This window comes from Apodemus sylvaticus, chromosome 1, assembly GCF_947179515.1.
Source record: "Apodemus sylvaticus chromosome 1, mApoSyl1.1, whole genome shotgun sequence".
Taxonomy (NCBI): domain Eukaryota; kingdom Metazoa; phylum Chordata; class Mammalia; order Rodentia; family Muridae; genus Apodemus; species Apodemus sylvaticus.
In genome coordinates, this window is record NC_067472.1 from 124,389,331 (window position 1) to 124,460,897 (window position 71,567).

A 71,567-nucleotide genomic window follows, 5' to 3' on the forward strand; every position below is an offset into this window, starting at 1 on the left:
ACAGTACACCAAGAATTATGACTAGTTTCTTTTGTATTCAGTCCTTCTTGTTTTGTGGGTTTTTTTTGGGGGCGGGGGGATGGGGAGCATAGGGAGTGTGAGTTTCAGATGTAGCTGAGGCTACCCTGAAACTGTAACCTTACCTGGCTGATTCTCCCACCTCTCCTTCCCAAACCGGCTTTTCCTCCTTGGTACCACTATAAGGAATCTATAGTTTGTGTACAAATGACTTCAGTGTACTTTAATTCTACTTGATTTGACTCATAAAAAGCAGCAGTAGGCTTCTTGTGCTTTAGAAACTTGAACCCAAGAATTTAAAGGAATGTAAGAATACTTGGTAGTGTAGGTACTGTTAAAAATCAGAGAAGATAAATAGATTCATCTGGACTTCAAACCCTTGAATTGCAATAAAAGGAGTCTTAATGTGCTAATTTAGTTTCTAGTAGCACATAAGTGGTGAGGAAACTGTTCATCACAGCTCAGCATACACAGCCAGCAATCAGAAACAACAGGAGGCAGGAAGTTAAGACTGGTCCAAGCCTCCCGGTCTGTAAACCTGAGACTGTAAACCTGAGCCCACAGATACCAAAAGGATGGGCCTGTCCCAGCTTCTCCTTGACTGGCAGCACCCTCAAACAGGACAGCAGCAGATCATCAAAAGTTACAATGTGAGGACCAAGAAAAGCTTCTTTCTGAAGAGGCTCAGCAGGTTGTGTGCAGGACACTCTGAGCTGGGGAGGGAGATGTGGTCCACTAAGAGAAACATGAATGGAAACCAACCAGAGGACAGAATATACCCATCACTGGAAGCCGGTAAATGTACTTTATTTTTGAAAAACCAATCAACAGTAGCTTCACTGGGACAAAGTACTGGCAGCAGGGTAGGGCAATTCTTCACACTGTAACACTTTCTAGCTGGGTATGTGTGCACGTACTATTTTGAATTTAAAACCACAACTGAGGTTTTAAAGAATGTTAAATTCTTAAAAATGCATCCTCATAGAAATGTTCTTTTAGATAAGCTTCAATCTATGAACAGCAAAATGTGATGCCAACAGTAGCACATCATGAGAGTAGCGTACAAAAGCACAAGTGTAGGCACTTTATCAAAGAAAACCACCTCGAAATACCGTAGATGAGGTCCACTCCTATGGAAGATTCTGCTGGTCCCTCCTCACCAACTTTACAGTTGTCAAGCTATGCAGAACATGATCCCGCAGCTGAAGCATCTTTCTTTCCTCCGTGAGGCACAAGAGCATTCCCTCTACAACCACAGGAAGACTGAGACAAAGGATCCCCTAAAATGCCGAGGATACAAGTCATGTGAAATGAATGACTGACTCCTTACGACTTCTGGATGGCACTGTCGTGAATCTGCACGTTCTGCATAATGAGTTTGCTGTCCAGATCCTGGGCGCACAGCGCTGCTCATGACACAGTTATTTATCTTTACTCACTGAACCATCAATGCCTGCTTCAGTCATGCCAAAGGTTCTCAAGGCTTGTCTGACTTGAGCTTGTAACACACAGATACAACAGGCCATGGGACCACAGCAGGTGCAGTGAAGAGGGAGTGGTACTCCGGGATGTGTGTGTGTGTGTGTGTGTGTGTCTCAAGGACTCATGAGATACAAGAGGTACAAAATGTCTATCAAGTTTCCAAGTCAGGTGATGTCATAGACAGCCTAACTTCCGTCCACTACCAATCACAACTCCTGCCTTCACACGTGAAGCCTTTTATACAGTAACTGTGATATTGGCCAGACGGTCACACATAGACCCTTTCTACAGGACATGAGAATGTCATGCTATGCAGTTTCCTGCACCCACCTGCCCCACCAGTGCCAGGGGCCATCTGGTCCTGCCTCCCGGGCGGGAAGCTTGCCACCTGCTAGAGGTCTTCTCTTCTGCTCCCAGCTCGGTTGTCTTCCTTGGAAGCTCGTGGTTTGGAATTTCCCTCCTTCTTTTTACTCTTCTCTGGCTTTGTTTTATTTTTCTCCTTGCTTCCTCCTCCTTTGCCAGGATACGTCTGCCCCTCTAGAGTGACTTCACTACACCTGTCTTGACTGACCAAAAAGTCCTTGATCTCCCAGGCATAGCTCCCATCCCGGAGCATGAAGATGGCGCGGTCTGATCCCACGATGAACCTAGATGGAGAGACCATCAGTTAGCAATGTGAGTGAGGTGCCTGGGGTTGGGGAAGGCTCGGATGCCTACATTTCAATTCCACCTAAATGCAGAACACCACACTTTTCTGCCTTGGGCCAAGTGGCTGATGACTTTAATGTTCACTGAGATCTAAACAAGCATCCTGCTTAGATCAAGACAGAAGCAGATGCCTGATGGTCCTGGAGTACATAAGTGATCCTGTGAAGAGATTACAAAAGACAAACTCCTCAGAGAGCTTTGAGGGACACAGGTGTGCTGCGGAGGGGAGAAATACCCATTTTTATCTTTAACATTCTGAAATGTCATTTCCATCTACATTTTATGGTTTTTGTTTGTTTCCTGAAAAATGTTCTTACATAGCCCAGTATGACTTCGTAAGAGGATGATCTTGAACTTTAGATACTCCTGACTTCATCTCCCAAGAACTGAGTTTACAGGAACATGCCACTCTCTGCATCCAGCCATTTACGTTCTAAAGACTCAAATTGGTTTTGTTAGACCAAAGGCTTTTGATGAGAAAGCTAAAAGCCACTGGCATGGAACAGGTCCTACAAGACTCCTCCTCAAGGGCCCACAAAGATACATGGGAAGCAGACAGAAATCCTTTTTTTTTTAAAGATTTATTTATTATTATTTGTAAGTACACTGTAGCTGTCTTCAGACACTCCAGAAGAGGGCATTAGATCTCATTACAGATGGTTGTGAGCCACCATGTGGTTGCTGGGATTTGAACTCAGGACCTTCAGAAGAACAGTCAGTGCTCTTAACCGCTGAGCCATCTCTCCAGCCCGCAGACAGAAATCCTATCCACCAAGGTTAGAAACAAGCAGCTCAGCATACCCCATGCATTAGTGCCCAGGAAGAAGAAAGCAGTAGCAGACGAAACCAGAAGGCATGATGCTGTGCTCCTAAGCACACCACACCCGTTCTCTTGAGCAGCAGACCATCAGAGAACAGTCACCACCAAGATATTTGATGAAGTTAAAGAAAGCATGATGCTGGGCTGGCCTGTGCATTCTTAGCAACTCCTTTCACTCTATCACTTCCTTATTTCCTCAATCAAGGTATCTGAAGACTTGGGATTTTGGAACTATTGTTAAACAACAACAACAACAACAACAACAACAAAAATAGGCTCTTAAAAAAACAAGACTCAGCTGGGTGGGTAGGGAGGTGAGGGTGGAAAGGATGGATATAGGAGGGGGTACAGGATGGTGAACATGATCAAAAATATACTGTATAAAATATATATAAAGTAGAATCTTTCACATTTTAAGATTTCAAAATTGAACACAGACTTGTTCCCATTGGTTATTTATTAACAACCTGTTATGACCACATGTGTCACCACGGCTACACCATGAACTGTGGAGCTGTAACTCATCCTTCAAAGAGACTAAGCAATACAATTTTTATTCTGATGAAGCAAAAGTTAAAGAGATAAAGACAAACCAAATTTCCAAGACAAGATATTAAAACAAACACATACTGATTTTGGCCAATAAACAAACAAGCAAACCAATGTTTCACGAAAAAAAAATTAAGTAAAAGAATTCATAGACAGGAAAGGTCTAAGGCCCTTGGGAAGACCACCAAAAGAGATACCTGCTTCAACCCCAGAAAAATCCCCAGCACAATCCCGGTGAGGTGGCACAAAGCTGTAATCCCAGCTAAAGAGGCAGAGGCAAGAGGATCTTTTTAAGGACTGAGGATTGAGGCCAGTTGGACTAAATGGCCAGAGCTACAGTGAAAAACACTATCTTAAAAAAGAAATCAAAGAAAAACCCCAAATGCCCACAAAAATACCTAGCATAGCTTGGGGTCTTTACCTCTGAACATCATAGTTGGCGTTGAACAGGCTACCCTGCCACAGGCTGGTGATTTCCTCTGTCTCCTTCTCAGTGGGGTTCCCCGAGACTGTGACAAACATCATCAGAGTCTTCCCTTTCTTTGTCATTTTCAAGATGCTCTCAGGTTTGCCTGGGTCTAGCTTGGTGAAGTCGATAGGTGCCGAGGGTCTCTTGTGTTCTGGAAGGTCTCCTTCTTCTATGTCATCATCTTTCTGTCAGGAGAGAGGGAGCATTAACCTTATCAGAGATGCTCTCTGTACTCGCACAGGCTCTGCCCAGGATGTCTGAGGCAGGGACACACCACCAAACTACTACACAAACAAATCTTCAAGGATATCCCCCTAGACAATACTTAGCTTTCCTGTGTCACATAGCTTTGTAAATGTTTTTATTCCCAATTTGTTATCAATTTAGATCATAAAAAACAGTCACATTCTGATGTGGTTATAGATGCTACCTAGCAATGAAAATCAAATACACATACAATAGATATCAAACACAGGTGTAATAGCTGAGGTCCGTACTCTCAGTGACTCCCAGTGATCTCAAGGAGATAGAGATTTCAAGGCCAACTTAAGCAAATTAGCAAGCTCTTACCTACACCATGGCCTGGGGATGTGTCTTAGAGGTAGAGTACATGACAAGCATGTGTGAGGCCTTGAGGTAAATCTCCAACACCACTAAGACAATTTTCTTTTTTTAAAATAACATATGCCAGGCATAAAAGAAAGACTACAATCCCATTTATTGAAGGTATCAAGAACAAGTAAAATAATGTGGGGTGACAGGAATTAGAACACTGATTGCTTCTGGGAGGATATGAGATGGATCTGACTTAGAAAGAACATGAAGGAACCTTCTTGTGTGACATGGTCTGCAATCCCAGGACTCACTCAGTTCTGTATTCCAGTAAAGGGTAGGTTATGAGTGACAGAGTGCATGTCTAGCAACCCCAGAGTCCTGGGTCCTTGCTCCCAGCAGAGCAAAACAAATTCCTCATGTTGCACCCTTAAAACCCACAATTCTCCTAGAGAGATGGCTTACTGGCTAAGAGCACCGACTGCTCTTCCAGAGGGCCTGAGTTCTATTCCCAGCAATCTCATGGTGTTATAAAAACCCCACAACTCATTGCATGCAAATGTTCAATCCCAGGTGCCAGGCTTATTCTATGTAGTAGTGTGTCCTAGCAATCCTAAAAATACCATCCGTGAATTCTAGGAAGGAACAAAGGTGTAGACATGCTAAGGGTGCAGAGCAGATTTCTCACTTGGGGGAGATAAATCGTGGAAGCAGAAGAAGGCACCTTGTGAGTACAGGTACTTGGATGAACAGATAGATTAAAAATAGTATAGCGTAGGTTTCTTGAAGGAAAGCCTAATCACTGTAAGAAAAACAAAAAGCAAAGCCTTAAATATCTTTTCCGCCTCAGAAAGAATTGTTCATATAACACGGCAGAGTGACATGGACACCAACCCGAAGCAGTTCAGGGGCCAAATCTGGAATATGAACATCAAAATAATAGTGAAGATTTATAATTCCCCAAGTCCATACTGACATAAAGAAAGAAAATGATGCAGCCGGGCGGTGGTGGCGCACGCCTGTAATCCCAGCACTCTGGGAGGCAGAGGCAGGTGGATTTCTGAGTTTGAGGCCAGCCTGGTCTACAGAGTGAGTTCCAGGATAGCCAGGAACTCTGTCTCGAAAAAAAACAAATCTAAAAAACCAAAAAAAAAAAAAAAAGAAAAAAAAAAAAAAGAATATCAGCAGACTATCAATAAATTGCTAATAAGTAGAATAAATAATAAATGGAAAGAATATACACAACAGACAGAAATAAAAATCCCAGAAGGGGCCGTTAAGTTAGCTCGGTGGGCAAGGAAGGCGCTTGCCTTGGCACATGTGATGGCCTGAGTTTAATCCCCAAGGGCCACATGATGAAAGGAAAGAAATGACCACCCACATCCAACTTGTTCTCTGGCCTTCACATGCATGCCAAGACACACGCATAGACACAGAGATCTCTACTAGACCAAATTCACAAGTGTATTTGTATTAAATGCAGGGAATGTTCATTTCTTGGTCTCTGCTGTTCAGCTCAGTACCCGCATCTCTCTAACAGACTCTTCTAGCATACTCTCCTGTCCTGTCTAAAGTCAAACCTCCTCCCTGCAACCTTCGGACAGTCCCACATAACACTTTCTAAGATCCAAGCATTTTTGTTTCTGTTTACTAAGACTATTTCCTACCCACTTGTTCTGACAGACGTCTAGTCCATTTCTGAGACCTCCTCTTCCTCAGGGTCTGAGTACTGGCCACAGCTAGGCTTCTCAAAAGGTAAGGTCGAAAGGCATCGTTTACTAGAGTCCAAAAAGAACAGTTGGAAATTGAAAGGAGTCATGCACACTCGAGTCTACTCTAATTTTTCTTTGCTTTTTTGGGGGGACAGAATCTCACAGTAAAGCCCAAACTAGTTTGAAATTTACTATGTAGCTCAGTTTAACTAGCCTCCTCCAACTAGTCTCATAAGTGCTGGAATTACACCTATGCACTACCACGGCCCCACTATAATTCTTCTGTCGGGTACAGATAACATGAAAACAGGAGTTTCCCTTTTCAAGTCAAATCCAGCAGGTGGATATTTTAAACTTATGCCCAAAAGTCTTTCCCCCTTCCAACAATATAGAGTTAGCTACAAGTTAAAACATCAGCATTGGAAACAGACCCTGAAAAGTTCTCTTGCAGAGAACATGGTGAGTGCAGTTACCTGTGTGATTCCTTCCCATCAGCTGTACAAATCAAATACAACAGTACAATCAAGGGCTTCGGTGTCCTTTTTTGATCAGGAGTTGTCCCTTAGAACCTTTTGCACACCCCAAATGCAATCAAGTAACAGATCAGAATTCGGCCTCTCACAAAACAAGCCCACTACTCCCATCAATGAAAAACCTGAGTTCCATATATGATAAACCTTAGCTCTCTCTACCAGCAACATAAATCCACCCACGAGATTACAAAAGTCCCAGCAGGAACATACAGCAAAAGAAGTCGGAAACACTTTATATTCGGAAAAATCTCTATCAAAGCTAAAAAATAAAGAAAGAAAGAAAGAAAGAAAGAAAGAAAGAAAGAAAGAAAGAAAGAAAGAAAGAAAGAAAAGAAAAGAAAAAAAAAGTTGAGATACCACCTTCAGAACCCATTCCCTCCAGAACAGGAGGAAGGAGGGAACGCTCTTCAGGAGCGCTTGCTCCCTGTTTGTGGTTCACTGACCACCAAGATCAATGTAGAGACCCCCGCGACACAGCAAGGAAAGTAGGGCTTGACTGGTGAGAGTCCAAGTCCTGACTGGAGTGGCTGGTAGCGGAGGACACTGGGCAAGAGGCCTGAGCCGTGGTGGAATTAAGGGAGACGCGGGAGGTCAATGGATACTGGGAGACAATTCAACAAGGACCCTGAGAGGGCAGCGAGAGGGATCGGGGACAAAAGTCAGAAGGCCAAATGTCCGAGAGGGTAAGGGCTAGGAGAAAAGGGATCTGTATGAGGAAATGCTCAGTAGTATGCGCGCGACACAGACCTCCCACTGCTCCAGAAGTCGCGCCATGTCGGCATCGTTGTAATCGCGGATATCCTTCTTTTTCCGTGGAGGTGGGGTGGCCTCGCCCGGAGTGTCTGCCGCGTAGGCTTCAGGAGGAGGGAGCAACAGAAGGTCCGATGCACACAGAAACAGTAGAACCGCGCACAGCCACCTGGAGGCAGCCATGTTAGCCGCCAGCGTAAACGGACTGCCCAGCGTACGCACTCTGAGCCTGCGCAGACAGCGTGCGGAGTCCCGGCTCCAGGTCCTCGCCCCGACCCCGCCCCGCCTTCGGATCCAGCCCCTAAGCGTGTTCTGCGCAGAACTAAATCCAGTCCTCGACCTTGTCCCACCCTGGCGGACTCCCAAAGGCTCCGCCTCCCAGGAGTCCGTAGCCTACCGAACCCTGCCTCGTCCTAGTTCCTCCAGTCCCGACCTCAAACGGTAGCTCCGTCCCTCCCCTTGGCTCCGCCCCACAACTGACTTCCCTTGGGGCTCCCAACCTCAGGCTCCTCCCCATCATCGAGCCTTTCACCACTTGATTCCGCCCCTCAGCTAAGGCTTCCTGGCTCCGCCCCTAGGGTCCCGCCTCCTCACCAGACTCCGCCCCATAGCTCCAGAGCTCACCTGGCTGGGGACCAAGGGTTCCTCTTCTTGGGTCCGCCCATTGTTAGGCTCCGCCCCACGAGCTCCTCCCCTTGGCCTGGCCAAGCAATCTGCCCTGGCTGGGTCCTGCCAGCCTGTGTTTTTTCTGTTTTGGAATCTTGTTAGAAGTCAGCCCTTTTGTCTCTCAGTAGCCGGGTCTGAAAGTTCCTTCAGGGTCTCAGAGACAGAGTCCTCGAAGCTTATGAAATGAATGAGAATGGGAGATGTGCAAACTGCCTTGACCCTGAGGCCCTTTACAGGGTGTGGACGTCAACTGCACTCCCTAGTAATTTCCTGCGAACAAACCACCAGAAAAAGCTAAAGTCAGGACAACTTTTCTCGAAGGCTGTAAATATAGGATCTATTGTTATTCTGCTCCACAGATGATTTTTGACCCACCAGTCTTTCAATATCACTGTCAATTAAACTGAAAAAAATTATTTGATAACCATTTTTTATTGTTTAAAATGGTTCCAGTCTCTTCTGATTTCCATCTACCACTGTGGCTCTAATCTGTAGGACAAAATCACCCTAATTTTGACCACTAAGCTTTTCAAATATAAAATACTTGGGGTCAGAGATACTTTAAAGTTCCCTAAGCTTTAAGTGGCAGATCTGATTTCTTTAAAATTTCAAATTATAAGACATGAAACCTTGGTGTAGTAGGAAAATATTTGAAAAATATAGTTTAAGTACTGACCCGAAGGTGTCACATACTGCATACCATTCATCTCACAAGTGTGAAAGTATCTCCAGACTGGGCTTTCAATGTTTACATCAGCATACTCTATTCTAAGCATACTTGGGTGCTTGAGTGCTTCATCCCTTGACTGCTTTTTAGTTTGGGGGTATTTTTTGTCTTGTTTGTTTGTTTTTCCAAGACTGAGTTTCCCTGGCTAACCTGGAACTCAGTCTGTAGATCAAGCTGACCTAGAACTCAGAGATCTGCCTGACTCTGCCTCCCAAGTGCTGGGTTAGAGGCATGTGATACTGCCACCAGTATATAGGATTCTTCACTACTACATCAGTGTTTTGTTTTTGTTTCCTCACTCGTGGTTATTATTTCTATTTCCCCTGTCTTTTTTCCTCTATGCTTGGGATAGACAGAGTTAATAGGTTTCATATAGTGCAAATCCTTTACAAAATGTCTAAGTAAAAGTCTTTCTGGGCTATCTAGCCTTCTTTCTCATATGGCCCTATCACACAGGTCTGGAGTTTCCATCCTCAAGGTCATCAAAAGTTCCAGGATGTCTACTGGTACTCCAGCCATCAGGTGACATTCCTCAAAGGAACTGGGGAATCAGGCAAGCTGAGGGAAGAGCATCCTATTCGGGAACTGTGCACAGCATTTCCGGTCTTACTGAGTTACCTCTCTGGGAAGCGTTGGGGAGTAATCACTTAGCTGCATTTGCTTCCATCACAATCTAATTTAGGCTTGTTGGGAAAAGCATAAAGCGGAGGTTAAGAAAAGAGTTAACTGGCAACGTGTGCCTTACTGACCTTCACTCTAAGGTCAGATGCAGTGTGCATTTATTCCCACTGTAGTGAAGTGGCTGATTTTTTCCATATTCATGCATGGATATGAATAAACACAAGGACATTTTCTGTTGACATTGTGCAGAATCAACTCATACGGAGGAAAAAAAGAGGACCTTTTTTTTCTTTTCTGAAATCATAGGGGAAATGTCATGAGCCGTCTCCCAAGGGCGCACTGCTCCACCCAGCGGCTTGGAGCTCTGTCCTGGCACAGTCATGCTAAAAAACACGCACAGCTGTGGCAGATCATGTGCTCTGCAGGGCGGGGTCACCCTGGTCATTCATTCTGCCAACTGCCAAGGTAAGGCTAAAAAAAAAATGCTGTTTTTTTTTGGCCCGAAATATCTAGTTACTGAAAATAAAAAGTTTCTTTTCTTTCTCCCTCTCTTTTTTTCTTTTTAAATATTGTACCACAATTGTTAAAACAAGTCAGAAGTTCCAGGGCTACTGACTGTCGTCTGAGGAGGAAGCACATCTGGCTCCTACTCCATTCATCTGAAAACATCTGGAGCAACTCCATTTTCAACATTTGATACACTAAGTATATTTTGGTGTTTTGGAACCCTGAAGAACCTCATTTGCCTAACCATTTACTGTTGGGCAGGTGAGACATTGGCAGGAAGGTGAACCTGAAGTCCTTGGTGTCATATAGAAAGGTTTGCAATAGCAGAGGGGCTAAGCTATCTACAGTACATCCTACTGATTCCAGGTCAGGAACTAAAGGGATCATGCCATGGTAAATGTATGTACTTATTGTGTGTGTGTGTGTGAGAGAGAGAGAGAGAAAGAGAAAGAGAGAGAGAGAGAGAGAGAGAGAGAGAGAGAGAGAGAGAGAGAGAGAGAGAAAGAGAGAGATATTTATGTGAAGGCCAGGTTAATAGCTAGTGTCTCCCTTCATTGATTTCCCCTTAATAATACCTTGAAGCAGGTCATTTTCTTTCAACCCGGAGTTTACCATTTCTACTACTCTGGCTAGCTAGCTTACTACAGAGATTCCCTTTTCTGTCTCCTTGAGGGCTGGCCCACCCAGCTTTATGTGGATCCCAGGAATCCAAACTTTGGTCCCCACGCTTGCTCAGCAAGTGCTTTACTCTCTGAGCCATCTCCCCAGATCCTGACCCTGAATTTATTTTAGTCTTGGAACTAGTCAACTGTGGTCAAATACATGGTATAGCCATGGAACAAAAATATGGACCCAGGAATCCAGAACACTTTCTTCCCTGATGCCTTTCATCTACCATGGTACCACCAGTGAGGCTTACAGCATAGGAACACTAGTAGCCATATAGAGAATAGTTTCAGTCTAGAGCCAGGAGAACTCAGAGGGCCCCGGAATCTGAACCACATCTGAGGCAGTGCACTATGGAGCTGGAGAAGAGGGGCCCGATGTAAAACTGTATTCAGTGCCTAAACAAGGGGCCAGGCTCTGGGTTAAATACTCACCCCTAGTGCACCCTAAGTTTAATGAGAACATGATCCTGGGTTCATGCTGGCCTATGTCCTCCACAGCTAAGGAGGAAGAGCAACACCTTCTAGCACTATCTGAAACCTTGCATGTACAATATACAAAACCTGAAGTGACACCATCATCAATGAGGCCTAGGACCTGGTAGGAACCAAACATTAACCCTTTAAGAATCAAATTGTGGGAAGGTCTGAGGAATGGATGCTATTAACACTGTCTGATGACTATGCAAGGCACTCAGATGTAGGGGAGCAAAGATATTTCCTCTGTTCTTCACAGGTTAACCAAATTGTAGAGGGAGCTAAGTCAGTAGTCCCAAACAGCATGGCAACGGCCTCCACTAGGTTCTGCGGACAGCACAGTAGAAACAAGGGACTGACATGCCCTAGTGTGTCTACAGGTCCAGAGAAGCTCTGTGTGAGGCAGCAACAGCCCGAGTTAATCTCTAAGTGCTGACGACCAGGTATCCTGGCCAGGAATGATTAGCGTTAGCTACCTATGGTCCCTAAATCCTGGGAGTCATCTTTTCTCCCACTGGCCTTACCATGGTGCCAGTGAGGTTTATAGCAGTAGTAACATCGCAGGATTCCCTGGAAAACAATAGGAGGAAATCCCCACTCCCCTAGATACTGGAAGCCGAATGCTCAGGCATTTGTGCCAGTGCCTTCACTGGGCCTGTGCACAGCTTCCTTGCTCACTACAGAACCAACAAAGAAGGTGAGAAACTGAAGGCCAAAGTCTTGCCACAAGTGTGTTACTGGACAGGATCAGGATGTGCCGGAGGGCTAGAGAATATACCAAGTATGGAGGGTAAATCCATGGTAATTCTGCACCCTAGCCAATAAGGGGCTCTTTCTTATGTATCAACTGTGATGAAAAACAGGCATGGGACTGCATCCTTCAGTTGCAATTGTCCTTCTCCGGGAGAAGTGTTACTTGTTGTTGATGATGATTTTAGGCTAGTCCTGGTTTGTTTTAAACTCCTTACATAGCTGGCAGATGATCTGGAACTCCTGATCCTGCTGGCTCTGCCTCCCAAGTGCTAGTGTGTGACACTACACCTGGCCAAAGAACAAGAATGAACCATGATGTCTGCAAACGTGTAAGAAAGATCACCTGAGATCACTGTCCACCTGTGAGCACAAACATAAAACCAAGTCAAACGTTAAGCTATGGCCAAGACTGCTCCTTACCAACCACTGGGTGGCACTGTGTACCACAGACAGCTTGGTTGCCAGTCCATGAATTCCGGGGTTGTACCATGAAACTTCAGTATGAATGTCCAAAGTACATACAAGTGAATATTATTTCCTATAAAATGGACATTGTGATGCATTGTAGCACTGATTAACCTCAATGACCTTATGCTTAATGAAATAAGACAGGCACAAAAGAGCAGAAGACTTCAAATAATCAAGTTCACGGATGAAGCTGGTGATGGCCAGAGACTAGGAGAATGGAGAGATGCTATTTCACAGGTAGAGTGTCAGGGAAGATGAAAGGTCTCTGAAGGTGGATGGTGCTGGGCACAGTCCCCCCTCACCATCCCTACCCATCCAGCAGTTACAGCAGGTGAGAAGGAACAGGGATCTTAGATTTGGTTTCCACTGCTTGGGCTTGCAGGTCACCTCGATTTCCCATGCACTGATCAGAATGCATAAGTCTGCCCAACTTGACCAAAACAACCGTAGTGTGCAGTACTTGCTATGCTGTCCATTCTGTCCTGTGCTTTCACTGAACTGGGAGCTCTTGTTGTGAACCTGCCCTTCCTGGACTCTAATCTTCATAGGCAAAGGCTGCCTACCACAGTCTATGATGTAAGCTCAGTGCCTTGAACTAGGGCTGGCACATGGCAGATAGGCAGTGTTTGAGCTGTAAGTGAACAATGGCAGGGGAAACGAAGAAAGAACCTGGGAAGATCAGGTTAGGAAGACTGGCGCTATCTAAGACATGAAGCCTTGGTGGCAGGCACCATTGCCTGCTGAGCTAGCCTGCCGGCCCCTCTTAGGTTCTTAGAATTAAGGAAACTATTCTTTAGGACTAACTGCGATTCCTGGGTTACCATGGAAGAAGTAGCCCCACAGAATCACTTCTTGTTAAGAGAGCCATCAGTTTTACTAGCTTCAGTTTGCAGACAGTTGGTTCACCTACAATCTAGAGAATCTGCAGGGGCTTTTGTTGTTGTTGTTATGAGTGCGGTGACTATCCAGGTTTTTATCTGTTCTGTAAACTACTGGGGGTGTGGACGATAAATCTGAGGTCATCCAACTTATAAATAACATTTATAGCAGGCTTAAAAATGTAGACATGGAGGTCCTAGGAAGAGACAGAAAAGCAAACATTTCCATTGGCCGAGCACACACGGGCTGTGCTGGGCACCAGCAGACTTCAGGGCTGTTGAGAGGAGAGTGTTTTGCTGGGAGGAGGCCCAGGTGTTCCAGGAGTTTCTGGCAGACAAGGCCTGCACAAAGAAACGGGGTGGCTGTAGCCGGTGGGGGTGGGGGACTATCTCTTCTAGCCATCTGCTATGGTCAAGAGCTTGGGGGGGGGGTCACTTAGTCCACCTGGCCACAAGGCCTTAAGGCCTAGGCTTACAATCACAAGGATTGAGACCCTGAGGGCGGAGGATCAGAAGTACAAAGCCAGGCTGCACAAGTTAATCAGTTAAATTAATAAATAAAAAGAACAGTAGCTCAAGGTCCTACGTTTAATCCCTAGTTACAGGGCAGGGGGCCGTCTGGGGCCACCAGTTTCCCAGCCTGTAACCCAGAGATAACAGTGTTTACCTCCAGAGACAGGCTCTTTACTTAACAATGGCTGCTATTATTTCATTATATAGATGGAGTCAGGAAAGGGGGAATCAAGGCACAGGAGAATTCTAGCCAGCAGGAACCGAGGTCAGCATACACTACCTGACTTGGAGAGAGAACTTTTATCCACTACTACTAACCAGCTGAGTGAAAGACCAATCCCAGGGAGTGTCTATCTCTGAGCTCCACTAGCTGTCTGGACTTGAGCGTGGCCAGCGCTCTTTTTCACAGCTTTTCGGAAACCCACCCACAGGAGAGGGTCGAACACAACAAAGGGTGGAGGAGGGCTTGCAAAAGTCATCGAATCTCAGAGGTGATTGGGATCCGGAGGCGGTGGGGAGAACCAGGGAATAGTGAGTGGCATCCTTCCCAAGCAAGCAAAACAGATCACCTTTTACACTAGCTCCCTCGGCGGGGAGGAAGCATCGAGTCCGGGGGCAGGCTGAGAGCTTACGTAAGGCCACTAGCGGCTGCGCCCCGGTGTCCCCAGGGTGTGCACAGCGCTTGGGCGCGGAGCGAGGGCGGGCCTTCCACCACCACACACGCTTCCCAGCCTCTCCGGATGCAGGGACCACCGGCCCCAGGGCCGCAGCGTCGGGGCTGGGCGCGGCGTCCTCCCACGGCCCCCAGCTTCCCGGGGGAGGAGCAGCGCATCGCGCAAGCATCCGGGATCGGCGGAGGGGGCGGGAGGAAGGGCGAGAGGAGGAAGCGGGATTTAAACGAAAGGCGGTGACGCCACACAAAAGATTCCTATAGGCTCCGGGGAGGTTACGGACGAGGTGGCGGCGGCGAGCCGGGGGCGAGGCGGACGCGAGGAGGCAAAAGCCGCAACCGTGCGCGGGCAGGCGGGTGTCCTCTGGCCTGCGATCTCCGCCCTTCCTTTCAGTTGCTCGGAGGTCGCTCGGAAGTTGCTGGTTGACAAACATGGCAGGAGTCCGGGCCCCGGTCGGCCTCTGCGACGCCGGGCTCACCTTCTGAGCCGACCACCCTGGGGCGTCGGATGCGCGGGGGCCCGCGGGCTCTGCGGGGAAACAGAGATGGGATCTCCACGACAGCCGGTCGCCGGTCGCAGGCCATTCAGGCGGGGAGGGCGTGCCGCCGCGGCGCCGGGCCGCGCACTCTGAACCGCCAGGCGGGAAGGCGCGGCCGCCCAGCACCCTGCGTTGCAGCCTCCCGCCCGACTGACTCCGCGCGGCCGCCACAGAGCCAGCCACGCCCTCGGCCCTGTGGCCGCCCAGCGCCCTAAGAGCCGGAGCAGGAGATGCGGCCGCGCGCCCCCGGGCGTCTGCTCCGGCCGCCGTCGCCAGCAAGGACCGTCTGGCGGGGTCGCCGCCCCTGAAGCCCACGTGCGCTGCTGAGGCGGATCGCCGCAGCGCAGCGGCTGACAGCAAAGCCTGCCGGGGCCGCCGCCCGCGCTCCTCTAGGAGCAGAGGATTTTGATTTCAAAGGAAGGAAGGAAGGAAGGACAACTCCCAGCCTCCCTGTCCCGCCCTCTCCGCTCCGGCGGCCCGGCCGGCCATGCCCAGGAAGGTGGCGACAGCCCAGCATTGGGGACTTTTCTGGTAGGCTCGTGAAGAGGGGCGCGGACTAAGAGTCTGCCGTGCCCCGGCTCACGGTTCCCGCGAGCTACACAGCGCCCCCGAAGAGCTTGCCGCGGGCTTGGGCCCGCCCCGCGACGCCCGGCCACCGGCCGCCGCCACCCGGATCTCTGTGCCCGCCGCGGTGGGTGGCATGATGGTGCGCGGAAGGCAGCGCGGCCCTGGCCAGCTGAGTCGCGGCGGCGGTGGTAGCGGGCTCCCCAGCGGCATGCCAGTGCCCCCTGGGCGCGATGGCTAGCGGCAGCGCCGGGAAGCCCACTGGCGAGGCGGCTTCTCCGGCTCCTGGGAGCGCCGTCGGCGGGGCCAGCTCGCAGCCGCGGAAGAGGCTGGTGTCCATCTGTGATCACTGCAAGGGCAAGATGCAGCTGGTGGCCGACCTGCTGCTGCTGTCGAGCGAGGCGCGGCCGGTGCTCTTCGAAGGCCCCGCCTCCCCTGGCGCTGGTGCGGAGTCCTTCGAGCAGTGCCGGGACACCATCATCGCGCGCACTAAGGGGCTGTCCATTCTCACCCACGACGTGCAGAGCCAGCTCAACATGGGCCGCTTCGGAGAGGCGGGGGACAGTCTCGTGGAACTGGGTGACTTGGTGGTGTCGCTGACCGAGTGTTCTGCACATGCGGCCTACCTGGCAGCCGTTGCCACGCCGGGCGCTCAACCTGCCCAGCCAGGCCTTGTGGACCGCTACCGTGTGACACGCTGCCGCCACGAGGTGGAGCAAGGCTGCGCTGTGCTGCGAGCCACCCCACTGGCAGACATGACCCCGCAGCTGCTGTTGGAGGTGTCGCAGGGCCTGTCTCGAAACCTCAAGTTCCTGACGGATGCGTGCGCCCTGGCCAGTGACAAGTCACGGGACCGCTTCTCGCGCGAACAGTTCAAGCTGGGCGTCAAGTGCATGAGCACCAGTGCCTCGGCGCTCTTAGCATGTGTGCGCGAAGTGAAGGCGGCACCCAGCGAGCTGGCCCGCAGTCGCTGCGCGCTCTTCAGTGGGCCCTTGGTGCAGGCGGTGAGCGCTTTGGTGGGCTTTGCCACCGAGCCTCAGTTCCTGGGTCGCGCAGCTGCTGTGAGCACTGAGGGCAAGGCGGTGCAGACCGCCATCCTGGGAGGTGCCATGAGTGTGGTGTCGGCCTGCGTGCTCTTGACCCAGTGCCTCAGGGATCTGGCGCAGCACCCAGATGGGAGCGCCAAGATGTCGGACCACAGGGAGAGGCTGAGGAACTCGGCCTGTGCCGTGTCTGAAGGCTGCACCCTGCTATCTCAGGCTTTAAGGGAAAGGTCTTCACCCAGGACTTTACCGCCAGTGAATTCCAATTCTGTGAATTAGCACTCCCCCACCCCACCCCCACCTAAGCCCCCATACCCGTTTCCACCCCCGGCTAAAGGAAGACACTTAACTCCTCCCCTCTCCATTTATACCAAAGAAACCATAGGTGACCCCCTCCCCCACGTTAAATGCTCAAGAGGAATTTTCCAGAAGGCAGGGCCATGCACTCAACTTGTACTCAGAGGGCCCGGGTGTCTACCAGCTCACTATAGGGACTCAGACTCAGAAATCCTGGCTGCAGGATTACCCTTATACACTCAGCCCCTCAACTCAGTTATCAATCGGGCAGGAAAGAGGTCATGGGTTCATTTCTTTCTTCTTTTTAATTAAATGAAAGGTTACCTCAGTTTTCACTCCTTTAGACATGGATGTAGCTACCTTTTTGTATGTCGTTATTTTTGTTGCATTAGAGTATACATGGTGTGAAAAGAGTATGACTTTGCCATATGATTTGCAAGTGGGGGGAAAGCTACTGTGAGCGTGTGTTTTATTTTTTAAATTACACTATAGAGTGATTTTTCCCCCCAATGTCAAGTTTTTACCCTGCATGTACTGGAGTATTTATTTCATCTATTAAATTGTTATGTTTCTCAGATGGCTTTTTGCAATTACTGTATTTTCGCTAACTGTGCTTGAGGCCTGTCATCGGTGGGGAGGAGCTGTGGGAGAAAAGGTTTACTTCAGTCAGCAAGTGAATCCCCAGTGCCCAACCTTTTCCACTGTTCCCTCAAGTATTCTTCCTCTGAGCATCCTTGCACCCTAGAGAGACAAATGTATGTGATCTATTTTTAAAGGCAAGCGAAATGTGATTGGATTGTATAGTGCGTGGGGGAGGGCTGCTCGCGGGGGACTTCCCTCTAGCTTTTCTGGCAAGTAATCTAGCTCTCTTTGTCCTTCATTTCTGTATCGCCATGAGCCACACCGTTCAGGCTTGCCGAAGTCTGATTAGTATTCGGCCTGCCATTTTCAGATTAAAGTACTTCCTAATGCTGTGTGGGATGCTGCCTTGCCAGCTCACAGGATTTTGCATGGGAGTTAACAGCACTGTGTATCAACTGAGTGCCTTTAGCATCTTCGGTGGCTAGGCCTAACTCAGAAATCTCTATGGCTTTATAGAAGGTTCTAGGCAGTTTGATAGAGGAGGCTATCTTCTGGAGATACTTTCTAGATACTTTAAGAACTTTCTAGAGCGTAATTATCAGTGAAGGGCTTGTTTTTATGACCTTGATTCAAATGGTTGGGTTTGTATTGAAAGAATATTTTGTTGATTGAAATTATGTCCATGTAGTTTGGCTTTTCAGTAGCTATATAAAGGATTTTGGGATGGGCTCTTTAAGGGAGTTTATGGTTTGCTGAAGACATTGAATAGTTTCTTATTAAAAAGAACGACAAACTTATCTACAGCCTTGAAACCTGGGAGAGCCACAAACACAGAAACTCCTATAGGCTCCGTATCATTTGCATTTTCAGGGGGATTTATTGTGCTTAAACCTTTGCAGTGCCCATGTCTGTGAAAAGTTTTCACCATAAAATATTAGTGAAGAAAGCCATGTGGCTGACTTGCTTGAGTGGCTGTATTTATTGCAAGAATATGAAATTTAACTTGTAAAATCAATTTTTCCCACACTTTCTAAAAAACAGTTAAAGTAACATGGTGTATGCATCTTATTTCCAGTGGTCAGGGAAAAGCTGGCTGTGGTGTCTCCCACCTCCAATTCCAATACTGAAGAGGCTGGAATAGAAGCCTTGAGGCCAGCACAGGCTGTCTCAGACAACAAGTATGGATTAGGAATGGAATAACAGACAAAGGAGCAGTGGATTTCTCTAATTAGCTCTTGCAAGAGATCAAGTTTAAAGTAAAATAAGGTGACCTTGAGTATGTCCCTACTCCCTTTTGTTAAGTTTAGATCAGCTTCAGGGAGGTTGGGAAGAGAGATGCCACAAGAAATCCTGTGTACACATGAAAATTGTTTCTATTCGTTGGGTTTACACAAATAATGATAAAGTCTAAATTTTGTATGGTTCCTTTAGTCTGCAGCTCACAGAATAAACTGAAAGGAATTAAGGGCCAGAAACCTGTAATTTTGGTAATTAAGAAAAAAGAATTGTCAGTTTATTCTTGGACTCAACTACTTGAAGAACTAATTTTAAAACTCTGCAAGCCAAAAGGGAAAAAGACTTTCCCTATCTCCTTGCATGACATTAACGAGCTAGTCTCCACATTAAATTTGAAACTGCTCTTTCTCACAAACAAGTAACAGTTGTCTCAGTGCTTGTGTATATGATAGGGGTTGAGTGCGGAATGTTAGAAATCTCTGCCCTTGAGCAGTACAATATTTAATTTCTTTTTTTTTTCTTTGGTTTGTCCAACAGTAGGTGTCTTGAAATTATCTGTCTTTGCAGCAGGTTTTTAGAAGCCAGAGTGAGTGACCCACAGCACCCTTCTGTGTGTCTGCAGTGCCTGGTAAGGGACTTGGATACTTGTCTTTAGCATTCTAACTTCCTTCCATTATATTAGTTGCCAAACTTCTCTTTTAAATAATCCTTGATTTTTTTTTTTTTTTAAGAAGTACATCAACCTATTTCATAATAGGCTGTAATGAGGTCAACAGAGTTACTGGTTCCAGGAACAAAATCAGAATGGCCTCATTTCACTCATCCTTTTTATAAATATGTAAATTAAACTTCACCACCCTAACTTCCAGTCCATTCCTGGGTTCTTCTGACTTTCCAGGTCAAGGTTTGTAAGTCAGACTTATAGCAGAGTCTTTTCTGACCAAGAGATGTCAAGAACTTGCTTAGGAATGCTAAAGAGAAAGACAGAAAAACAGCTAAATTCCCTAAACAAAAGTCATTGTCTCTGACAGTCAGCCCAAGGAAATGGGACAGAACAGGCTTTCAAGCACTACCAGGGGGAAAGATCAAAACAAGACAAGAAGCCTTTCTCTGTCAGTTTAAAGTTTGGACTTGTTCATCCTGAGTTCTTGGTAAGAATGCAAAACTCTCTCCGTCTCTCAGTCTCTCTCTCTCTCTCTCTCTCTCTCTCTCTCTCTCTCTGTGTGTGTGTGTGTGTGTGTGTGTGACTAATTCTGGAAATGTCAGTTAACGGCTGAATGGTGGTTATTTTCACTTTCCTTTTAAAGCTGGTATAGGGATCTGAGATATTTTGCAGTTTGAGACAGCTAATTTTAACAGGGACACCTGTTTTTCTGAATGAATGGGACTGGTGAACAGGCAGAATGGCGGGGGTTGGACAGAGGACCTCCACACTTAGCAACCAAGCAGTGCAGAGACTGAGAGGACTTGGAGAAGAAATCCACAGACTTAGCACCTCTGCCTGTGGCTGCTGCCTGGCTTGACCTTTGGCTCTAGTAACTGAAAGAGTTCTTAAGGAGACCTGGGTTTTAAGGGCAGAAACAGACACTTGTGCTGCAGGCAGATCCTCTCAGAGTCTGCTCGATTATTTACTTTGGGTATCCGTGACTAATTGGTCCAGTTTGCTTAAGCAAAGTTTCCGGGAGTGATCTGCTTCCCCTACAATGATAAAAGGCTCAAAAACTGTAGTTGTCTAGATACAAGGAAAACCCACTGTTAGCATGAGCATCTTTATTGGGGTCAGTTTAACAAAATTGGGGTCAATTTAACAAAGCAGGGAACCCATTAAGGTCAGAGGCATATATGTATTTTGGTTTTGGTTTTTAAATGAAACTATTAAAATGCCCGCAACAAGTTTACATAAGCAAGTAGTGAAATAGTTCCTGTAAGTGGAAGTTATAATGGTCATTCACTGGGCCAAAGGTCAATGGGAGCCAACTAAGACACAGCTGTGAGTGATACCGTGATCTAGACCCAGTACTGCTGTGTGGGCCAGGGACCTTCAGAGTCTGCACTCTTCTGGATGCCACCTCAGCTTTGTTCAATAGAAGCTGGTCTGTGTTGTATCAGGCTCTCAGGTAGCTGATGCATGCCCAGGTTGGAGCCTCCCTGCCCTACAGGGGCAAGTTTCTTTTTATTAGTTTTCCATCTTTAAATCCAGGAGGCTACCTTGTTTCTATGAGCTCCTCCTTTGCTCTGGTGTCCTTTTCTCTTGTACGTTGTGAGATTAAACCTAAGTCTTTGTATGTGGCAAGCAAGTGTTCTGACACTGAGGTATGTCTTCAGGCCCTAAGAACTTTTTTTAGATTGATCTTTGAGGGTGTGTGTCTATGTGTGTGTCTGATATCTGTGTGGATGCAGCTGTGCCCATGCCACAGCTTGCATGTGGAGATCAGAGGACAAGTTTGAGAATTACATCATCAAAATTGTGTAGTAATACTCTGGGAGCCATCTCTTCAGCTTGAGAATTGAGCGCTCTCTCTCTCTCTCTCTCTCTCTCTCTCTCTCTCTCTCTCTCTCTCTCTCTCTCGTGTGTGTGTGTGTGTGTGTGTGTGTGTGTGTGTGTGTGTGAGTGAGTTCTCTTTCCTTTCTTTATGCTTTGGAAATAAAGTGAAACAATACAACATAAATTAGCAAAATGGCTTTATGTTCTTAGATACTGTCTCTTGTCCTAGAAATATCGAGGTGAATTAAAACAAACAACAACAAAAAGCCCCCCCCCCCAAAAGAAAAAGCCGGGCAGTGGTGGTGCACGCCTTTAATCCCAGCACTTGGGAGGCAGAGGCAGGCGGATTTGTGAGTTCGAGGCCAGCCTGGTCTACAGAGTAAGTTCTAGGACAGCCAGGGTTACATAGAGAAACCCTGTCTCAAAAAAACAAAAAGAAAAAAAGAAAAGTCAACCTGTGAGTTCTTTGACTACCCAAGAAAGAATACTTCTGAGTTTATTTACTATTTTGTATAGTTTTTTTTTTTTTTTTAATTTATGGGTATGAGTTTTTGCCTGCATGCATGTCTGTAGCAGGTGCATGCCTGGTGCCTAAGACGGTCAGAAGAGGGCATTGGATCCCTCTTCTGGAACTGGAGTTAGGGATTTCTGTGAGTCACCATGTGGATCTGGGAACCAAACCTGGGTCTCCTGTGAGAGCAGCAAGTGCTCTTAACTGCTGGCCTTTCCCTGGAGCCCTGGCTACTGATTTATAAAGCACACCCACAAGCAGCTTCGGTGCAGACCTATTTCAGCATGTGCTGCAGGAAATCTGTACTGTAGTATATGAAACCCTCAGGAGGTAGGGGCTCTTTAAGGGTCATCAACCTTAAGAACTAGGGTTGCCTTTTAAAAGACTCACACTATTCTTGGGACAGTGGCAGGAGTGGGGCTTGGGACCAGAAGCTGCTACTCCTGTGAACCCATTACTTAGAGGATACACAGGATCTCAGTCATACCCTGGCCCTATTCCCCGCCTAGTGAGGACTGCTCTTTGGCACCTTATCCAGGAAGCCCTATTCACATTCACCCTGGGGCAGTTCTGTGGTAGCATGAGGTAGCATTGACTGAGTCCTGGCTTTGTTTTGAAGGGTGGGAACTGAAGCATTTGCTATCCTTGTCAGTCTCTTTAGTTTACAGACCACTTTCACTCATAATGTGTCCTTAGGGCCTTAGAATACTCTTGGGAGGAGGTAGGTATTACTGTGTCCTTCTTCCAACCATTGTGCCTCTGTTTTCCCATTGTAAAAATTAAAGCAAATATTTACAGTGAACTCCATGAAGCGGAAGACCTCATGATGGCCTCCACAAGACTAGCCCCATCTTCCTCACAGCATCTTCCCCGATGAATGTTAGGTTCACGTCAGTTTTCCTTGACATTCTTGCCTTAACTTGGAGTGCTCTGACACAGCACATGCCTCGGTGCTTTGCTCTCTGTCCTCTAAGAAGTATTCTGTGTAGCTTCAGGCCTCCAATCTAGGCTTTCTGCAATGTTCTATGACTTCAACTCTTTCAACTACCACATTTTGGGTCTTCAGGGAAGACTTAGATGTTAAATAGGAATTTTATAATAATTGAAAAACTGAATCCAGTCCCCATAGTTTTAAACTATGACTTACAGTTAGATTTATAAGATTTATTTTTTATGTGTTCAAATGTATGTGTTTGGTGTGTTTGTCACAAAGGATATGTGAACGTTAGAAGACCACCTTGAGGAATCAGTTTTCTCCTTCCACCTTTGTATGGGATCTGGGCATTGAATCTGGGTCTTCTGGCTTGCTAAGCTTTGTTTGCTGAGTCCACTAACTGACTCTATTCTAAATGTGTAGTACGCATGTATCCAGTTTCAACTAAAGAAAGGACAGAGGAGACTTAGTTAATCCTATTTTAGAGGAAGGAAACTATATTTGGGATGCATCCAACTTCAGTATGTCACTTCCCCAAACGGCTGAAGATGAGGTGTGTTATCTAAGCATAAATCACTTCAGATATTGTTGTAAATAGCCCAAGTTATTAACAGTTAATTCGTTAATTTCGTGTGGCTGTGTATGTGGGTAGGTGATCCCATGACCTTTTACATGTTAAACAAATGCTTTATGACTGAGCTGTAGCCTGCCTAAATTTTAAACGGTAGTTAAGCAAATGCCAATCAAGCAAAATCGTCATTTATCAGTTACCTCGTCTCCTATCAAACAGTTTTCAGGAGGTGGCAAACCTCCAGAAACCGGAGAGCTAACGGAGGAAACACGGGGCAGCTCTGGGGACATATGCCCTTTCCTTTCACCTTTTCTGGTAATCAGCAGATTCCTGTTGTAAAATCAACTGGCAAACAGCCAAATGTGGCAGATACCTGTAATCCTAGCACTTGGGAGATGGAGGCAGGAAGGCCAGGAGTTCAAGGTTACTATCCTGGGCTGCATGAGACTCTATGTCAAAAAACAAACAAAATCCTCTGAGAGAGAGAGAGAGAGAGAGAGAGAGAGAGAGAGAGAGAGAGAGAGAGAGAGAGAGAGAGAGAGAGAGAGAGAGAATATTGAGAATTTGTAATTATGCCAGCATCTTCCTTTGGGTAGAATTTTGGTAAACAGATTTTCCTAAAAGGCTTCCTGGCAGCTATTTCTTCTCATACCATGTTAAACACAAGTATAACTAATTTTCAAAATAGGTAGTTAAAGCTATGAAGTGGTAAGTGACTTTTAAACTAGTACTTGGGAAGCTAGGGCAGGAGGATCAGAAATTCAAGGCCAGTCTCAGTATAGTCTGGGCTAGATGAAACTGCACACACACACACACACACACACACACACACACACACACACACACATGCCACAAAGACAATGAGAAAAAAGTCCCATAAGCACTGGAGAGATGGCTCAGGAGTTCAGAGCACTAGCTGCTCTTCTAGAGGACCTGGTTCAATTCCCAGTACTTACATAGCTGCTCACAACTATTTGTGACTTGTGTTCCTAGAAAATGATGTGTTCTTCTGGCCTTCAAGGACACCAGGCATGCACACAGTATACAGACAAAATACCCATAGACATAGACATAAATAAAATAAAATAAAAACAGTAAAAATCCCAGTGTAGTTCAAATGTTCTATAGAAACAACTGCAATTTACCTTACTATTAAAAAATTTATTTGTGTATGTGCACGTGTGTGTGTGTGTGTGTGTGTGTGTGTGTACATGCTGGCTAACTCCATGAAGAGGACAATGATTAGAGCTACTGGTAGTTGTGAGGACACTGATAGTAGAGTTCAGGGGTACTCAGTAGAGACTCAGGATGTTGACTGTAGACCAAGGATGCTGAAACAACCAGTGGGTGCTGGGAACACCAAGATGATTATCCGGTAGTGTAGTTGATAGAGAGGTAAGGCAGATGACAGGAGAACAACTTAAGCACCTAACCGCTTGCCTATCTCCAGTCCTCATAATCCCTAGTTGGAGTCATAGTGGCTATGATAACCTGACAAAGAGGAGTGGTGCTGGCTGGAACTGATTTGCCCACCTCTGTGTCCAGTGACCACATGTGAGTGGGAATTTCATGGGCCATAGGTACCTTGGAATGAGCCTTGCCCAGGTATCCTTTCTATCCTTTCTGATTTCCGGGTTGTGTCGATGTGAGATGTAAGGCTCTTTGTGTATACTAAGTCTCATCTACAGAAAGTGGAAGAGCTTCCTCTCCACTTGATGCTAGCCCTTTCTTAAGATCAGGAGCTGTGTGGTGCTGGCAGGATGTATTTACCTATGGATAGATCCTAAGTCTGTCTGCCTTTGTAGATCACCAAGAGCTGGGTTGGGACAATAGAAGAGGCATGTGGGTGGGAGGGTGAGGGCTTGCTGGTGGACTGGAAGCCTTCTAAGGTGATTAGCATGTCTTTCGTCTCATCATCCTAGGTACCATCTAGATTTTCATAGAGCTGGTTAATGAAAGCGAGTGGTAGTTGACATTCCACCTTTATATCGCTCAGCTCTCAACCCACACTTTGAGGGACAGAGAGCTCTCAGGTGAGGATGCTCAACTGAAACTGCTTGCCCAGGTCACCAGCTGCTACTTAGGAATAGAAAGATACGAACCATGGGCTGTCTCTGACAGAGCTTAATATTAGGACTTGGCTACATGAGTGAGCGAATTTCTAACATGGAGTCCGTCTGCTCTTTTAGATAATATGCTCAGACCTAGTTATTTCTTCCCCATACAGAGTTTTTCCCTGAGTCTCACACATTCCGTGTGAGCTCCTCCTAGGTGGCTACAGAGCAATGTCCAGAGCTCCTGGTAACTGACTCAGGCAAAATGGATACAGAGAAAGGTGGGTCACCTGCTCTACCACCCCGTGGGTTTTAGAGGATGCCCAAGCAAGAGTGGCTTCTGGTTTGTCCAGGAACCTTTGGGTCTCCGAGATGCAAATGCCTTTGTTGTTCACCCACTCCACAGTTCTTCCCACAATCCTCCCACTGACCTGAGGGCAAAAGCTACACTCCCAGTTAAGACGGTTCCAGAAGGTTGAGTCTCCTAGGTGCCTTGCAAACTACACCTCTGACACTGAGCTAGCTAGCTCCATGAGTTCTTCTGGTCTCTAAACTGTTGCAGTGGCTAAGCTGTTTTTCCTTGGACTATTCACCCCACATCTTTTTCCTCCCCCATTCTTCAGCTCTGGTAAACAACCTCTTCTGTGGGCCTAGACTCATTACACACTCCATCCTCTGCTCTTCCTCGACTCCCAGCTGCACCTGGGTGTCGGAGAGCCTGAGAACCCCCACAGCACTGAACTCATCGCAGGCCTGCACCCCCCCCCCGCCCCCCCAACCAGTTCCGGCTTCCCCACATCTCAGCCTGCTCTTTCCCACTCCCGGAGCGGTGTCTCCCAGCTTCCCCACAGCTCAGCCCTGTGGTGGAGCAGACTCAGACCCACAGATAAGAGTAAACCTTGACCCTACACAAGGTAACTCCCTTCAGCCGAAAATTTTACATATTCATGATCGGCAGCTAGACACTGGATGGGGCCCACAGAAAGCAAAGCCAAGCCATTATCACCGCTAAGGCCTCCTTTTCCTCTCTAGCCCAAATCCTGGTGCTAGTAACACAGGCATAAGGCATCCCACGCTCACTCCCATCCGCGCCGTGCCTTTCTTTGGTGGCTTCTCTGCAAAGTTTCTCTCCTGTCACTCTAAATACAAGAGTGCAGATGGCTTGCTGAGTCCAAAGCTGAGGCGCATCCGTGAGTGTCACGGCAAGGGCCTGCACAGGGCTTCGTGGGCCTTCCAGAGGCCGAAGATGTACTTAGGTGGCTGAGCGACTGCTTAGCCTGCTGATATACACCTATAAGCCTAGCACTGGGGAAGTAGGAGGGTCAGGAGTTCAAGGTCATTTTGGGGTACATAATAAATTGGAAACCAGAGCGGGCTACATTAGACCTTTTCTCAGAAAAAAAATATTTAAAAAATTTTTAGTATTATTTTATTGCTTTATGTGTGTGAGTATTTTGCCTGCACGTGTCTCTGTGTATCACATATATACATATCCATGGAAGCCAGAAGAAGTTGGAGCCCCTAGAACTGGAGCTACAAATGGTTGTGAGCTGCTATGTGGGCAATGGGAACGAAACCCGGGTCATTTCTCCAGCCCCCGGAAAATTAAACCTTGTAAGCTCTCCAGGGATTTGAATGAACTCCAAGGAGAAATGAGAGGATTTGGATGGACTGGCCTCTAATGGGGGGGGGGGGTAGAAATGGGGGATGGGGCTATTACATTGATGGTTCCTCTAAGGTCTTGGCTAAACTTGGACTCTGGGCTTTGAGCTGCAGGCCTAGGTGTGCACTTGGTGATGAGACTAGCTCTTCTCCTCAAGGGTCTAGAAGACATTCGGCCACCCTGGGAAGTTGTTTTTTTTCCCACACATCCACTGAGAACCAGACTCCCCGGGGAGCCCTTGAAGCTGGCGTGAGAATTGAGTTCTGGCTTCTAGTCCTGTGATTGTTATAATACAAAAATTACTCATGGCTTTCCATAATCAGGTTCAGGTCATGATAATGTACTTAAATTTGTTTCTGGAGTGAGCAGTGCCCAGTACACACACACACACACACACACACACACTACTCTGCTTCCCAGACCTAGACCTCTCTAAATGGAGGAAGTGACAGACTCAGGGAATAAAAAGTCCAAGTCAGCAGGGAGCTCAGGAAAAGTTTTGGAGCATGGTGAACTATGTCTAGAATCCCACCACCCAGAAGGTTGAGTCAGGAGGATAGCCAGTTTAAGGACAGCCAGGATTATAAAGTAATAACCTTTCTCATTACACCAGTCAACAAACAAAACACACAAGCCTCAGAAGATTCCAGGCCATGAGTACATTTGAGTTAGAGCCTTAGGCTGGCCTGGGACACATGATGTAGACCAGGCTGGCCTTGAACTCACAGAGACCCACTTGCCTCTGCCTCTGGTAGGATTACAGGTAACCACCATGCCTGACAGATGGTCTGCTTTTATTTTTATTTTCAATATTTATTTATTTATTTACTTACTTATTTATTTTATTTTATTCAAGTTTTTCTTACTTATATGCATTTACACCAGTGCATGCCTGATGCCCATGGAGGTCAGATTCCCTGAAACTGGAGTTACAAAAAATTGAAAGGCTACATACTGTGTTGTGCTAGAAATTGAACCTGGGTCCTCTGCAAGAGTGACAAGTGCTCCCTAGCCCCAAGGTGGCTTGTTGTTAAGAATTAGAAAAAACAGGGATTAGAGCCATAATCTAGAATGCTATTCCCCCAGCACTGGGGTTACAATGCACAGGATGTAAAGACAATGTGAAGAGAAGCTGGGGCATCTGTCTTGGGGCATCTTACCCTCTCCCCAAACATCCTCCAGGCTTTCTTTAAAAAAATAAATAAATTAGGACTGTGCCCAGAGCTGATCCTGTGCCACAGCACTCCATATCCAAATTCTTCCAGGAGAGAACTGGTTTCCCAGGAGCAATGACACATAGGCTTGCAGGAGGAACAAGTCACAGTCAGAGACAGCAAGACCAGCTAACACCAGAGATAGCCAGATGGCTAGAGGCAAGGGCAAGAACATTGACAACAGAAACCAAGGCTACTTGGCATCATCAGAAACCAGCTCTCCCAGCACAGAGAGCCCTGGATAACCCAACACACCAGAAAAACAAGCCTCTGATTTAAAATCACATCTCATAATGATGATAGAGGAATTTAAGAAGGGCATAAATATCCCCCTTAAAGAAATACAGGAGAACACAGGTAAACAGGTAGAAGCCCTTAAAGAGGAAACACAAAAATCCCTTAAAGAATTACAGGAAAACACAACCAAACAGGTGAAGGAATTGAACAAAACTATCCAGAATCTAAAAATGGAAATAAAACGATAAAGAAATTACAAAGGGAGACAACCCTGGAGATAGAAAACCTAGGAAAGAGATCAGGAATCATACATGCAAGCATCACCACCAGAATACAAGAGATAGAAGAGAGAATTTCAGGTGCAGAAGATACCATAGAAAACATTAACACAACAGTCAAAGGAAATGCAAAATGCAAAGAGCTCCTAACTCAACACACCCAGGAAATCCATGACACAATGAGAAGACCAAACTTAAGGATAATAGATATAGAAGAGAGTGAAGATTCCCAACTTAAAGGGCCAGTATATATCTTCAACAAAATTATAGAAGAAAACTTCCCTAACCTAAAGAAAGAGATGCCCATGAACATACAAGAAGCCTACAGAACTCTAAATGGACTGGACCAAAAAAGAAATTCCTTCTGTCACATAATGGTCAAAACACCAAATGCACAAAACAAAGAAAGAATATTAAAAGCAGTAAAGGAAAAAGGTCAAGCAACATACAAAGGCAGACCTATCAGAATTACACCAGACTTCTCATCAGAGACTATGAAAGCTAGAAAATCCTGGGCAGATGTAATACAGACCCTAAGAGAACACAAATGCCAGGATACTACACCCAGCAAAACTCTCAATTACCATAGGTGGAGAAAGCAAGATATTCCATGTCAATAACAAATCTACACAATATCTTTCCACAATTCCAGCACTACAAAGGATAACAGATGGAAAACACCAACACAAGGAGGGAAACTACACCCTAGAAAAACCAAGAAAGTAATTCTTCTTTCAACAAATCCAAAAGAAGATAGACACACAAACATAAAAATAACATCAAAAAATAACAGGAAGCAACAATCACTATTCTTTAATATATCTTAACATCAATGGACTCAATTCCTCAATAAAAAGACATAGAAAAACAGACTGGATAAGTAAACAGGACCCAGCATTTTGCTGCATACAGTATCAAAGGCAAACACTACCTCAGAGTAAAGGGCTGGAAAACAATTTTCCAAGCAAATGCTCCCAAAAACCAAACTGGAATAGCCATTCTAATATCGAATAAAATCAGCTATCAACCAAAAGTTATCAAAAAGGATAAGGAAGGACACTTCATAGTCATCAAAGGAAAAATCTACCAAGAAGCACTCTCAATTCTGAACATATATGCTCCAAATACAAGGGCATCAACATTTATAAAAGAAACTTTACTAAAGCTCAAAGCGCACATTGCATCTCACCCAATAATAGTGGGAGACTTCAACACCCCACTCTCATCAATGGACAGATCATGGAAACACAAACTAAACAGAGACACAGAAGTTATGGACCAAATGGATTTAACAAATATCTATAGAACATTCCATCCTAAATCAAAAGAATATACCTTCTTCTTAGCACTTCATGGTACCTTCCCCAAAACTGACCATAAAATCAGTTGCAAATCAGAGCTCAATAAATATAAGAAGATTGAAATAATTCCATGCCTCCTAACAGATCACTCTGGACTAAGGCTGGTCTTCAATAGCAACAAAAACAACAGAAAGCCCACATACACATGGAAGCTGAACAATGCTCTACTCAATGATAACTTGGTCAAGGAAGAAATAAAGAAATTAAAGACTCTTTTGAATTTAATGAAAATGAAGGCACAACAAACCCAAACTTATGGGGCACAATGAAAGCAGTGCTAAGAGGAAAACTCAGCTCTGAGTGCCTCCAAAAAGAAACTGGAAAGAGCATACCCTAGCAGCTGGACAGCACACCTGAAAGCTCTGCAACAAAAAGAAGCAAATATACCCAAGAGGAGTAGAAGGCAGGAAATAATCAAACTCAGGGCTGAAATCAATCAAGTAGAAACAAAAAGAACTATACAAAGAATCAACCAAACTAAGAGTTGGTTCTTTGAGAAAATCAACAAGATAGAAGAACCCTTAGCCATACTAACCAGAGGTCACAGTGACAGTATCCAAATTAACAAAATCATAAATGAAAAGAAAGATATAACAACAGAAACTGAGGAAATTAAAAAAAAAAACCATCAGATCCTACTACAAAAGCCTATATTCAACAAAACTGGAAAATCTGGATGAAATGGACAATTTTCTAGACACATACCAAATATCAAAGTTAAGTCAGGATCAGATAAACCATCAAAACAGTACCATAACCCCTAAAAAAAATAGAAGTAGTCATTAAAATTCTCCCAAGCAAAAAAAAAAAAAAAAAAAAAAAAAAAAAAGCCCAAGACCAGATGGTTTTAGTGCAGAATTCTATCAGACCTTCAAAGAAGACCTAATACCAATACTCTTCAAACTATTCCACAAAATAGAAACAGAAGGAACACTACCCAATTCATTCTATGAAGCCACAGTCACTTTGCATATTCTCCCTTGGAGATGGAACAGTTTTTGTCTAATCAGGAACCTGTCACAATTTCCTTTTATAGAGGACTTCATAAGAGATTTTTTAATGTCCAAATAGATTTTAAAAATAGGTTGAGTGCATATTACTTTTAGCCTCAGAAGATATTACGTATATTTAAGAGGCATTTAACTATTATAAATTATTTTGATAACTTAAAAGTGTCAATACTGAGTTGTATATTTTAAAGTAAATTTTATTAGTTTAGTAAAAAAAAATTAACACACACACACACACACACACACACACACACACACACACGCGCGCACAGGCTTACACCTTTAATCCCAGTACTTAAGAGGCAAAGGCAGGCCGATCGATCTCAGAGTTAGAGGCTAGTCTGTTTTACAGAGTGAGTTCCAAATCTGCCAGAGCTACACAGAGAAACTCTGTTTTGAAAGAACAACAAAAACAAAACCGAAATTTTATTTGTGTATTTTGTGTATACACACTTGTGCACTTGTGTTTGTGTGTGTGTGTGTGTCTGTGAGAGCATCATGGTACACACGTGATGGTCAGAAAATACCTTTGGGAGTCTCTCCTGCTTCCCAAATGGATCATGGAGATTGGACTCTGGGCAACTCAGGCTTGGCAACAAACACTTTCAACCCACTGGCATGTTTGTTTTATCTTGGTTTTTGAAGAAACTTAGACTCAGAAACTCACCACTCTTTAAAAGAAGTTAGGAGGCATTTGATAGGGAACATTGATTTATTTACAGTTTGCCCAAAGTATAGAAAGGGAGACTCCTGAGCTCCCTGGCTTTTCTCCGCAGTGATAGAATTTTATAGAAACAATGAAGGGAAGCCAGGAAATGCGCATGTTAATTGGCTGTCGGAATTGGGGTCTCTTCCTATCCCTTCCCCCAGCATTCTGTGGAAATTTAACTCTTTAGGCTTCTTTGTTTCAAAAGTTTGACTGCCAAAAAGGAAAGGGAACACTTGATTGTTTTTTTTTTTTGTTTTGTTTTTTTTTGGAATATCTCTTCAGCTGGGGCCACTGTGCTAGAATGATCTGATCTGTTGTCTGAGGTTTGGTGTAGCTGTTGCCATCTGAAGTCATAGCAAGTCCTGGTTGCCACGTGAGACTACCCTCACTAGGCTCACTAACATTCCAGAAAGGAAAGAGGGTGTCTTATCAGTCCCTGCCACCCCAAAGATATAAAGAGTTAACAATTGTTGTCAGGGAGAGGGGCAGGGGGTAGGGAGACTTTCTGATGGTATAGCTAACTGTCCTTAAACAATCCCAATTAAACTCATGAGCTCACTAGGCTGGATTTAGATTTGTTTGCTGCATCCTGGCCCTCCCTACCTGGAGTGAATAGAAATGGACTCTCCAGGGAAAGTTATTCATCAGTGTCCTAGGCTCTGGACATCCATGCACAGCATCCAAAGGCCAGGCCACCTAGCTAATCAGCTGCCTCTCATTTTCCTGAGGGAAGCCCAAACTTATCTCCATGCCTCACTCTTGTCACAGGGCTGGCTGGATATCTGGGTATTCAGGGCTCCTTCCCTCAGCAGACTGAATATACATTTAGGCTGACAGTTTCTGGAAACTTCCTTGAGGCTGAGCACCAGTCATGCAAATGCATCATTCCTTACTGGAATGAGAACAGGAATATAACCCCCTTCCCGGTACTGACTACAATCACCTCAAGTCCTACAAGGCTCAGGGATGCCCGGGGTGGGGTTTTGTTTGGTTGTTTGGTTGTTTGAGGCAGGGTCTCTCTATGTAGCCTTGGGTGTCCTGGAACTTGCTGTGGTCACCCTGCTGGGCTTGACATCAGAGATCACCTGTCTCTGCCTCTCAAATGTTGTTATTAAAGGCTTGCACTCCTTTGCTGGGCAAATCTGTTTATTATTTTTAATTTTTTTTATTTTTTTGCAGGAGTAACATAGATTGGGGCAGAAATCTCTCTCCAGTGTCCCTTGAATCATCACCTCCTTGGTATTGGTGTTTATCTATTTATTTATTCATTTATTTACTCATTTATTTATTTAAAGATTTGTTTATTTATTTTATGTATATGACTACACCATAACTGTACAGATGGTTGTGAGCCATCATGTGGTTGCTGGGAATTGAACTCAGGACTTGTGCTCACTCTGGGCCTTACTCACTCCAGCCCAAAGATTTATTTATTATTATATGTAAGTACACTGTAGCTGTCTTCAGACACACCAGAAGAGGGCATCAGATCTCATTATGGATGGTTGAAAACCGCCATGTGGATGCTGGGCTTTGAACTCAGGACCTTCAGAAGAGCAGTCAGTGCTCTTAACCACTGAGACATTTCTTCAGCCTTCCCCTCAACACCCCCACCCTCATTTATTTCTTTGAACATCAGTTTTGAGTCTTTGCTAGTCCCTGTCCACTCCACCACCCCCAGCAGAAGGAAGATGTCACACTAGTGTCCCAGATAATCTATACAGCCCATACTTGAAATTGTCAAAAAAATTATTGAAATTTTTGTTGGTGGTTTATTCTCAGGGAGATAACATTTATGTGCCCTTTTAGAAGGGAATGAAGGTCATGATGGTGTTGTGTGACTTTTCCTGGGGGCACATGAACAGATTGTCTGTTCACCCCAGACGGAGAATTTGATGGCAGACCAAAAAAATAAAACAAAAAAAACCCCAAAAAGCAAGCAAACAAACAAACAAAAAAACAATTGTAGCCAAGCCTAGTTTGGTAAACCAATGATTTTATGAGTTTATGAGCTTACTTACAGGAGCACAATGAAGGGTTACTTTATAGAGTGTTGGTGACTCCAAAATAGTGTCATCACTGAAAAGTCCCACCTCAGCAATGATGACCTCATGCAAACTGCATCATGAAATCTTACCTTCAGTTAATCTTGCATCTCTTAAACACTGAGAACTTCCCAAGATCATGTGCAACTGGGAGGGATAGAAAGAGAGGTGACAGGCTGGAGAGATGGCTCAGAGGTTAAGAGCACTGACTGCTCTCCCAAAGGTCCTGAGTTCAAATCCCAGCATCCACATGGTGGCTCACAACCACCTCATAATGAGATCTGATGCCCTCTTCTGGTGTGTCTGAAGACAGCTACAGTGTACTTACATATAATAAATAAATAAATAAATCTTTGGGTCGGAGCATATTTGCGTCCTTTTGTTCTAGAGCTTTCATGTGTGCTGTTAATCTGTTAGTATATGCTCTTTCCAGTTTCTTTTTGGAAACACTCAGAGCTGCTTTCATTGTGTCTCATAAGTTTTGGTATGTTGTGCCTTCATTTTCATTAAATTCTAAAGAGTCTTTAATTTCTTTATTTCTCCCTTGGTCGAGTGAGTTATTAGTGAGTAGAGCATTGTTTAGTTTCCATAAGTATGAGGGCTTTCGGTTGTTTTTGCTGCTATTGTAGAGCAGCCTTAGTCTGCAATGAACTGATAGGATGCATGGGATAATTTCAATCTTCTTATATCTGTTGAGGCCTGATATGTGACTGATTACATGGTCAGTTTCAGAGAAGGTACCATGAGGTGCTGAGGAGGTATATTCTTTTGGTTTAGGATGAAATGGTATATAGATATCTCTTAAATCCATTTGGTCCATAACTTCTGTTAGTTTTAATGTATCTCTGTCTAGTTTGTATTTCCATGATCTGTCCATTGATGAGAGTGGGGTGTTGAAGTCTCCCACTATTATTGTGTGGGGTGCAATGTGTGTTGAGCTTTAGTAAAGTTTCTTTTATGAATGTTGCCCTTGCATTTGGAACATAGATGTTCAGATTTGAGAGTTATTTTGGTAGATTTTTCCTTTGATGACTATGAAGTGTCTCTCCTTATCCCTTTTTATAATTTTTGTTTGACAATTGATTTTATTCAATATTATAATGGCTATTCCAGTTTGTTTCTTGGGACCATTTGCTTGGAAAATTGTTTTCCAGCCCTTTACTCTGAGGTAGTATTTGCCTTTGAGACTGAAGTGTGTTTCCTGTATGCAGCAAAATGTTGTGTCCTCTTTATATATCCAGTCTGTTAGTCTATGTCTTTTTATTGGGGAACTGAGTCAGTTGATGTTAAGAGATAATAAGGAATAGTAATTGTTGCTTCCTGTTATTTTTGATGTTATTTTTATGTTTGTGCTGCTATCTTCTTTTGGGTCTGTTGAAAGAAGATTACTTTCTTGGTTTTTCTAGGGTGTAGTTTCCCTCCTTGTGTTGGTGTTTTCTATCTATTATCCTTTGTAGTGCTGGAATTGTAGAAACATATTGTGTAAATTTGTTTTTGTCATGGAATATCTTGGTTTCTTTAGAGAGAGAGAGAGAGAGAGAGAGAGAGAGAGAGAGAGAGAGAGATAAATAGATAGAGAGAGAGAGATATGACTGCAATTCCAGTGAATTCTATGATCTTCCCCCCTTTGCCCTATCAGGAAATAGTAACAGTCCCATACATTTGCTATAGATCTAGTATCTCATTGTGTTCTGCTTATGTGTTGTCATGGTTACTGGGCCAGGCATTCCATATGTCACCCCAACAATCTGGGCTCCATGATGGTGAAGGGGTTGTAGCAGACTTTGTGTGTGTGTGTGTGTGTGTGTGTGTGTGTGTGTTATGTTTGGGGCAGGGGGATAGGTTTACTCCAACAGCTGGGAATGGTAAAACAGGGTTAGCTGGGCATATAGCTTCTGATGCTGTGAGATGCTGTGAGCATATATTCACAACCATGGACCCTAGCTTGGTTATTTTTCTTAATACTGAAGATTTGGGAAATAGTGCCTTCTGTAAAGATGAGCTAGGTGACCGGTGAAGCCTGCCTCGTACTGACATAAATAAAGAAGCAAAAGAATTTGTAGGATGCAACTCCAGGCTGCTTTAGGTGACAGCAATGCTCAGAAGCTTTACCTTCTGGTACAATTTGGAAGCCTTCAGATGTTACATAATGTTCTGGGGAATAGGGAGTTGGCCTCAATTGTCACCCAGAACAGTGGTTCCAAGATGTTGGCTGATGATCAGAGCATATCCATGACAAAGATCTCATGTCTGGGCTAAATGGAAAAGAACATTGTGAAATGTCAGCGACTACTTATAATGTATTCAAGTGCCTTCACAGACTCCTTATTCTAAGAGTGTACCCTTTCCCCATCTTTCGTGAGAGGTTATCTCACAGAAATAGTGGCAGTAGTTGTCATTTGTAAAATTTCTCTTCCATTAGAAAAACCTTATTTTGGTGTATCTTGCATCTAAAGGAATCTATCACTCTACTCAGAAATCCTAAAGTCTGAGAACCATCAACCTTACGGGTCCATGAAAATATTCAGAGTCCTAGGTTTGTCCCTTTTGGTGTATGTTTGCGTTGGTGCTATTGCGCTGACAGTGCTGAGGATCAGTCCCCCATCAGTAACCTGTGGGGTGCCCGGCCCTCTTAGGGGACCCTCCCTCAGGCAAAGGGGAGCCTTGGCTATGACATAAGAAAAGAATTTCAAGTTGAATCAGGGTGAGGTAAAGTTAGTTTACTGTAAAGATGATAGTATACAGTTTTGTGAAGTGATAATTTTGGTTTCTTTAGAAATCCAGTTATGTTATATGAATATGTTTTTGTTTTAATCATAGGTGTGGGATATGGGGCTGCTTCTGATTGTCCACGGCAGCTGCCTGTGATTTGTCTCATTCTCTGGGAGGGGAGTGATTTTGCCAGTTGAAGATCATTACATTTGGAATTCTGATCTTCAGAGGGTATAAAAGTGCCACAGCCTGAGGTGCTGCGGGGATTACTACTGCCCCTGTTGCTGGTGGTGTCTGTTTTTGCAGTTTGTCAAGTGGTCATGAGCAAAGACAGAAGAAGAAATTGGATATCCTGACCCAGAAGGTCAAACTTGCCCCAAGGAACTCAATACCCCTGATCAGCAGGGGAGATCAACACCTACTTTCCCCTCTGACCTTTCTTGCTTAACTAATGTTGGAGGGCTGGGAGGGATTGGGGTGGAGAAGAGTGATAGATATACAAACAGAATAAAGTAACCAAAAAATATGGTTATACTTTAGATTTAAGTTTGGGGTCGGTGGATGGGGTATTTAGGAAAACTATAATACACGCCCATACCTGAGCACAGGCCACTCCAGAGAGTTACCTTGGGTATCTTTATAATGGCTAGATATGACTCCAAGTAATCCTAAGTTACATTGTTTAAAAATTATTCTTTACAGTATTGTAATGATTAAGTCGAGTTTAAACATTCAGTAAGAGGGGGCGGGCCTTGAGAAATATCTCAATGAAGTGTTTGACATGTGACATGAAGGCCTCTTGCAAAAAGGCTAGGCATGTGATCTCAGCATGGAGGGAGGAAGAAATAGGAGGCACCCTTGGGGTTGTTGGCTAGCCAGCCTAGCCCAGTGAGTGAGTTCTAGGTTGCAATAAGAGTCCTTGTCTCAAAAACTGAGGTGGACAGAAGAATGACACTGGTGGGTGACCCATGACCTTTATGTGCACGCATCTCTTCACATATACACGAACATGCACACATACCCATATCCCCACACAAATAGATGATAAAATTATGTTTAAATGGCTTATTGATATGTTTTCTTAAAGAAGTTCCTTTTGTAAATTAATTTAGAAGGTGTCTTTATGAAGTATGTTGCTTGGGTTTAGGGCTGAGAGCAGATGATTAGCACAGTGCAAGAGGAGGACATGAGTAATGTGGCCCTACCTTGTCTGCAATGTCTGTTTGAAGACAAACACTGTCTCTGTAGGTCTGTTTGCCAGTTACATTGAAGTTGTTAACCCTCATTCAGCCTGACGCATTAGCTAGGTATCTGGGCCGCAGGCTTCGTTCCCTTCCCATGGTCCCTTAAATTTCTCTGCCTTTCTACCTTGCCTTGTTGTCACTGTTTTTATGGATTTTTACACATATATGAAAGTTTATTCATACACATGTGTACCTACATGTGTTTATATTCATCATGTGTATGCAGGTTTTTGAAGAAGCTAGAAGAAGACACTGTATTTCCTGGCACTGGAATGTCAGGTAGCAGCTGTGAGCTGCCTGATGTGGGTGCTGGGAGCTGAACCCAGGCCTTCTGCAAGAGCACAAACCATGCTTAACTGTGGAGCCAGCTTTCCAGTCCCACCAGCAGTGTTTTAAAACATAATTTCAAAGGTGAATCTAAGCAAAGAATCATTTCTGAAGGTCTGAAATGTCACACTTAGCAACTTGTTTTACAAATAATTTTGTGACCTTTTTCCTTGATATTTTCTCATTTTTGTCAACAAGAATTTAATGAAGATGCAGTTAAAATATAGGCTGGGAAGATGGCTCAGTGGATGGGTTAAGTGCTCATTGTACAAACATGAGGACATGCATTTGAATCTTGGGCATTCACATAAAAGTCTAGTAGTAGTCTGCAGGGAAAGGGAAGAGATGAGGGATCCTAGGGGCCTACTGGCCAGTCAATCTAGCTAAGATGGTGGGCTCCCAGTCTGGTGGAGACCCTGTCTCCAAACATAAGGTGGAAAGTTATTGAGAAAGACACTGACCATCAACCTCTGGCCTTCACTGTGCAAGCATACATAGGTGAGCTTACCTATATGCACATAGGTATACACGCAGACACCACCAACATGCAAAAACACAATTCTGAAGGTGCCCTCGGCAACACTGGTGGCGGTGTCCTCGTCTTCCTTCCCGGGAGGTGAGATGTTGGGACTAAGCCACTTAGAGTCTCAGAGGACAACAGAAACCTACTAAGCATGCTGGCCAATGAGATCATGGCCCTTTGTGACACTGTCACCAACTGCCTGGTGCAGCCTGTGGACTGCCAAGATGCTATTCGTGCAATATGAGTGTGTAGCTAAAATGTAGAAGAACCACTGAGGTGCAAAAAAGTCTACTGAGAAGTTGTTTTTAAGTATTTGGCAACACAAGGGGTGGTCGAACCTCTAACTACTGAAAAAACACAATCTTATCCAGTATGTAAAAGGTTGCTGGGAAGAACAGTCACCACAACTGAAGGAGACAGCAGAGCCAGTTACAAAGCAGGAGGACATCCAGCTCTTTGAGCAGCAGGCAAAGGAAGATAAAGAAGCTGAAAAGGTTGACTTTCATCACTTAGAAGAATTCTGTCACTGGTTCTTTGAACTTCTTAATTCTCAGAATCCTTTTCTGAGACCACCTCAAGATGAATGGGGCCCACAGCACTTCTGGTATGATGCCAAGCTTAGGTTTTATTATAAGAACAAAACATGACAGTCTACCACAGAGCAGAAAGTGTGAGCCTTCGATTACTGCCTTTAGTAAAAGAGGAATTTCTTTTGCTCAGTCCTAACCTTGATTTTTAAGGACTAAAATGTGTGTCTTCTCCTCATGGATTAGTTATGGTTGGAGTTGCAGGGACTGTACACTGAGGAAATTCTTGTTTGGGTATATTTGAACAAATTTTTGGACTTATCTATAGCTCTTTTGTGGAAAATACTTGGAAAATCAAGTTTATCAATCTGAGAATCGTTGGAGGAAGTTCCCTGGCCCCTGGATCATCACTGAAACCATCTGTGACATTTGAACAGAGTGATCTAGAGGCCTTTTATAATGCAATCACTTTGTGTAATAGCCCTGAAGTAAGACCTAAGGTAAGGCAGATATTGGCTAGTGGGACAGGAGACCAGGTTTTACATAGTAGAGATGAGGCATTGTTGAACAAAAGGGAAATGAATTTGCCTAACCCTGTAAAGCATTGAGCACTGTACCTCAGCCTGAAGAAGGTGCAGAAACCCAAGCCACTGCTGACGTGAGAATTGGCACATTTTAGCTTACATACCTTTTTGGACTTCAGACTAATATGAATACTTGCCTATTTCTACCTGAGTTACAGCAAATGTTCTGAAAATTTATCGCGGTCCACAATAAATCCCACTTTAGATGCTGTAAGACAAAACCACAATTTCAGTATGAATTCCTGCATGAATATACTGCAATGCACTTAGTCCTTACCTCATAGATTTCTTGGCTGTTTACTGAATAGTTAATAGGTAGCACTTATTAATAGTGATGGGATGTGTATCACTATTCCTAGTTAGGAGCAACTTTTAAAAGAGAGTCACCTGTTCTGGACAGAGGCAGTTGTTTGCTCTAAATGACAGATATTTATGAAGTATAAGGCATTGATTGGCAAATCATTAAATGTGTTCTTGCCTTAAGTAGTTTGGAGTCTAGGTGGGGAATAAGAGTTCCAGTCAGAAAGAGAGACAGAGACAGAGAGACAAAGAGAGAGGGGGGGAAGGAGAGAGAGAGACAGAGAGAGACAGACAGACAGAGAGAGAGAGAGAGATTTTTCTTTTGAGTACTGACTGTCCCAGCTGAGACCTGCTTTGTAGTACCTGATCTTCTAGATCAAGAACATCAGGAACTTAGTGTTCTCTGAACAACCTTGAGGAAGCTGTTGTCCCCAGGTCTCAGGATTCTCATCTTTAAATGAGGTCACTGGACTAGGTCACTTTGAGTGACACTACTCATGACCTTTAAATAGCTGAAATGTTCTGGGGAAGCACAAATGTGCACTTTCCTTTTTTAGGTATCTAATTATGTCTTACAATCTGGGACAGCTTCAGAAACTCCAGAGGCATTAGGGACTCGGGGTCCATTTCTGTCCCGGGACTCCAGGCTGGCACTTTTATGCCAAGTTAGTGATGATGAAGCGGAGCTTGAGTTTACAGCAAGATGTGCTGAGAAAACTCTTTATGATTTTAATGAGTGTTTTTAAGAGACAAGGTCTCGTGTAGCCCAGGTTAGCCTGGAACTCACTCAGTAGTCAAGACTGGGCTTGAACTCCTGACCCCTTCTCCTTTAAGTGCTAGGATCACAGGTGTTTGGCACCATGCCTGGCTCTGGGGAAGAGAATTTTTTTTTTAAGTGAGGAACAATTTCTTTGGGATTACAAGTGAGTATTGCTGCTGACAATATTACTGTCAATAGCTATGTCTGAGGCACCTCCAAACCCATCCATGCATTATTAAAACCCTGTAAGGCATTTTCATCGCTGTTTTACAGATGGAGAACTTGAAACTCAAAGAGGAGAGCAATGTAAGCTCCCTAATGGGTGATGCCCAGGGAAAACAAGACTGTGGCCAAAAGTCCAAAGAAAAACAAGATAAAACAGTTCCTGCCTTTCAAGTGTAGAGGCTGAGGTCAAGAAGGGTCATTGTGATAGTAGGAGCTTTCCTAGTAGATGCTGTTTTTCATTCAATTCAGTTATTATTGTGTGATTCTGTGTGTGTGTGTGTAGCACATGGGTGGAGTCAGAAAATAACTTTTACATCGTTGCTTTTTTGCTTCCAAGGTGGAGGCTGGAGATTGAACTCAGGTTGTCTGACTCAGATGGGAAGAGCTCCCTACCCCTTCCCAGCCACCTCCATGACACAGGTGCCTGGTTTTAAGGCGACAGCCCCTTTAGGCCCTTTCCTCTGCTCTCCCTTGTTCTTGTTGACATTGTCCAGAGGTGCAACAATCACTTCCTTTTCTCTACCGATTAAAGAATCAAAAGACAGGAAACATTTAAAAGTCAAGCGGAGCCAAAATATATTTAAATAGGACGATTTTATTCAAGTTTTAAAGAAAAAATCCTCAGGGCAGACAAGATGTTAATCTCAACAGATGCCCAGAGGAAGAGAATGGGGAAAAGATGGGGAGGAAGGGAGCCATGTCCCGGTCAGCCAAGCCAGCCAGCCTGGAAGTCAGCCACACGGTGCACAAGCAGCCACGTAGCGCGGGAAGGGAGGTGTTAGAGAAATAATATGAAATGAACACAAAACATACCTGGCCAGGACTCAAAAGAGACAGAATAGAGAAAAAGAAAAAGAAAACTTTTCTGAGTTAGGTGAACAGATCCAGCAGAACCTCACGGAAGCTTGCAGGAACTATGCTACTGGACAGAAATTCTGGGAAGGCAAAGTACAGTAGCTCACTACATGCAGAACTGTTCCATTTATCTCTTCAGCATGGTTTAAGGTGAGCTCCTTCCTGAGAGGTGGTACCTTAACTGACACTCCAACTAGATGAACTTGTTCATGTTTTTGGTAATTTAGAATGTTAGGTCTTCATCCAGGTCAGAGTTTTTTGTTTTTGTTTTTTGAATTTTGTTTTTCTTGACCAGAAGGAACCAGTTTCCCCATAATGGGTCTTTACTGCTCCTGTGTCACTATGATGCTAAAATATTTTTAACTCCAGACATAAACTCCATCTTATCCCCTAAGGATACAGTTAGTCATATACAGCGTCGACTCATAAAAGAGTGCAGAAAGTTAGTAGTTTGGAAACTTGGGTACATCTTACTATTGAAACATGTTCTAAAAGTGCTGTTTAGGATCCTCAGACAACTCCTAGATCTTCATCCCTCAAATATATTAGAGTGTAGTACAGGAAAATGTCATCGTGTGGGCATCAAGAACAGGGGCAGTGGAAATGGCCAGACAGCAGTGAAGAATTCTTGGAACTCACCATCCTTTGCCCAGTCTCTTCCCAATAAAACCTATGCCAATGTGATGCTGAGATCCAGGTGTTCTCCAAGACTGTATCCTATTGTAGCCTGGGCATTATCAGCCATGGTTTATAGGTGAAATCAACGAGGCCCAGAGGAATCAAGTAACCCCCTCAAGGTCACATGTGATAAGCAATAAAAATGGAATTTGAGTCTGGCCTATGTCATTCCCACAGCCACACTTTTTAAGGATTAAAGCGTAGCTACGGGCAGCCCTAACCAATTGGTGTTCAAACCTGTGAGCCTGGACATTAATCTAATATGTCATTTAAAGAGATAATTAATAGCAAGGGACAGAGAAATGAGATTTTATTCAGTGGGAAGAGGGACAAATAAGAAGATCCAGTGACCTTCAAGTCGATTTGGGTCCTAATTTGAGGTTACGTTTAAATCAATTGTTCTCACCCTTCCTAATGCTGTGACCCTTTAATACAGTTCCTCATGTTGTGGTGACCAACCCCAACCATAAAATTGTTTTGTTGCTACTTAATAACTGTAATATTGTTGTTAATGGTAAATGTCTGATATACAGGATATCTGATATGCAATCCCCTAACGTGGTTGCCACCCACAGGTTGAGAACCACTGGTTTAAATACAGAACAAGAGTTTGCACAGCTGTCTCTTCTCCAGTCTTTCCTCGAAAGATGATCTGATAAATTGTCAAAACATGTGGAATCTTTCCCCCAGGAGACAAGTTCCTCTTCTGGCTGGCATTATGGCTTCCACCTTTCCTTTCCTCCAGCATGGGATTCCTGAAGGAAATTTAATTCTTTTCAGTCCATTGTTTCAATAGTCTGGTAGTTAAAAGGAGGAGCACAGAGTCTGTCTTCGCACCATCACTCACTCCTGTTGTGATCACATGAGGATAACGCCTTTTACTACAAGCCCCTTTTCTAAATTTTCTCATCTGAATGCTTGTATTCTTGAATAAGCTATATCTTTAAGCTACCAACTCTAGCCCCAAGCAGCACATGGCTGGTTTGCCACCAGCCTGTCAACGATTCATGGAGGGGTGTCTGTGACTAAGAGAGGATGCTGGTTATTAGAACCCTCCCTGCCTCATTGCATAAACCCCCCTTTCCTCTTAATTGACCTCTTTTGAGGTTTCAGAACCAGGCTACCATTCCCACATATATAAAAATCAGAAGCATAGATCTTTTTTTTTTTTTTTTTTTTTTTTGATTTTGGTTTTTTCAAGACAGGGTTTCTCTGTGTAGCCCTGGCTGTCCTGGAACTCACTCTGTAGACCAGGCTGGCCTCGAACTCAGAAATCCACCTGCCTCTGCCTCCCAGAGTGCTGGGATTACAGGCGTGCACCACCACCGCCTGGCAGCATAGATCTTTATATGAGAAAGAATATGCAGTATATGTCTTTCTGAGCCCATGTTACTTCACTTAACATAGTTACGACTGCCATCCATTCATTGTCCTGCAAGGCTGGCTTTTTGTTTTGGTTTGTTTTTGTTTTGTTTTGGTTTGTTTTGTTTTCCCTTTCTTGTTTGCATTCATAAACCTCATTTCACTGGCCTTTTTCTGACTTGTCCATGACCACTGTAACTACAGACTGAGGTAGACCAACCCTGCAGGGTCAGAAATGCAGTTGTGACTCTCTAGTTTTTATGCAAATCCCTGCTTGCTTCTGGTAAATGTGCTTCCTTTTCTGTGTGGGCTGCAGCCTGGGCAGTTTCTTCAGTTCCCTGGGCCACCACCCTGCCAGCATTGCCTCATTCCCTCTCCAGTCCTCCAGCAGCCTGACCCGCGGAGTAGGGTGGGGAAGCACCCAGCCCAGGCCAGCAGGCCAGCAACTGTCTGGGCAGTGACTCCAGCTTTGATTTTTCTGAAAAAAAAAAAAAAGAGTTTCATTTTTCTCCAAGAAGCTTTATCCCAGAGAAAGGAGGAGGGACAGGGGCGAGGGAACACAACTCTGGGGTTTCAGCTGACCTTAGTTCTTGTGATTCTGGTTGCTGTCAGTAGCGAATCTCAGGCTTTATTAGCAACTCCACTAAGTGTCTGGAGGAGATGCCCCTGCTGTGCTATTTTAGGCAGTCCCCAGGCAATGGTCTGTGTCTTCTGATGTTTAAGACCAGCTTTGTGGGCCTGAGATGTCTCAGCAGGTGAAGGCTTGCTACCAAGCCCGAGGACCTAGGTTTTATCCCTGGTACCCATATGATGGAAGGAAAGAACTGCTTTCCACAATTGCCTTCTGACCTCCACACTTGAGCTTTGGTGCATGTATACACACACACACACACACACATACACACACACACACACACACACAGATAGATGGATAGATTGATAGATAGATAGATAGATAGATAGATGACAGATAGATGCCTTATTTTTTTTTAAAAGGGCATCATCTATGGTGTCCGGGTGACCTAGGTCTGAGACAGAGAAATTTCTGTATTAGACAGCAGCAGGCAGGTACATGTTGGGAACCTAAGCATGGCTGAGCACCATTCAGAGCACGTCATTCTCTCTCTTTAGTTTCGTTGAATGAACCCAAACATGGAAAGTCAATCGTGGATAGTGTAAACAGGTAAGATGAGTCAGGGGAGAGAAAAACTGGACAAAATCTGATTGAATGACAGTCCCTTCAGGAAGACTGAGCAAGACTGAGGTGACCTGGGGTTTCTCTACTCTGTGGGAATACAGGCAGCAAGGATAAGAGGGAAGTGACACCAAAGAAACTATTTAGTTGAGGAACCTGTCATAGAAGGGTCATGGGGAGGGAGAGTAGATAAAGCCTGTCGTGGGGTTGAAAATGTGTGGGCCAGACAGCAGAACTGGGTGTTATCTTGGACTCAGTGGTGGTAGGTGAGTGGTTAAAAAATTATGGTGGGAGTGGACATTGACACATTGGAAGGAGTGGAGAAGCAGGACAGAAAGCAGAGCCCAGAGATGAGGAGAGGCCTACCAGTCACAGCAGAGAAAAGCCCGCGGTGGTAGATCCCCCAGGAGTCCCCGTGCTGCTCGGAGATCAACAGACTGGTAAGCTTTCTCTTTAAGTCAAATTTTATTTCTTTTTAACAAATTAGAGCTGGGGTCTCATCGGCTCAGACTACCCAGAACTCAGTATGTAGCTGAAGATGACTTTAATGTTCTGGTCTACTTGTCTCAATCTCCTGAGTGCTGGGATTACAGACCTACACCATCACGTCCAGGTCATACAGTGTTGGGGATGGGATGGAAGGTTTGGTTCTTACAACAGGTCTATAAGCATGAGTATTCACCAGGATGCTTCTTCACAGCATGTACGCTCTTATCATCAGAACCAAGACTGGGGTTCTATGGGAACTGCGCATAACCAGCATCACCAGCACCCTTCCCCCAGTGTTCTCCACTTCCCAAGATCTCACTATTTTGACTCCTGACACTTGTGTTCATTAACAATTATTAATGACATTGATTTGGTGGTGGTGGTGGTGAGGATGATGTGTGTGTACACACTCATGGAATTCAGAGGATAACTTATAGGAGTTTGTTCTCTCTTTCCACCACATGGTTCGAGGGATCGAATTCAGGTCTTAAGGTTTTAAAGTTTGATACCAATCACCTTTATCCACTAAGCCATCTTGCCCACCCATCTTTGATTATATTTGTCCATCATGTAGTACATTGTAGAATTCACCCACCTTGTTGAGCATTTTTGAGTCCATCCATTTTCCCCTGGGGCATGGCTTTTCTTGTCCATCCCAGATAGAATACCTACAGACCCAAGAAATGTCTCCAAGGAAGTTCAGCTCGGCAAATGAATGAACCCACTGGGATCACTTAGAAGGACATAGTTAACTCAAAGATATGTATATCAGAAAAACTACCCATCCCATCATGGATGATAACATGGGAAAGCTCTGTCACTGGACTCCCCCTGGACACAGTTCAACCTGCCTTCCACAGCACCCTTCCCCAAACATAGACAAACAAAACAACTCCTGCAGTCAGGACAGGTTTATACACAGTTGACAGTGACAGGAGGGAGCTATGACTGGACCCTCTGGTGAAAGATCTAACCTTCTAGGAAGAAAGGATAGTAGGCTCAGTCTTGTGAGAGAGGATCTGAGTGATTTCAGTTGCTCTGAGTCAAGGCAGTAATGATTACATCATAACTGGAGAAGGCCACTGCAGTCCCCAACACTTTACAATATCCCAGAGCATAAATGCGGCCCCTTTCATTTTTCTCTGACTAATAGATATTCCAGTTCTCGGTTCAGCACCCCTGAGAGCAGAGCTCCCCCGGGCACCCCTGTGCATGCATGTCCCCGATGCACGTCTCTTGAGTTTGCGCTGGAGGGTAGACTTGTAGGTCACAGGTTATACACATACTTTATGGTTTATGTGACACTGCCAGTGTGGGCATGGGTTTGGGAAACTAAGTTTTAAGTGGGGTTTGGTGGGTGAGCTGATGGCTGCAGCTCCTGATAGGAGAGAAAAGAGTTCCCAGCTAGTATCAGGAAAAAGCTGAAAGAAAGTCTTTCTTGCTTTGGAGACGCAGCTCAAGGTCACTTTCATCACTGAGCAGTTTATTGGAACTGTCAGAAAGAGAACCACACCCCGTTCCAGCCAAGGACTGCCAACAGCCATTTTAGGTTTCCTTGACTCAGTGAGCAATCTCCTAGGCCAAGTTTCTTTGTCCTCCCTGCCCCCTTTCTCAAATATGTGCACAGAGAATTTTTAAAAAATTGTTTTCCGGAAAATGTGGACTTTTCTCTGGATTGATGACATGTTCTACTGTGTGAACCCATCTCTCAAAGTGACCTTTATCACAGAAGGTCATGTAATTATTACCATTTTGCCTTTTGGAAAGCCTGCAGTGGGGGAGGGGCAGGGAGATCAGGCAGTTCCTGCTACAGTTAGGTGGTGGCTGAAGGCTGATGGCTTGCCCCACTCGTCTTGGGTGAAATGACAAACTGGCCAGTGCAGAGAAACGCTGGAAAGAACAGAGTGCAGGGAAAGATGTCCTCTCTCTCAGGGAAGCTTCTGCCAGAGGACCATAAAGGAGTTTCCAGTCTTTTTTCTTTTCTTTTTCTTTTTTTAATCTTAAAATACAAAGCTGTGCTCCATACAGCTGAATACTTATGTAGCCCAGATGTTACTGTGAGGCCCCCCTACCCCACAGGAGCTATATAAAATTAACTCAGAGTCTACCAATTCTAAGGTCTACAAAATCAAGCTTCCTCCTGAGTTCCCTCATAATGCTCAGAGAACTCAAATGACCAAGGCCATGTTGTCATCTAAAGTCACCTGTTGTAGGTCTAGAGATTTTAGCTTTCACATCTCCAGGGAGTTTATTAGAAATATGGGTTCTGGGTCTGGAGAGATGGCTCTGTGGTTAAGAGTCCATACTGCTCTTACAGAGAACCTGAGTTTAGTTCCCAGAACCCATGTTGGGGACTCACAACTATGTGTAATTCCAGCTCCGGGGGAATCTATGCTGTCTTATGGACTCTTACTGAGACCTGTACACACACATGTATACACTCACATATAGACACAAACATACAATTAAACTTAAATAATAAAAATAAAAAGAAATACGGACTCTTAGCCAGGAGTGGTAGGGCACTTCTGTAATCCCAGGAGAGTCAGGAGAGCCAGGAGACCCAGGCAGGAAGATAAACTCAAGGTCTTCTTTAGCTACATTGTAAATTGAAGACAACCTGAGCTAGGTGACATCCTGTCTCAAAAGAGAAAAAGAAAGGGACTGAAAAGAGGGCTCAGTGGTTACAAATACTTGTTGCCCTCCAGAGGATTCAAGTTTGGCTTCCAGAACATTCAGAGGCTCACAAGCATCTGTAACTCCACTTCTGGGAGACCTGAGTCCCTCTTCTTATCTCTGTGGGCACCAGGCACACACAAGGTACACAAACATACATGTAAGTAAAACATACACATACAAAATATAAAAAGAAAAATATGAACTCCCAGTTCCCATCCAGAGTCTGTAGTTGTTGAGTCAGACTTTGCCTGTACCTAGGGAATCCCCACATGATTGCATGAAAGTTTCAATTTGAGAATCATAGCTGCACACCAAGAGATGTGTCTAAGAGATCTTGATTCAACTCCTGGATGAATCATTTATTAAGTGGTTATTTTCAGCATGCCTTACTAAACCTCAATTTCGTGTTTCCTTTATAGGATTAATAGCCACACTTGGTTCTGTAGGAAATAGATGCCGCTGCTGGTGGTGGTGGTGGAGGTGGTGGTGGTGGTGGTGGTGTGTGTGTGTGTGTGTGTGTGTTTGTGTGTGTGTTATTCCATGCAAGCTAGGGAGACAACCTCACTAGTGTTACTCCTTAATAGTTGTACACTTACCCCCACTGGTGTCTCTTATTGACTTGGGCCTTGTTGATTCAATTAGGCTGACTGATCAATAAGTCCAAGGTTCTTCCTGTCTCTGCCCATGTCCCCCAGCACTGGGACTGCAAGCCAGAACCGCCATGCCTGTCTAGTGGAAGCTAAAGTTTGAAGGTGTTCATGGTGCTTGCACCGTCAGACTCTCAGAAGAAGGTTCCTCCCTGGCGTGGACTCACCTAGCTCAGAAGCTATGGAATGGGCTCATCTTCCCATGTCATCACGTGTCTCATGGGAACACATATTTGGAAATAGTGTGTAAGGGATGTTCAGTTGTTTGTCTTTTAGAAGGACATGTGCCAAAATATTCCAAAGCTGGTAGATATGGGTGTGCAGAGCAGTTCATATTTATTTACTGAGTCCTCAGTCTCGGCACTCACCCTTAAGTTGCTCGCCTGAGCACACTACAGCATAACATGTGTGGATGAAATCATTCTAGTACTAATATCACAATATAGATACACACAGCTCTCTGTCACTTTTGTGTTTTCACTGTAATATAGGGATGCAGGCATAGCACGGCAATAGGCTCACCCACTGTAGTAATGAAAGAGGTGAAGCCTTGGAGAATGGCTTATTCTCTTGACTCTAGCCACAGAAGCCTGGTTTGAACTAAGTGTATAAAAGGTTCACAGTGTCCTAGAAGGTGTGTGGGTGTGCAGGGGGGTGGGAGTGGGGAGGGGTGGGCAGGAGCAGAGTGGTAACTGGGCCTTAGGAGAAGTCAAATCCCAGAGAGGTAGATAGTATAATACTTAGTCGTCTATTTGATTAGATTTGAAATCACCTAGGAGATACATTGTAGGAGTGACTTTAAGGTATTTTCAGAGAGGATTAACTGAAGTATGGGTGCAGGGAAAAGAATGGTATGGAATGCCCTGAGTGTGGGCAGTACCATTCCATGGGCTGGGGTCTAACCCTGAATAAAAAGGAATCAAGATAAGCACCATTTCCTGTTCTCTGCTTCCTGGTCAGAAGCAGACAGGTCCCAGCTGGATGCTCTGGCCATTATGAACTCTGCCACGCTCTCCATTCCATACCTGTCTGCACCCACTCAAACTACGGGCTAGGTTCAATTCTCTTCTTAGAATTCAATTCTGCTTCTGTCACATCTGTGTGACAGGCACAGATAGATGCTCAGGACCTTCTTATCTCTCTCCCTGCTTCCTCCAATGTGTCCAACACCTCTTAAAATGAAGAAGGGCGATGGTACAGATTCAAGAGTCATCAGCACAGTGTAGGGAAAGGAAGCTGAGATGTTAGCAATGAGGTTTGGGAATTTTTGAGTGACAAACCCAAAGGCTAAAGTCTCATCAATAGTCAGCAAGAATAGTCAGGCAAATGGGGCAGATTGATCCTGACCCCTCTAGTGATGAACACCTTTGCATAAAGAATATGTAAAGGACCCTAAATGCAACTGTACCTTGGGAAGTGTTACCTTCTTTCCTCCTTTCTTCCTTTCCCTCTTCCTCTTGCTCTGAAGTCCTTTCTATGACACACGCTATCTTCCAACTCATAAACCTCTGTCTCAGCCTGCTCTGTGCTGGAGTTATAGGTGTATACCACCACACTTGGTGTTGTATTCTTTGGACTAATATCAAATACTATATTAAGACATTATTGAGAATAGCCCACTCCATATTGGTTTCATATAAGTAATTTTCAGTTATTGTTTCTGACTGTGCAAAGTTCTTTTCCACATCTAGCAATGTGGTTGCAAGTTCAGTGGGTTTCCTTGGTAAATATTACCACAAACTTGGTCTCTGCATGTCTCAGGAATCCTGTCTTTAAGGTGGGGTCACCAAGCTATCTCTCTACCCAATTTTTCCTGGGTCCAAAGACCCAGATCCTTGCTTTCACAGATGTGGTCTGCCACTCTATCCAGGGTTTCCAGGCTCTGTGTCACATGTGAACTCCATGGGTGTCTAGTTCCACTGCAGCCTGACTGTGAGTCTCCCGTGGGACTGAGTCTATGTTTCTAAGAGCTTCTAAGGTTGAAGAAGCAGCTGGAGCAGAGACCCTGCTTGGAGCAGAAGGCAAGCCTCCTTCATGTCTTTGTCCCCTAGCAGTACTTGTCATTTACGTGCCATCTGTCTTAGTTCCCATTCTAGGTCCACATTGTTATCGTTCCATTGTCCTCATGGGCTGCCTTCCTCAAATCATATTTTACTTGGCTGACTCAAATGTTAAGAATAAAGTTAGAATGGCAATAGATTCTCAACAATGGTGCCAATAAATGAAGACGAGAAAGGCTGGGAGAACCTTGAGCAGGAAACATAGATTTTAAAAAGGGATAGGCCATGCTAGCTCTAACGCCTATGTAGCTGAAGATGACCTTGAACTACTGATCTTTCTGCCTTTGTTTCTCAAGTGATGATATTGCTGGCATACATTAGCATTAGGGATAGACATGGGGAAGACTCAGTCAAATGCTTGCCTCACAAGCACAAGGACCTGAGTTCAATTCCTAGGATCCACACAAAAAAGGTGGATATGTGGCGCACAATTGTAATCCCAGCTATGGGGAGATGAGAGGTGAGGACAGATCCCCGGAAGCTCCTTGGCCAGCTAGCCTAGTCTATTAGGTGAAATTCTAGGCCAATGAGATACCTTGTCTCAAACAAAAGTGTAAGGTACTTGAGGATCCTTGAGGAAACTCCAGGCATAGTGAAGGTCCTCTGACCTCCCCATACCCATGTGCACATACATACACATGCACATGGATATGTGCATATGCATACCTACAGCGCACACACACACACAAGAGAGAGAGAGAGAGAGAGAGAGAGAGAGAGAGAGAGAGAGAGAGAGAGAGAGTGAGAGAGGTTTGATTATAGAGCTGGAAGGTTCCAGGGATTCTATACACTATACAGAACTGTACAGTTCTATACAGATCTAAGAGATTCCTTGTGTAACTGTGACTCAGCCTATGGAATGAACATCACATGCTCACTCATTGTCCTTCTCTAAACCTGTGGGCACAGCAAATTCTGACCAACAGCTTGTGAATGGGGATGAGGCCTAGGGAAAATGCTGAACTCATCAGAAGGCGGTTGCACTGACTAAGAAAGCCACATGTCCTTGTGGTACAGGATCGGACAATAAGCCCTCTTCTATTTTGCTGAGTCACTGATCAAAATTTAAACAATTGTGTCTTGTTGCTCTAAGCATTTCTTACTGTAGCCAAAACTGCCTTATACTGACCAATGTTCTTTAGAGTGGGAGACAGTTGGTGGCTCATAAAAGCCATGCTAGACTCCAGACCAGCCTGCAGCAGCCCCTACTCTCATAGATATCAGCAGGCACCCTACTGAGAATGTTTTCTGTGAATCCACAGCTACCCAGGTGCCAGGGTTTCTCCCCTGGGGAAATGAGTTTACAGAAGGTGTTGGTGGCTACACATCCACAGGGAAGCTAGAGATCCTAACTGCAGACTTGTGCTGTGAAACTATCCTCTTCCTCAGAGAGTTCTATGAAGAGACCAAGTCTCCACTGAGGTTTCTCCAGGATGCTGTCTCCCTATGGCATGGCTCAGAACTCTGCCACTCTGTCTGTTTGTGATCTTAACACCTCCTCAAATAGACTCCTTACAAAAGTCTATCTCCGTATTCACTTTGAAGCCTGGAGCTGAGCGGCCTTTTCATCTGGGTGCAGGAGTCAATTCTGTATAAAGAAGCGCTGCATTCAGAAACAGAATCGCAAAGGAGCAGAGGCCCAGGGCAAGTGCTGATCTCACCGAAAGACAGACCTGCCATTCAGAGGGAGCCTTGTGAAATTACCATGGGATAAGAAGGGAGCAAAAGTGAAAGAGCCCCACCTCAGAACAAAAGAACTGAAGAGCTGACTGACCCACACAGGGAACCCTGTTTAAGACAGTTAGGCAGTGTGCTCTGTCTAAGCAGTTAAGGCACCAGCAGGGTTCTGCAACTCAGGAACATTCATTGAATGAATGAAGACAGAAGTGGGGGCGGGGGTAGGGAGAGTGTCTGACATTTTCAATTGGATTCCCAGTCTCTAGGCCTTGATGAATTAACAGGGTCCTGAGAGGAAGTGCAGCAGCAAAAGCAGAAACTTCTAGAAGTCCAGGGTAGTGGGAGAGGGAGGAATCCTGCTAGAGTGGGCCAGTGAGTTGGGCTGTCTTGTTAAAGGGAGGAGGGGATGGGGTGGGTGTGTGGACCACCTCTCGATAGTGAATTAATTTTAGCTCCTAGCACATTTCTGGAAGAGTCTGGTTTCCATTTTTTCCTTTCCTAGAAATAAGTCTATTAAGTTGATAGCTTATGAACAAATGGGAATAAGGCAAACATTGGGAGTCTACTGGACTTAAAATTTTTTAGCAATTTATTTTTGTGAGGACTTACTAAATGCCAGTCAGGGCACTGGGTGGATTAGCTCAGTCATCAGTCATCACCTTTTGAGCAGGGCAACCCCAGTAGACAACTTTTATAGTTGTGACTATGCGTTTTTTTTAATTGATATTAGCTGATATCAGTGTTCAGAGTACACCTCGGGGTGGGGGGCAGTGTCCCTTTCAGGCTGTGTCCCTGGAAAAAAAATTGAGCAGAAACTCATGGTTGCTGCAGAAGCTGAGGTAGTTTATCAGAGGGTTGTACACTTCTGGGGAAGAAAGGAGCAAACCAGACTAAAAAATGGTACATGCTGTAGTTCAAAAGAATGAACCTTTCATATCACACAACAGGAGTCTTGGGCTCATTTACAGGGCATAGGCTTTTGTAAGCATACCCTATCTGTTATATGCAATTCTACATAAAACTTCATGTGTCACACATCTCATTAGCATTTTCAATATTCACCGTATCTTATACCATAACAAGCCACAGGTTATTCTCAGACACAGCGCCTCTGTGCCTCCATCAAGAGCATGAGCCATTTTTAGTTGTCCTTTTAGTCTAGAAGGGAGTTTCTAGTCTTTTTCTCTGGGGTGGTGGTTTGAATAGGACTGGCCCCCATAGGCTCATGTATTTGAAAGCCTGGTCATTATGGAGTGGCACTACTTGAGAGGGCTTAGGAGGTGTGGTTTTGTTGGAGGAAATAAGTTACCATGGATGGACTTTGGAGTTTCAAAAGCCCAAGCCAGCCCCAGTGTCTCTCCCTTCCTACTGCCTGTGGATCTAGATTACAAATAGATTTTCCCATGAAGTGGATGTTTCTGGATGTGCCATGTGATACAGACTCACGTGGTGTTTTGCTGAGGCAAGACCCATGGGTGGACGTGATGTTTGGAGAGCATATAAACAGGACTCAATGGACAGCGACTGCACACTCGCATAGCTAGCCTTGCAATGCTTTGTTGGTCTTGAGTCTTCACTGATCTTCACTCTGTTGTTGAGAAAGGCTTGGCAGAGAGCTGGCATTCTGACTGGACCTGCTAGTCACGAGTCCTGCTGACTCGTGTCAATTTGTCAGAGGCCCGGCGGTTTTTGCTGGATCTTGCTACTGTTGCTGATTTGTGTTTGGTATCCTGATACTACTGAACTAGACTTCGGGTATCCTGACAAACAGAGATTGGAGTCACCCCAGAGAACTAATACTAAACAGGCCACACCCCCTTGTCCTGTTTACCATATTACCTTTGAACAGTGGGTTATGAAGAGGGTTGAAGCATTTGAGAACCCTTATTAAAAGTAGGTTTTCAAAAATCTAAGCCTACATTTTCATTTCAAAGTAAACAAAAGTCTCTAGCAAGTGTGCCTCTATTTTTGAGTTTTAGTTAAGTCCAGATGTAGTCAAGTTGACAACCAAGAATAGCCATCACATTTGGAAATTCATTTTTTTTTGTATTCTAATTTTGCAAACTTTTCTTTTTCTTTCTTTCTTTTTTTTTTTTTTTGGATTTTTGGATTTGTTTTTTTTTTTTGAGACAAGGTTTCTCTCTATAACTCTGGCTGTCCTGGAACTCACTCTGTAGACCAGGATGGCCTTGAACTTAGAAATCCACCTGCCTCTGCCTCCTAGAGTGCTGGGATTACAGGCATGCGCTACCACCGCCCGGCTTGCAAACTTTTAACAAGGCTCAATTTCTGCTCTATTTTCCTGCTTGATCTGGCTCTAGAACAACTCTGCCTCCTATATAACAGTCATCGCCTCACAGACATTTGCCCCTCACAGACATTTGCCCATGTTCTGTGACTATAATAAAATGCTGGAGATTGGGTAATTTAATAAAGAAAAGATATTGATTTTGCTTATAGCTCTGGAGATCCAAGGGTATGCTGCAGGCATCAGCTGGATTTGAGTGGAGACCTCATGATGTATGTATCAAACTGATCAAGAATGTGTGTGTGTATGTATGTATGTATGTATGTATGTGTGTATGTATGTAGGTGTGTATATGTGTAGGTGTGTGTGTAATCTTGGTAAGCTAGGATGCCTGAAGGCAGAGAAGGTCAGTAATGATCTCCTATGAGGTCCTATCTTTTAAAGGCCCTGTGAGTTCCTAACCTCACTATAGTAGAAATTAGGTTTCTAAACCAAGAATCTTTGAAAAACACATTCAAACCATAACCAGACCATAGTAACCATGATGTCATGGGACTCTTTAACTAGTAAAAGAGCTGCTAAGCAGGAGGAAAAAGAAAGACTGGGCAGAGATTAGGAGCAAAGTGTCTCCGTACGCAGCTATGTGGACCATATTTGTCATCCTCTACCTGTTGGGTCAGAATGATCTCAAAATCAACATATGTGAAGCATGTCTCTTGACCAGGATACACAAAAGAATCTTCAGAGCATGGGCATAGACAGGTAGAAGGTGCTATCATGGACTTGAAGGATATTCACATGAAATAAAAATCAGACACATGTTAGCTCAAAACTGACAATTTCCCTATTGATTCTAGCTTCTCTGTGTTTTTCCTGCCTGTAAGGGAAAGTTTCAATAGGAGAGAGCTGACTATAGGAAGAAAGTCCCTTTGGTGTTCAAAGGAAAGATGGACAAGAGGTAGAATTTGAGGGCCTTGGCCAACTTTCATGCTCCCATATTGTCCCCAGACATTATAGGAGTCTGAATGTTGGGCGGGTGGGGTGGATGGAAGAAATCAAACAGATGCAGACACAGCTATGACAGGATCCTGGTGTATGAGACATCCTGAAATATCCTGGGCTTGGCCTGAAGAACATCCCGGATCTTTAAATTCCTCCCCAGGCTCCCAAAGCCAGCACTGTATGAACTTGGTCATATTTACAAGGTGTGACAATGTTCCAGAGTTCTCAGTGTAGTTGAAAACTTTAATAACTACAGTATGAGTTTAAAGTAGCAAAATAAACTTTAAAAGGACATCATTTAAGAATGAGATTGCTGGCTATGATGTTGCATGCCTTCATACCCAACAATGAAGAAGCAGAGGCATGTGGCTCTCTGTGATTTCCAGGTGAAGATGGCCTACACACCAAGTTCAAGGCCGATCATTGATACTCAGTGAGACTCTGCTTAAAGGGGGGAAAAAGAAAAGAAAAAGAATAGAAAGAAACAATGAAAGAGAACCGAAAATATATTTTATTTACATGTTGAAGTTGTTCACTCGCAACAAAAATGTTAAAAAAATTTTATTTTATGTATCTGGGTGTCTTGCCTGCATACGTATAATGCCCTGTAGAGGCCAGAAAAAGACATTAGATCCCTTAGAACTGTAATTTTGAGTGTTTGTACGCCACCACGTGAAAGCTGGAAATCAAACTTGGGTCCTCTGGAAGAACATACAGTGCTTTCAACAGCAGAGCCATCTTTCTAGCCCCTGGAACAAAACTTAAACTTGCTCCTTCTGCAGATAGTAAATGTTGACCAAATACCCAAACGAATCATTTAGTATATTACTGAAAATTCTCAAAACTGAAGCAAGCGGGCCTGGGGATTTAAGCCAGATCTGAGTACAACCTGGATCCTGTGGCATATGCCTATAACTCCAGCATGAGGGAGGTGGAGATGAAGGATCTCGGGACTTGTTAGCCAGTCAGTTCAGCTGAATTAATGGGCTACAGATTCAGTGAAGGCCCTTTCTTGAATAAAAGCTCATGCACAGTTTATTTCTTTATATTCAGAATTAGTTAGGGTTCCGTACTGCAATGAGTCTGTGTAAAGAGGCGGCCTCCTGCCCTTCCCCGTGGAGGCATGCTGAGGGCTGTGTCTGGAGGCTGTGCAGACAGCATTCAGTTCTGAGACAGAGGGTGGGGGTGTGGGGGAGCTGGGTTGCTTATTAATCACTCCTCAGGACTTTGAACTTTACAACTCTGTAATTACTGCTAAGACTTTATATTTGGACTTTCTGTTTCATTGGCATGTGTTCCCTTTCTGTTTGTTTTATGACTGGGTTTGTCTGGAAGTTTGTTTTAAGAGCCCCGAAGGCCAAGTTTGTTTATTACTATGCCTGCTAGGTGTGTGGTTTTGAAAATGTTACCCCAAAGGAGTATGAACCCCAATGGCCTAGTCTCAGTGAGGCCTGAGCCCTCCGTTACTTGCTCCCTGAAAGCTCTTCAAAGCAAATCCTGGGTCTGAGTTAAGGGGTTTCTTGGGCTTGGGAACCTAGCTTCAATAGAAGAAATGGAACCAATTAGCTTAAGGCTGAGCAGAGGCAAAAGAGAAAGAGAAGGGAAGGACCCTGGGGAGGAGGGGAGGGAGAGGACTGAAGTAGAAGGGTAGTCAGTCACGAGGGCATTAATTACTCTTTCTTTCTCTCTCTCTCTCTCTCTCTCTCTCTCTCTCTCTCTCTCTCTCTCTCTCTCCACTCTCTGTCTGTCTCTCTCTGACTCTGTCTCTTTCTATCTCTCTATCTCTCTGTCTCTCTGTCTCTTTGTCTCTCTGTCTTTCTGTTTCTCTCTCCCTCTCTCTCTCCCTCTCTCTCTCTCTCTCTCTGTGTGTGTGTGTGTGTGTGTGTGTATGTGTGAGAGTATGCGTGCATGCGTTTCCCTCCAGCCACATTTACAATTCCTCTACTTCCTGTCCATTTTCTTCTTTGCTTTGAACCGTCAGCAACCTGGACTTAGTAGACAGAGGCATCTGTCCAGGAGTGAAATAATGGCTGGTCCTTGTCCTGCCAGTTGAGGCTCCTTGGCCTGTCTTCCTAGATGAAGCTTACTGGATGCCCCGAGAGCTGGGGGCTTTCTCCTCTTTGTGCATAACTGGAAGAGAACCCTACATTCTGGAACACAGTCATTTTCCTTCCTTAGCCAGGCTCGGCAATTGGGCAGGGAGAAAAGAACTCTAGAGAGAGGGAGGGATCTGCTGTTCCTTGGAAAGATGCACTCAGCCACAAATGCCCCAGCTGCTGCCCAACAAGGGCAGAGAATCCTGGTGAGCCAAACCAGGGCTTTTGTAAATGCCAGGCCCTTCATTAGTTGTATGTGATACATATGATGAATGTTAGCCTGTTAAAACCTCTGAGATGATTTATAATAAAACTACATTCAGCTTCACCTAAGTTTAACAGACAAACTTAAAAAAAAATACCAATTAACAATCTCATGGGGATCTTCATGTGCTGTGAAACCCAGGTTGAATAGTACAGTTCTGAAATGATTTTTGAGACAAGATCTCACCATGCAGCTTTGTCTGACTTGGAACTCACAATGGAGACCAGGCTAGTTTCAATCTCATTGAGGCCTACTGAGTCACCTCCCACCTTGTGCATTAGGATTGAGGCCTACTGAGTCACCTCCCGCCTTGTGCATTAGGGTAACTTATTCACTTGGAGGTTTGAGAGTGAAGGAGGCAGAGGTGCCTGAGGTGCTGGAAGTGACAAGTAGGGCATTCTTCACCTATGACTGAACTAGACAATCACAATACAAGACAGTAGCCAGGCAGTCACCAGTTAGAGTGGGACAAGGGGGCCTCTCTGGTAAGATCCTTCAGGCACCTAAAAGGAGACCAAAGGAAGGCCTTTCTAGGTCAGGGTGACTTTGGATGATCTCTTAGAGGATCTTCATGTGTTACTGTGACAGGATATCATGTAGTCTAGTCAGGGTTTGCACTTACTTGTAGTCAAAGAAATCTTCGAACTGCCAATCATTCTGTCTTTACCTCCCAAGTGCCTTGGTTGTAGGCATTTATGACCACACCAGATTAGTACAGCGATGAGAAGAGAACACAGCATTTCATACACGTGAGGTATGCATTCTATCAACTGTGTTACATCTGACACCCCAGACATTTATTCTTGAACAAAGAATCAAAGACCAGCAAGCCAAGGCCCAGCATAGTGAAGGGAAATAGCCCAATATCTAATAATACTTGTCTCTCTTACCTACATTTTTATAGCATGTGTCTTTAAGAAATTTCTGCATTTTCAAAATGGTGTGTGTATACGAGGTGTGTGGGTGTAGATGTGTGTATGGTTCACTGACATTTTAGGTTAGACTTCAACACTTTTCCTTTATTTGGGCTCTGTAGCCTTGTTCCCTGACTAATTATTTCTCAGTGAGAGTCCAGCAATCTTAGCATGCTCTACTTCCCCAGTTCTCTTTTTCACACATCCTGTGTTCTTTTGGCAGACTAATTTTTCCAGACCCAGTTCCTCCTTATCTTCCTACTTTCAAGGGCTCTCCTCATGCTCAAAAGACACACCTGTTATCCCAGAGATTGGAAGGAAAAGGCAGGAGAGTTGAGTTTCAGAGTACATAGCAAGATTCTGACTCAAACAACCAAGAGCTGAGGATGTAGCTCAGTGGTGGAGAACTTGGCTGGCATACGCAAGGTCCTGGTTTTATCCCAGCATGAAACAAAGAAAGGATATGTATACTGGTTGGTTTTGTGTGTCAACTTGACACAAGTTAGAGCTATTGTAGAGGAAGGAGCCTCAGTTGAGAAAATGTCTCCATGAAATCCAGCTGTAAGGCATTTTTTTTTTTGGTTTTGGTTTTTTCGAGACAAGGTTTCTCTGTATAGCCTTTGACTGTCCTGGAACTCACTCTATAGACCAGGCTGGCCTCGAACTCAGAAATCTACCTGCCTCTACCTCCTAAATGCTGGGATTAAAGGTGTTCGCCGCCACTGCCTGGCAGGCATTTTCTTAGTCATCATGCAGAAGGGCCCAGCCCATGGTAGACGGTGCCACCTCTATGGTTGTGATCCTGTGTTCTATAAGAAAGCTGGCCGAGCAAGCCATATGAAACAAGCCAGTAAACAGCACTCCTCTGTGGCCTTGGCATCAGCTCCTGCCTCCAGCTTCTTGACCTGCTTGAGTTTCTGTTGTGGCTCCCTCTGATGACGGATTAGGATCTGAATGTGTAAGACAAATAAACCTATTCCTTCCCAGCTTGCCTTTTGGTCATGATATTTCATCACAGTACTTGGAACCCTAAATAATACAGTATGTAAAGCAGGCAGTTCATAGCTAGGGGAATACACTCAGCACCTTCATTAATAGCACAGGGATGGTATATATTATCCCTTCCCCATAGCCCTTGGCTGACCACCCCATCATCAGAAGATGGCCCCAACACGTGTGCATTCCAGACATGAAGCAAAGGGCTTCGTGTGCATTTGTTCTTCCTTTCATGTCATAGAAAGCTTTTCCAGAACACCTCTCTATGGACTTGTGTTTATTCAAAAAACTGTATCACATAAACTGTGTTCTGTGTTTTACAGACATTTCTAACTAGATGGGAGACTAGAGAAACAAGCATTTCTTTCCCCAGTCACTATCACAAAAACAACCCAAGAGCAGAAAATTGGAGTTTTGTGTGGTGAGGGCCACCTCACAGTGTGTAATATAAACAGTGTCTCCAGTAGATTGAGAACCACCTCCATAAGACGGTCACATTCAATTCATTTCAGTCTGGATCCCTAGTTCCTAGGATGGAATTTGATTCTTATTTTTAATCTTACAAAGACAGGGAAGAGTATGTGTCTCTGCTTAAACACTTGTAAAGAGTTAAGAGAAAAAGTTAGAGTTGTCAATATATGGGTGTTTCCCATTCAACCATCACATCTGTGATGCAACCACAGTAGTTAGGGCCCAGCTCTGTAGGTCCCTGTGATTTAGTAGCAAACCATCGACACATAATATTTTTAAAAACTTCTTTGGAGAATAAAAGAAATTGGATGGTGACTATCCCTAATTTGAATTTTTGGGTATTTCTTTGGTTCAATTAATTCCCCTCAGTTAATAAATCTCTTGGTAAGTTGGGACTCATATGGACATCAAGAAGAAAGGCTTCCTGGCACACCTTGAGAAGATAATGAGTCAGACCCCTTCAACTCAAGGAAGATAGCAAACCTGGACACCCCAAAAATGCACTGGAGAAGGAGTCTGAGATGGAGGAAAGGAATGGAATGAGGGATGCTAGCTTCCAGTTCTGTGTCTTACATATCATGGCCTTCAGTAAACTGTTGCCTTCTGAATTATAGAGACCTATTTTTGAGTCAGTGTGGCACTAGGTAAAGACATGGATGGAAAGCATTCAGAACATAGACAGTGCTCGGTTCTCATTATCACACTCTAGGAAGCCTCAATCTCTGATTTTGATTCTCAACATCATTATAAACAAGGGGAAAATGAGAAGGGGAAAAAGGCCCCAAAACATGTAAAGACCACTCTAAAGGTATAAGGGAGATGTCCCAGTGAGTGAGAGCACTGTATGGACAAACCTGAATCTAGATCCTCATCATGTAAAAGTCAGATGTGGCTGAGCGTGCTTGTAACACTAGAGCAGGGACAAGTGTGGGGCTTTATGACGGGTACAGCAGAAATATGAGGATCTCTGGGGCTGGTTAACCAGCCAGCCTAGCAGAAAAGGCAAGGTCTAGGTTCAGTGCGAGACTCTGACTCAAGGAAATAAGGAGGAAGAGTGACAAAGCAGGATACTTTCTACCTACACCCCCTTACCCCAACTCCAACCTCTCCAGACATATGTACACAGAAAAGATTTATCCAAAGTACATTATATGCTCCATAGTGCCTAAACATAACTCTATCTTAGCTTTATATTACATAAAACCTATGTTTTATATCAATTTCTACCACTTGCCTGTTGTTTGGAAGGAAAAGGCTGCTCAAGACATCTGGTCTACCTGGATACCACAGTACAATGGCCAGCACATAGACTAGCTTAGCAAGTATTCTTAGAAATAAGATGTCACAAGCTATCTGCCCACAAAAACCTCCCTTTTTACTATGACCTCTGTCAGATTTGCAGCCTCCCTTTTGACCATTTGAAGTGTTCTGGAAACCCATGAACTGGCATTTTGTTAAACAAGAACTTTCAAGAGACAACTACCCCTTCCCTTCCTGTCCATTCTTGGGCAAGCCAGAAATTCCCAGTTAACAACAGGAAACCAATAGCTCCATGCTATCAGAAGACATTTCCTCTACTGTACAAAACGTCTGAGGAATAATTCCGAACGGGGCTTCACCCATTTCCTGTGAAAGGAGGCAAACCCACCCAACCTTGGCCTGAAGAGCCCTGCCTTTCCAACCTTCAGTGACTCCATGCTTTCTGTATCAAGGAAGGGCCTGCCTTCTCCCTTGTTACATCTGACCTAGTACCCTGTGAGCACTCCCTCTTAGGAGGACTTTTCAGTGTTCTGGCAGAGTATAGACCCTATGGCCGAGTTGTGCCCTTGCTGGAATATATCTCACAGGCAGTCATAATAATAACAATAGCAACAATAACAATTTTAGTAAAAGTCAACTTCCTCTGATAGTCAAGAGGCAACTTGACTATGAGGAATTAATGGCTGGTGGGATCCTTGAAAGTCTAGGGGACAAACCTCCAGCTGTTCCCCTGTTACTGACTTTGTATAGAGAAAAGACCACAGACTTGCTTGGTCTGACTGATCTATTCTCTCTGCTGTTCCAGGACAGGTTTTGAGTTCTCTAAGGCTGTTCAGAGAGAAGAATTTAGCCTTTTCTAGCAATTGTATTCAAGTTTTCACTCAGAATGGAATCATTAAACACTAGAAGGGAACACTGAAGCTTCAGAAAGTAAGGAAGGAACTTCTCCGAAGTTGCAAGGGCTGGAGTTGGTTACAGTGAACAAAGTGCTTTCCATGCATATGCCTGTAACATAGCCCTGGGGAGGTGGAGATAGGAGGATGTCCGGGCTTTGTGGCCAGCTAGCCTTGTCAATTAGCAAGCTTCAGGTTCAGACCCTGTGTCAAAAAACATGGCAGAAAATGATAGAGACCTGTGAATACATATGTGCATATGCACCTACTCACATAAACATATATACAACATACAGACACACAGATACACAGCAATACACACACACACACACACACACACACACACACACACACAAGCTGTCAGGGAATAAATACTATGGTAGAGCCAGGCTAGAATTCAGGCTTCTTCATTTGGGGATTCAGAGTTGCTTCAGAATGAATAGTTTCAATTCCTCTCTTCTAATACTATCTTGAGACTTCTTATCTGTGCTCACCAGCAAGGCAGCAGAAAGGAAAAACTGTTGGGAACTTCTAGTTTCCAGAGAGAATCCCTTCTCCAATCAGTGGCCGGAAGTGCAAGATCAGGGATTGGCCCTGGACTTCCTGGGTTTAACCTTAGGCAGAGCTGCATAATTATGCCACTAGAAAGACCTTGATGAGGGAGAGGGGAAGCACTCTCATCAGGAAGAAGGTGAGCCTGCTATTAGGCAATGAAAGGGTTCATTGTCCTACAGCAGCACCCACAGTCTTGTCAGGCTTAGGTTGGGAACTTTCTGCAGCAGAGACAAGCAGCCGTGTCTGGCAACATCAGCATTTGCCTTGATAATAAGAACATGGAGGCCATAGAAAGCAGTTGACCTAAAGGCATGCAAAAGTGAAGCCTGAGGGTCTGTAAGGTTCCCACAGCAAGAAGGACATGTCCAAGATGTAGGTTATGTAGGCAGCTATGTAGACTCATCTTTTCTCATTCTTCTTGCTACACTGTCGGCAGTTTCTCTTCAGGGCCCTAGGAAGGAGAAGCTCCAGCCATGTTTGGATATGAGCATGTGTGTCAGTCGACTGGCTCTCCACCACCTCAGATCACTAGTGCTTCAGATATCAGCTTTTCAAGAGAGAGGGCATCATGGATCACCATTCCAGAACATGAGGATTTGTGCCCCCTTAGTTTGTGTGGGTGATAAGGCTAAGTACCCCCCCCCCCCCAGTGGCAGAGCAGGTCTGGTCTCATGATCTAGGTCCCACTTTACCGTGAGAGGCACAGTTCTGTTGACCTGAAGATCTCTTGCTGGGCTCCATCTTTTAACATTTCCAATACTCCCCCCCCCCAATAGAGGCTTGGTGCCATGGGGTAGGGATCAAAGCTTTTATCACACAGGACATGAAGATTCAAAGCATAGCAGCCTGCACATACATCTTCTCCATCTTTTCTTTCACTTTTGTTTTCTATTCTCTTTCCTCCTCCTCTGCGTCCTTTTTCTAGGTGTTGTGTGTTTCTGAGACAGGGTCTCATGGATTCTGAGCTCTTTAGCCTCCTCCTCTGAATTTTAAGGATTATAGATTTATGCTACTGTGTCCAGCATCTTCTAGAATTTTTCAACAAGGAATGGGCATCACTGTCTTCACACCTGCCTTTGGTCTTTATATAAAGCCTAGAGATAAACAGCCCCCTGGGAGTTTTCACAGAGAAACACCTTATCTGACCAGCTCCCCACAAGAAACAAAGACCTGTCTATATCTAGGTAATTAGAGAATTCTGGAGGAGATCATCTGATGAAGTCTGAGAACACCAAACCGATCAAGCGAGACAGCCACTGCCCAAACAAAGGCTTACAATCAGCAGGACAAATGCTCAACTTCCTCATCTCTCAGTAGGCTTTGTATTGATCACACCCAGAGCGAAGGCCCAGGGCCAGGGAGAGATGGATGGAACACCCGGGTCAGTCCCCGGGGGCATTTAAATGTGAATGGCTCCTATCACATCTGTTTTTCCATATTGTGGTTTGCTTTAGGCACCTAGCCGATACATAAGCTAAGTGCAGAAGTAACAGCTAATTTCTAAAGCTGGTCCAGGGTTCTGGTCTGGGAAAGGTTGCTGAGCTCCTTCAACTAGAATGTATAAGCCCAGTGTGTGCTCAGAGTGGACCCTGTTAATCCATCACTTGGAATTACAAACATATACCATAGAAGTATCACCAGGTGATGGCCATTTGCAGTGGCTCAGATACTTTGTTCCACAGGGGACTAAAGAGGTAAACAAGCCATAGTCCCTGCTCTAGCTTTGAGAAACAATGTGGGCACTTGTAGGTGACTGGAAATTGGTATTGCAGACATACCAGTGGGCACCTGTGAATACAGTCATGTGCCCATTGGCACATGATCTTAGGCATCTCAGACAATCAGCATTCGGAAGGAAGTCAGGGATTCTACCTTGTGGAGTCGATTCTCTAAAAATGGATCTGGCTGCAAGAGATAAGCAGTGGAGGAGGGGAGGAGAGCAGATAGGTCAGACGGTGGCAGCGCCTTATTTTTGGAAGAACTTACACAACACACCAATTCAACAGATGTCCTTACCCCAGATTGGCACCTTGATTTTCCGCCTTTCTGGCCTCCAGAACTGTAAGGAATTATTTCCTCCAGCTAGGCCCCCATCTCCCGTTTTCACTGTCTCCTAGTAATACAGTCATGCTTTGGACCTATCAAGGGAAGGCAGAACCGTTAGGATGTAATCACCTTGTAAAAACCCCAACTCTGAACTCTACTGAACTGGGAGCCAAGCTTCCAGCATGGGCCTTAACTCCATTCCAAACAGAGTGCTGTGGGCAAGGCATCTCTTTCTCCAGTGCCTCCTTGCTGCCTGCCTGCCTGTCTCTCTGCCTGTCTGTCTGTCTGTCTCTGTCTGTCTGTCTCTGTCTCTCTGTCTCTGCATCTCTCTCTCTCTCTCTGTCTGTCTGTCTGTCTGTCTCTCTCTTTCATGTATGGCTTGGAAAGCAAAAGGATAGGAAGGCAAAGAACAGGGATGGGGTTTGGCATTTATGCTGTTTTAAATCTTCCATCTTTTCCCTCTGACACTATTTTTGGAAGTCTGTGATTTTTGAGGTTAAGGAAATATGGTTGTGTAACTTGGTGCAACACATTACCATAAATGCTCCGGGTGATGTTCCCTGAATATATCTAGAATCGGAGGAGAGTTGACTAAGAGAGTGATTGACAGCAATGCCTTTGAGTTATCCTATAATAACTTGAAACAATTTGCTTAGATTAAAATTCAGCCTTCTAGACACAGTATTTCACAAAGTACATTCAATTGCATGTCTTTAAGCCCACTTAGGGCTTAAAAAGACTCAGGGATCTGGAAGGGCAGAACAGAGATGAAGCAATATTGGATGTTTATCAACCCAGACTTTGGGGACCATAGAAAAGCAGGGTTTGGGGACTACAGTTTCAGGGAGAAGTGACTGTGTATCAAGAGCTGTGACAGAGGAAGTTGAAGTGACCCCTCACTGTTTTTGTCTGCTCTGACTTTTTTTCTGGCGGAATGGAGGCAGAACATGGTCCCAGACCAAAAGGAAGACCCTGATGAAGCCCAGGGAAATCAAGGCCTGTGGTGGAGCTGGGGAGGGAGGCCAGTTTCTCCCAGGGCCAGAGTACTGTCAGGATATGAAATCAATAGTCCCAGGGAACATCAACCTGATGAAAATGAAGGCACCAGCAAAGAGCGCCAAGAGGAAGAGAGAGAGCTGAGGGGCCCAGGAAGTTCTGCCGTTAGCTCCATCCCTGCCTTGGCCATGACTCTCTGCTGAGCTGGTTCTGCCCTTTTCTGGACTCATTTGAATTGAGTTTGGAGAGTCTGAAGAACACCCTGACTAATGAAAATATGAACTGTACCTGGAGGGGTGGAGGGTGGGGAGTGGGGAGCTCATAGAAGATGTTAGATAGCTATGAAGGGGCTTAAAAAGAGAGGATTGGGGGGTAAAGGGAGTGTGGCACGGCACTGTGGGGGAAAGGGGTGCCCAGGCAGGCCCTTGTCCAGGTACCTCTTTCCCCGCTGAGGGACCACACACACACAGGCATGGTATAGAATAGAGTTTATTCAGGGTAGGGGATGGGAGTTAGTAGTTGAGAAAGGCAGAGAGAGAGAGAGAGAAAAAGAGAGAGACAGAGAGACAGAGAGAAACACACACACACACACACACACACACACACACACACACAGAGAGAGAGAGAGAGAGAGAGAGAGAGAGAGAGAGAGAGAAGTAGAGGCCGGCCATGACCACGTGGAGAGAGGGGGGAGGAGAGGCCAAGGGGCAGAGAGGTGAGAGTATGTGGGAGAACGGAGAGCAAAGAGGGAGAGGGGGGCAAGTAGCCCCTTTTATAGTGGGCCAGATCTATGGGGCTAGACATACCTGGCTATTGCCAGGTAGGTGTGGGGTGGAGCTTAGACAGAATACCAACAAGCTAAGTATCTTAGTCACATCGGGTACCTTGGCCTCACTTATCTGATTCCGGAAGAATTTAAGCAATTGTTTCTTCACGGAAGATTTTCAAGAAGGTTCTCTGAATTGGAATTCCATTGTGACTCCCATTGCTTTAGTGAACATGGACTCCAATTTTAACTTTTGCTGTGTGAATTTTGCAGACTTGGTTATTAAAGTAAGCCTAAGAAGGGACGTTGACTCAGAGTACCAGGGCAAGAAAGCTGCTTCAGAGGTGCCTGGCGTGGCTGCAGTATCTGGGTTCAGAGACTAGGTGGAGGTTTATCTCAGAGGCATCAGAAGCCATGCTCAGGGACAGGAGCCCATCTTTGTCTCCAGGGCTCGTTGGCTGAAGGATCTCTCCAGTTCTCTCCTTTTAGATGTCTATCGCTCTCATGTGCTTATTCAGTATTTCCTTAGATCTTGGGTCCTGTGGCTAGGAACAGCTCATTTACTGAGATGGTCACCAAGAGACTGGGAAGGAAGGCATGGCTGTGACATCATGAACTGTCAAATATTCTTTTGCTCGAGGAGGGAGATGGGGGATAATTTCTACCATGGTTTGATTTTTCTCACCCAGGCTTCCTGTCATAGGGTCCTGTGGTCACTGATCTCAGGACAGATCAAACAGTTTAAGAAGGTGGAGGGCCATCTCCCTCAGCTCCCTCTTATCTTCTGTGTTAACTGTGGACTGCAGCTATTTCTGCACACCTACTAAGTGCCTTTTATATATGCTTGTGTACATGCTGACTCTCTACTTTTAGCCCTGAAGATTTTATACCATTCCTGCTTTGCAGTAGAAGAAATTGAGGCTAAAGACTGATCCGTATTAACTTCTCACATTGCCTGATGGGAGATAGCAGGATGGGGCTCTGCACAGCTGGTCTCGGGCTTGCCAGTACTCTAGGACAGTTCTCTTCCCCCAGGGAAGTTGATGACTGGACAGATGGCACCAGTGGTTTGGCTTTTAAAAGGCTCAGGTGTCAAGGACTTGGCTGATGGGCTGTGGTTGGATCCTGAGAGCTCTAACCTAATGGATTGATATGCGGATGAGTTCACAGCTGAGTAGGCTATTAGGAGGCTGGGCCTGTTGCAGGAAGTAGGTCATTGTGGGGGTGTGTCTTTAAAGGATACATTCTGTCCCCAGACTCCCTCACCTCTGTGCCCTCCAGTCCTCTCCCTCCCTCCCCTCTTTTCTCTGTACTCTCTGTAGCTCTCCTTGTTCCTCTTTTCTCTCTGTGTCCTATTTCTTAGGTCTCATTCTTTCTCTCACATTGCTAGGGATTGAGAACAGGGTCTTGAGGGCACGGACTGAGTGTTTAACCACTGAGCTACACCATTGTCCTTTGTGAGCTTTTCTTTTCTTTTCTTTTCTCCTTTCTTAAGATTTTACATTTTATTCTGCGTCAATGTGTGCATCTGTGTGAGGGTATTTGCACAAGTATTTAGGTGCTTGCAGAAGCCAGAAGAGAGTATTGGCTCCTCTGGAGCTGTAGTTACAGAAAGCTGTTAACTGCTTAATATTAATGCTGGGAACTAAACTATTGTAAGGGCAATAAGTGATTTAACCACTGAACCATCTTTCCAGCCTCACCTCGATCCGATCCATTTATTTAGGCACAATTTAACTATATAGCCTAGGCTTGCCTCAAATGCCTTGCTTCTGAGTCAGCCCTAGTGTGCCAGGAAGACAGGTGTGTAACCATACATCCTGCCAGCCTGACTTCTTTGTAATGAAAAAAAAGAAGCAAAATAGTAGTAGTAGTAATAATAATAATAATAATAATAAAAATAAAATTAAGAATGAAATGAGCACTGGGCAGTGCTGACTACAGGATTCTATTCCATTGTCTGGTTTACACAAGGGCTTGAATGTGAATTTGCCTTTTGGCCTTCAGCAATCAGTATGAAAATGGCTAGAAAATATTTATGAATAGAAAATAGAAAATATCTATTACTTATAGAATTTGATGTATCTAACAGAAACTTTTTCCTGCTACATAAGTGAAATACAGGGAGCCCTAATACTGAGATGGGAGCTTCCATGGTCAGTTTTGCTGTATGGGCAGAAACATAAGGTAGCACTAAAACCAAGAGAACAGACCCCACAAAGGGCTTTGTTTCCTAGAGACTAAGAACATGGCTAGTGCCATGGGAGATGCTGTATCTGCTTTGGACAATATTTAAATGTTGCAACTAATTTTTTAGCTGCCAGAAAAATAACATTGTATTTACAGAATTCCCCTAATATCTGGGCCTTTGTCCAGTCCATAAAGGATGTTGTATATTCTTGCCAAAGGACTTTGCTCTCCAGGGTGAATATGGGACTTTTCTGTGCTTAATCCTGAAGAACCAGGCAAAGTGGAGCACTCTGGTCTTCTCACCTGTTTGTCTCTGCTTCTCTTTGTTCATGGTGCCAAAGAGTAGGGTGGATGTCCTTGACCTCTGTCCCCGTGTGCACAGCAGCAGACATGGTGGGCTCACGCTTCCCTTTCTGCCTTACATGTTCACAGAACAAAATTCAAACTGTGAGCTATCATTCCAGAGCCAGGGATCAAGCCTTTGGAATGTAAGTGGTCAACAGAAAGCATGCTGGGTTGTAGGAAGTGTAGAAGTTTATGGTGGAGCTTTGGAACTCCGAGGTTAGGTAGCTCTGTGGTGGCTGAGAGGACCAGAGAAGAAGGGTTGGAAGGCCATGAGTGAAGGGTGACCCTGCTCTAAGAGTGGTGAAGTGCTGAAAAGGCCTCTAGGGACAGGAGCCTCCTTTGGTGGTGTTGGCTGCTGTGGATCTGACTTTCCCGAGTGACTTAGCACATCACAGCAGGTCCCTGGCCCAGGCTTGCATAGGCTCAAGAAGTGGCATCAGCTGCCACAGGAAGGCCTTTGACAAGTATGCGCTTAGCTTGAAGTTGCCTTCTCAGACTGAAAGGCTGTGCTGACATTTCCAGCCTCAGTTCCCTTCTGTGAGTCACATTGAAGCCTTAGGTTCAGGAAAACATTCAAGCTGTGCTCCTCCCTCCTTAGTGCAGTAACAGGCTTTCTACTATAGAAGTCAGGTAAGGAAAACGAGAGGGTCTTTAACCTGCCAATCCAAAGAAAATGTAAATAATTTGAGGACCGATTCCTCATTCATTCATTCATACATTTGATTATATAAATACATGCTTTTTGAAATCTTATTTACTTTTGCAATTTTAAACATATACAGTGTACTTTGGTTATACCTCTTCATCACTATCCTATCTTATTCTCGTCTCCTTTGACTAAGTCCCTTCTTCCAACGATTTACCAGCTTGAGGAATACAGATCCCCCTCCCCCCACCCATTTACTACCAATTGGTCCTCAAATATGGGTGTGGCTTCATAAGTTCCTTCCGTACCATGAAGGGACTACTGATGGCCCAGGCTTGTGCAGTGCTAAAGTTGCTGTGAGTTCATGGATGCAATAGCTAAATCATGTCCAGAAGACAGTGTTTCACAGTGCTCCTTTCCATCCTCTGGCCCTACATTTTTTTCCTATCTCTCCTCAACAGGCTCCCTGAGCCTTCTTCAGTAGATATTCTAGTTACTGCTGAACATTCAATAGCTATGTGTTCTCATTACGTTGGCTAGTTGTTTTTGCTTTCAAAGTGGCATGGTCCCACTTTGTGCTGTGACCTACTTTCTTTCTCAGCATAAAACATGCCCACAGATACACTTATGATATTGGAAGCATACTTGGTTGAATATCCTGACTTTTATAATATAGAGTATTTTATACCCCATTATTATCTTACTAGACTTTTAAATATTAATTTTTAGCATGCAAAACAATGGATTTCACTACGAGATTGTCCTCTCTCTCTATTTTTTTGTTTTGCTCATGGGGCCCCTCTGATGTTAGGCTAAAGTTATGCTTTAAGTTTAAATTAGTGTACTTAAGATATATATATTTTGAAATATCTCTAATCTGTAAGCCCCACTTGCCCAAGGACAGATAACTTCTTGGAATGCTGGGGGATTTTGTTCATGTAAGATAACAAGTCATGTGTCTTCACTTCTGTGTAGACAAGGCTGGTTGTCCCAACTGCACAGGATGTGCTCGATCACAGCTAGGTGGGCGGTCCATAGGCAGGAAGTACTTTAAAGTGTGTTCTTTCTTTACCTGGATGAAGGTAGGAAGTACATAGCCTTGTGGGGTTTTGCACTTATAAACACTGGACTAACATTTTTCAATTCATTTTCTTGGAATCCCA

The 71,567-nt window shown here is 44.6% G+C and overlaps 2 protein-coding genes and 1 pseudogene across 3 annotated transcripts; 2 read left to right on the forward strand and 1 right to left on the reverse strand.

Moving 5' to 3' along the window:
* Positions 1 to 804: 804 nt before the first annotated feature.
* On the reverse strand, positions 805 to 8,529 carry Mesd (mesoderm development LRP chaperone). 2 transcript variants are annotated; one of them, XM_052159392.1, is made up of 4 exons: positions 8,218 to 8,529; positions 7,591 to 7,762; positions 3,999 to 4,231; positions 805 to 2,147 (listed from the first exon to the last, which is right to left on the reverse strand). In XM_052159392.1, exons 1-4 carry the CDS (start codon positions 8,256 to 8,258, stop codon positions 1,892 to 1,894), a joined length of 702 nt encoding a protein of 233 aa, XP_052015352.1. In that variant the 5' UTR covers positions 8,259 to 8,529; the 3' UTR covers positions 805 to 1,891. The 2 variants fall into 2 exon arrangements, with proteins under 2 accessions (XP_052015352.1, XP_052015361.1); XM_052159401.1 differs by lacking the exon at positions 8,218 to 8,529 and having other exon boundaries at positions 7,591 to 8,034.
* Positions 8,530 to 15,145: 6,616 nt separating this feature from the next.
* Positions 15,146 to 17,558, forward strand: Tlnrd1 (talin rod domain containing 1). Its single transcript, XM_052159381.1, has one exon. It carries the CDS (start codon positions 15,875 to 15,877, stop codon positions 16,961 to 16,963), a length of 1,089 nt encoding a protein of 362 aa, XP_052015341.1. The 5' UTR covers positions 15,146 to 15,874; the 3' UTR covers positions 16,964 to 17,558.
* A 21,217-nt stretch (positions 17,559 to 38,775) lies between these two features.
* LOC127681662 (uncharacterized protein C3orf38 homolog) lies at positions 38,776 to 39,812 on the forward strand (annotated as a pseudogene).
* The last annotated feature ends 31,755 nt before the right edge of the window (positions 39,813 to 71,567 follow it).

Coding starts and splice junctions, on each gene's coding strand:
- Tlnrd1 (XM_052159381.1), top strand. CDS start 15,875: ATGGCTAGCGGCAGCGCCGGGAAGCCCACTGGCGAGGCGGCTTCTCCG.
- Mesd (XM_052159392.1), bottom strand. CDS start 8,258: ATGGGCGGACCCAAGAAGAGGAACCCTTGGTCCCCAGCCAG. Junction 7,763..8,217: donor AACCCTTGGTCCCCAGCCAG/GTGAGCTCTGGA, acceptor GGCTGCCTCCAG/GTGGCTGTGCGCGGTTCTAC. Junction 2,148..3,998: donor GCCAACTATGATGTTCAGAG/GTAAAGACCCCA, acceptor CTCTCCATCTAG/GTTCATCGTGGGATCAGACC.